Genomic DNA, 71,864 nt, shown 5'->3' with positions numbered 1-71,864 from the left:
CTTTGGAGATGAGGGGTTACTTTGGGCCATGTGGCTCTTTAAGATGATGGCAACCCCGGGTGAAAGGGGCCGCCATGGAGTGTTTTTCTTCCTCAGCCCACGATATTTTTATCGCACATTTTTTCACAATAAAAAATATTGCACTGAAATGGCCATGATATTTTCTCAAGGAGGAGCCAAATATTGTGGGACCACCCTTGTGATAAAGTATTGCAGTATAGTAAATCTCTCCCTTAGCCACCTAAATATTGATCTCACTATTAAGAACTCATTAGTATAAAATATCCTGGAAATTCAGTCTCTGATCTGGATGTATCTCCCACACAGAATTTACAAGTTGGAAACAGAAGGATTTTGTTGGCTGATCTAGCATTTTCTGGTTCAACAGTAATTCTCTTTTATGCAGGACATATCTACTGGTCCTAGACTGTTGTACTGGGTGCAAAATCATTTGTGGTAACAAAATAAAACGAATGTGCTTTTTGATATATTTTGAGAATAATTACTACAATTTTCATTGAGAATGTCCTACTGACTATTAACCTCCCTCCCCTCAGCAAGTAAACTGCTTGCTACTGGGACTATGGAGAAATGTCCCAGATTCACCCAGTAAAAATCTGGTAACCTTACTTATAAATGTCATAAAGCAGCACTTAAAAGCTAATGTATCACCATTTATCAAACCATGCTAACCCATGTAATTTTATCTTTACACCAGGGTTTATGGAGATGATCCTCTTGAATCTAATCTATTGATGCTCATATTTATATTAGCATGGCATACAAAGATGGCACCAAGACTGTTTGGTGATAGCATGCAAATAAGGGTTATATGCCATTTACTGAAAGACTGCAACAGAAATAAAACCCAGAAGCATCAGTCAAATCTCATAGAGTTCTGATGGGGTTTCCACAGATAAAGCTACTCATTTCCTGAAGGACCATGACTTTGACTTTGTTCTCATGTAGTCCAGTCTTAGCTGGAACCCATGTCTATCATGTTAAAATGCAATCTGAGACTATTCTTGTGACCTTTTTCTGAGGCTAATTCTGAGGGAGCTGATAGAGAACACATTGTTATTGCCTGTAATACAACACCAAGGAACATTCAAAGGATCAGCAATTCAAGAGTGATGGAGAGCACCCAAAGAAGAGGCAAGACTTGGTGGCGCTAGATGGGGTCAGATGGCACCAGGCATGCCAATATTTGAAAGCATGTGCGGAGATCTGGGGTTAGAAAGAGGATGAGGTCTTAATCTCCAAACCCCACTAAAAAAAAGTATGAGAACTTTCAAGAAGGAGAAAGCAAAACAGTCTGATTTTTAGCCAATGAAGTGGTTCTCCTTTGTAAAAAGGGAAGGTTGTCATGTCTTACCAATTTAGCACTCAGTGGTGTCTTGCTTGAAATTAAAGAAAAATTTTCCTTTTAGAGACTTATGTCTGCGCACTGTCTTCCACAGCCCCACACAATTTATTTAAGTTCTTTTAATATACCGATGCTCAAGACAAGGTCTTATCGTACCGGTTTACAATAAACAAGGGGGGGACTTAATGCAGGACATAAGGCCTGGACAGACAGGCACAGCAATCGAGGTCACACCCTTGTAAGGACAAAAGCCCTGGATGGACAGGCACAGCAGGTTTTTTTTATTTATCTTGCTATTTTCAAACGTTTCCAGCACTTCATAGTCAAGTTCTAAAACTATTACTACCTAACCAGTAACTTTGTCTTCTTTATATACTGTGGTGGAGTGTGTTGTAGCAGGAGTGGACCCTTGAGCTGAGGTGGCGTTGGCGTTACCTGCAGGGAGGAGCCCTGCAGGTTCCTACCGTCGGCAGGTGGAGCTAGTTAGTGCAAGGGCCCAACTGGAGCTTCACCAATACCAGCCCTCTTTCTCTTAGGTTGAGCCCTCGGGTGCTGGGGCTAGCTGGACGTTTAGGCGCAAGCCACTATGGAGATGAAGATCCAAAGAAAAGAGGACATAGCAGGCCAGCGATGAAGAGCGAGACAGGTCAGGCAGACAGTAAGCAACAGAGTCAGAAACAGGCAGAGGTCAAAGGCTAACCAGCTAACTTTAGATCAGCCCTACAGCCAGACCAGAGTTAACCACATAGATTAAGCGGTTAAATCTGAATATCGGCATTAGCCACATAACTTATGCAGGTAACTCTGCTCCACCTGGAAATGCCTCCCACCTATCCCCGGAATGCCCCCAACTTATGCGACTAAAATTTAGCCACATATGGCAATGAATCTCATTTAAACAGATAGCTTTTCAGTTATCCATCTAAATGGGATTTGAATATTGACCTCTATAGATATACCAGGAGTATCAGTAGAACACCAGAATATCCTTGACAGGGAAATTATGGCCCCAGAAATTCTTCAGGTCATCAAAAACCTCAAACCAAGAAAGGCCCTGGGGTTAGATGGCTTCACTGCTAGATTTTACAAACTCTTTGCCCCCTGGGTACGTGCACCTCTGACGAGAATGTTCAGTTTTCTCAGAGTTGGAGGCTCCTTACATCCAGGAGCTAATCAGGCAGGCATAACCTATAATAGCTAAGGTGGAAAGGGATCCAGCAGCTTGCTGGCCTTATAGACCGATCTCACTAATTAATTTGGATTTATAGATCTTGGCCAAAGTCTTAGCAGATCACACAAATGGTGTAATTGTCTCCTTGGTACATTTGGACCAGGAGGGCTTTATACCTGGCTGGATGGCCGAGGACAACGTGCGTAAATTTGTAGATGTTATGTGATGGGTAAAAAAGGAGAACATCCCTATATTGTTTCTAACTGTTGACACTGAGAAAGCATTCAGCATGGTCCACTGGCCATTCCTCTTTAAAAGATTGGAAAGGATGAATTTTGGGAGCTACTTTATTCAATGGATCCATAAGCTTTATGATTCTGCTGGAGCATGCATCAAAGTGAATGGGGATTATTCTAACTTGTTTACAGTGTGCCGAGGTACATCTCAAGGCTGCCCCTTATCACAACTGCTGTTTGCTATCTTTCTTGAACCCTTTGCGATCAAGCTCAGAGCAAATTCCATGATTAAGGGAACCTCTATACGAGGTAATTCTTTAAATCTCTCTTCTCAGATGATATCCTGTTTACCCTTACAAACCTGGTTTGGACATTGGAGGGGGTGGTAACTGAAATGGGGCAGTTTAGTAAAGTTTCAGGGTTTAGGATAAATAGGGAAAAGTCAGAAATAATGAATGTCTCTGTCCCACAGAAGCAAACTGCGGGGTTGCAGCAGGGTTTCGATTTTAAGTGGGCTGAGCATAAGATAAAATATTTAGGAGTATGCTTGGCGAAGAAGATGGAAGATTTATATAATCTTAATTATTCTCTATTAATATCATGCATACTAAAGGACTTAGAGAAGTGGGAGAGATATAATATATATTGGTTGGGTAAAATAGCTGCAGTAAAAATGAACATTCTACAAAGACTATGTTATTTATTTCAGACTCTGCTGGACCGGATACCAAATAATGGGCCAGATTTTAAAAGGGTTACGAGCGCCAGGCCTATTTTAAAAAGGCCCAGCGACGCGCATAAAGCTCCGGGACGCGTGTATCTCCCGGGGCTTGTAAAAAGGGGCAGTCTGGGGGCGGGGTCAGGCTCCCAGCACAGCGTCCATATTTGCCGCTGTGCCGGGGATCGCGCACCGGCTGTCGGCCAGTGCGGGCAACTTACTTCAGCCCCAGGGCTGAAGTAAGTTTCGAGATAAAAAAAACCCCAAAGTAAAAGGTGGGGGGGAATGGGCGGGGGAGGTAGGGGAAGGGAAGGGAAGGTGGGGTAGGAAAGTTCCCTCCAAGGCTGATCCGATTTTGGAGCGGCCTGGGAGGGAATGGGGGAAGGCAGCGCGGCTCGGCGTGGGCTTGGCGTGCACAAGGTGCACAATTGTGCACCTCCTTCTGCGTGTCTATCCCCGATTTTATAACATGCGCGCCTAGTAGCGCGCGCACATGTATTCCGCACGCGCTCCTTTTAAATTAAATCTACCCCAATATGTTTAAGTTGTGACAAAGGTATATATTTTATTATTTCTGGTGGCACAGATTACCCAGGGTAGCACGCAGAGTGATATATCAACCTAAGCTTTGGGGAGGTCTGGTACTATATAGTCTCACAGTTGCGAGTAGTAGTGGATTGGAATAGAAAAAGTGAGGGGAAGCAATGAGTTAATCTGGAACAATTTTTAGTGTGTCCTATGTCCTTGCATGCTCTAGTTTGACAATCCAAGAAAACATGGCAGCTACTTGGGGTTGTGCCTCCCACTACGGCCAATACTTTGAGCATTTGGAAGCAATGGTTAGTCCTGGGGGAATTCTGCACTACTGTGGAGAGCAGAATTTGCGCAGAATTCCCCCCCCCCCCCCCCCCGCGCAGAAAATAGCAAAGGAGACCCCGGCATGCCGCGAATGGAGTGGCGAAGACGAAGGCCCGCATGTGCCACGGGATGCGCTTCGTTCGCGGCAAAGATGAAGGCCCCCATGTGCAGCGAACGGATTGTGTTCCGCTTGCAGCAAAGATAAAGGCCCCGATGAGAGAGAATGGGTATGAGAGAGGGGAGGGGAGGGTGAGAGAGAGAGCCTGGGAGGTAAGAGAGTGCGGGAGGGGGGGGTTGATGCTTGTGTGTGGGTTTCAGAGAGAGGGAGCCTATATGAGGGGAGGGGAGCAGGAGGCTGTGAGAGAGAGCATGGGAGGTAAGAGAGGGTGGATGCTTGAGTGTGGGTTTCAGAGAGATTGAGCCTATATGAGGAGATTGTGAATGAGTGTGTATGTGTGTGAGAGATTGGGAGCTCGTGTGTATGAAAAAGGGTGCTAGCTTGTGTGAAAGGATTGTGTATGTGTGAATCAGAGCCTGTGTGAAGGGGTACATGAGAAAGAGACATAGGTAGCCTGTGTGAAGGTGTATGTGTGAGAGAGAGAAAGGGAGTTTGTGTGGGTGTGTATGCAAGAGAGAGGGACCCTGTATGAGGGGATGTGTGTGTGTGTGTGTGTGCAAGAGAGAGAGACCCTGTATGAGGGTTTGTACTAGAGAGAGGGAGCACGTGTGTGTGAGAGAGGGAGGGACAGAGGGAGCCTGTGTGAGGGACAGTACTGAGAACGGGGTCAAACTCTGGGACTAGCAATAGAGTGGAAGGGGTTGAGCCTAGAGGTGGAGGAAAGAGATACTGGCAGGTGGAGGAGTTGGGGCCTGAGAGGGCAAAGTGGCCAGGGGAGTAGGGAGAGTGAGTGGAAGGGACACTCTTACAGTCAATTTCTAGGGAAATTCTGCTCAAAATATTTAAAATTCTGTATCTTTAAATAATAACTTTTTTCTGTATTAATTTAAAATGTAATTACTTAAAGACTGATAATTAATCACTAAACAGAAGCGAACACCTCTCAAATAGTCACTCACACACAAAGTGTAACACTCTAGAGAGGGAAATAGTCTTTCAGCTATTTACCACCAACATGTATCAAAGACTAGACTAGAGACAATATCATAGGCATTTGCTCACGGTAAACCTTTAATCCGCTGTCTCTCGCCCTCAATGGGCCGCAGGCAGTAGTCAGCCTGTGAGCTCAAAAGTATTTAATCATCTATTGTCTCATGTCTACCCAACCAACAATCCAAACTGTGTGTGAATTACTTAAAGACTGTCATGTAAATTGTGTTATTTTGACCAATATAAAGTTTGCAGAATTTTACATTTTTTTTGTGCAGAATTCCCCCAGGAGTAGAATAGCGAGTCAGAGAGATTACTTCTTTAGCTCTTCACTTTACCATAATGGTGCATTTCCACTGGGTTTGTCTTTGAATGGCTTTCGGAACTGGAAGGAAGGAGGGGTGGGTCAGCTGGAGCATATATTGGGGGAAGGTGATATACTGAGCTTTGATTCTTTGGCGGGTAAAAATAAGTTGCCTAGCGGCAAACGTTTTGCCTATGCACAGATTAGCCATTTCCTGAGTTCAGAAAATATAAAGAAGAATTTACTAATGGGGAAATCCTATTTGGAATGTTTATGTAACACCACTGATAAAGTCAAAAGGACAATCTCAAAACTGTATGTCCTATAAAGTCAGACGCTAAAGGAACCACCTTCACATATAAAGGCATGGGAGCGGGACGTGGTGCCTGCTTTACCTGAAGAAGAGTGGGACCCCTCCTTTTTACACACAGGGAAATGTTCCATCTCTGCTGCTCATGTAGAAATGGTTGCAAGGTGCTTCTCTGCTGGCATTTAACGCCAGAGCAGTTACACAAAGCTTTATCACATGTGGATGATAAATGTTGGAGAAACAGTAATACTGTGAAATCTTTCTATCACATTTGGTGGGAGTGTGGAGTTATAAAAAGATTTGGGGGGGGGGGGAGGGAATTTTTTTCTAATTCAATCTATATAGTGGGAATGACCTTAATTTCCCTAAATATTCCTTACTGAATATTCAAAAATACCACACAAAATTGATCTTATGGAGGGATCCACAATTTCAGCATTGCAGGATGATAAGCATACATAGCTCCTTATACAACAGATCTTTTTAGCTGCTCGACGTGAGATAGCCCTCTTGTGAAAGAAACCAGAAATGCCTCCTCTAACAGCTGTTATTAAGCGTACTGATTGAGTATATCGCTTATGTAAGTTAATTGCCCTGAAGAGTCATTCTGTTTCTAAATTTGAATTGATTTGGTCCCCATTTAGTGCTAGATTTTTAAAAAATAGGTGCGTGCCCTACCTGGCACACGCACATGGTTGCGCGGTTTTATAACATGTGTGCGCTGGCACGCACGCATGTTATAAAATCCCGGGCGGCATGGCCATCCATTGCTCCTATCATGTGATAGGGACCGACCAATGGCACCAGTAGCCCCTGTCACATGGTAAGGGCAAAGGGCCACTGGCACCATTTTGATTAGTGGCAGTTTGCGGCCCAGGAAGGGGAAATCGCTCCCGGGACTCCTGCTGGACCACCAGGGACTTTTGGTACGTTTTTGGGGGGTCAGGAGGGTGGGGGGGGGGGTTGTAATTAAGTAAATTAGAAGGGTTGGGATGGGTTTGGGTTTTTTTTTTTAATAAATTTGCCCCTCTCTCCACGCAAACCCGAAAACGAAATTTTCCTGGGAAAAATCAGGTTCAGGATTCGGATCCCCCCGAACGAATTCACATCCCAAACGAATGCACATCCCTACTGGCTATGCTCTCTCAATCTTAAGGATGATTATACCCTCATAAAGATATTCCCCTGTCAAAGGAAATATCTCAGTTTTGTGGTGAGGAACCATCACCTATAGTTTCTCATTCTGCTCTTTGGCCTAGCATCAACCACGAGGATCTTCATTAAATGCCTTGCTTTGGTGTCTGTGCACTTATCAAGCTGGGGGTGCATGTATATCTCTATATGGATGGTTGACTGATCAAGAGCACATTGCAGGTGGATGCCACAGAATCGATGCGCAAAACATCTGGGTGTTGGAGTTACTAGGTTTTATTCCACTTGAGCCAATCATCTCAACTGGAGTTTATTGGAGCTCTGCTACTGTTACGGTCCCAGGCCGTGCCCCGGGACCTCCACTCACCATGTGGCCCGGTCCAGCCGCGGGAACTCCTCTTCGGCCACCCAGGCCCAAAACGCGGCCTACCGCAGCCTTCTCCCTGCAAGGGGGACGCCGACGACGATCCGCGGCTGGTCCCGCCCCCTAGGTGCGTGCATGCGCCGGGGCTTCAGATTTAAAGGGATCAGCCTGGGAAACAAGGGACAGCCTTCCTGGTGACGTCAGACACTGCCGGGTTATTTAAACCCGGCAGTCACAGCTATGCCTCGCCTTGCAACAAGGTTCCCTCTCTGCTGAGAGCAGCCAGTTGCTGTTCCCGTCTTCTGGTTCCTGACTTTGGACTTCTGACTTCTGATTTCTGGCTTCTGACCCAGCTTCGTCCATCGATTCTGATTCCAGTTTCCACCCCTGGCTTTGGCTTCGGACCTCTGACTTCTGGCTTCTGACCCGGCTTCGTTCTTGGAGTCTGACTTCAGCTTCCTCCGCCTCCACAGGTATCCGGTTCTTGCTGGCCCAGAGGATTCTCCTAAGTCCCAACGGCTCGGGCTCTCATGGGCTCCTCCCGGGGGAGCCACGGGCTTCTGAGGGTGAAGACTCTTCTAGCCTCCTGGGCCCTGCCATCCTCATCTTCCATCTCTTCGGCCGCTTCCTGGATCCTTGGTCGCATAGGGTCCCACCTAAGTCCAAGAGGTCCGGGTCTCTACGGGCTCCTCCTGGGGGGACCTCGGACTTCCAGTGGTGAAGCCTTCTTTGGAGTCTCTCCTCAGCACCGCCTCCTGGCTGTGATGCTCACTGTGGGTCCCCACAGTGCAACACCTGCAGTCTCAGCTGGCCCAAGTGTCCACGATCCTAACAGCTACATGACTGGAGCAAAGGCCTTCCTTCCACAACAGAGGGTTATTACCTTGATATCCACAGTGGAATGGATCCAAATGAGTCAGCAGACATCAGAGTGGTACATGTTGAGAATGTTGGGCCACATAGCATCAATCATCCATGTCAGTCCCCTTGGCAAGTTTCCACTTGACGATAGCCTAATGGAACCTTAGATCTTAGTGGCTATAGGCCACGCAGTATTATATAGGACAGCATCCATGTCACACAACTGCTCAGGGGTTTCCTGTCCCGATGGCGAGACAATTCCAATCTGACCTTTCTTCAGTCCAAATTGTCCTCACCATGCATGTGTCCAACCTGGGAAGAGAAACTCATGCAGAGGAGCTTTTCATCCAGGGTCTTTGGTTGCTCAAGAAAAGCTTCATTAGATAAAATTCATGGAGCTAAAGATGATCTGGTATGTGTTAAAAACTTTCAGAGATTGGTTGACCAACAAAATGGTCCTAGTTCAAATGGACATCCAGGTTGCGATGAATTACATTGACAAACAGGGAGGCATAGGTTTGTACTTTCTGAGTCAGAAAACTTTCTATTTATGGCACTGAGCCATCTCTCAAGGGATGGTTTTCAGGGCCACGTATCTGGTAGGATTAGAGAACGTCCTAGTAGATAGATTGAGTCGGATCTTGGAACCATACATGTGGTCCCTGAACTGAGATGGCAGCAATACAGATTTTTTGCCAGTAGTGGAATCCCATGATACTTGGCCAGAATATCAATCTTACATCCATAACTGGTAAGTGAGTCTTCCAAATCACTTTCTAAATGTTTTATTTATTTATTTTTAAAATTATTCGGCCTTTAACATTCTCTATTTGTTCCTCATGATCGCAGACCCAAGATCGGGTACTGATGCCTGTGCCTCAGTCTAGGCCAGAGACTTGGCCCCAGTGTTGGGCCTGGGCTTGAGCCTTGTTCTAGCCTGAGGACCATGTGTAGGGACCTGGCATGGCCACAGCATTGGACTTTGATGGATCAGTTAAGTGGTGATTGGGAAGTTTTCCAACCCCAGCAACATTTTTTGGGAGGCCTGGGCCTTGGCTTGGGTTTCAGCCAAGGTTCTGGTGTCTGACATGGGCCTAGACCGAGACCCCAGCATTGTGCTCAGGTGTAGGCTGCAACCAAATATGGCCGCAGTCTGTGCTTAGACAAGGTCCTGGCCTCAGGCCTAGGCCTAGGCCAAGACGTAAGCCTCGCGGTCAGGCGTAGACTACAGCCACTACTTTGAACCTCAGCCTATTCGCTAGGCGTAGGCCCGAGGAGAGATTCTTTTTAACTGAATGCAACAAATAGGATTTGTTCAATTCTAGAGGTCCCTCAATTAGTTTCAGGAACCCCGAAAGTAACAAATTGGCCCTTATTTGTTGTGTTTTTTAAATTTGTTTAAAACAAATGCACATCACTACCCTCCAGCCACTCCTCAAGACCTTTTGGACTGGTCAGATTTGGATATGTGAACCCTTGGGGTCAGTGCCAGGAGGAGAAGGTCCAATCTGTGACAGACTGATGTTGGTCAGCTGCCAGCTGACAGGCCATTAGCAGACCAAGGTGGGCAAAGTCTAAAGGCAAGGGTCAAGGCAGATGACATGCAAGGTGAGATCCAATACCAGGCTGAGATCAAGGCACGCAGCAGGTGTAATAAGATCTGATGCACAGGCAAAGGTCAAAGCAGGCGACACACAAAGCAAGATCTGGTAAACAGGCAAAAGTCAAGGCAGGTGACATACAAAGCAAGAATCCAAAGGTCTCAGGACACATGGATATAGAACCTGATGCTCAGGCATCACCCAGCAGAATTTTACAGCCTTGTGCCCCCTCCTTCCTAGTCCTCATCACACACATTTAAAAATTGTGCATTTATAATTTATTTATTTTATTTATTTGTTCGGTTTTATATACCGATATATAGTTTTTCAACCTTCACAACGGTTTACATTGTAAAAAATTTTAAAAAAGAACAGACATGATACTTAAATCAAGTTACACAAATTAAAATACAATTTGGTCTTAAAATAAAACTGAAATAAACATTAATTAGTTCATAAATAAAATCACTTACAATAAATGGTTTATAATAACATTTATAATTTATAATAACATTTATAATTTATAATAACAGATTTTACATGAAAAAGAGCATTCATACTTTTCTGAGGTAAAAATATCATAACAACATATATATTGTTTTTAGATATACTGCTGTGGTGCCAACCAGAAAACTCAAAAAGACAATTGGATCCCATATGGTATTAGGCATATTGCAAAGTGCATTCGATGTGGGCTTGGCCCTCAGAAAGTCATGAGTAAAGTGAATTACATTGAACACAAGATACTATTATTAATGGAATCAATGATGAATCTGGAAATGTGAGGAACTTTGATGTAGAAATACATTATTTCTGGATTATTTCTCAATTCTATGTATGTCCTCTAATGATCATACACAGATATATCCCAGTTTTTCAAAGATTGCAGCTCCCATCTCTACCAGAAGAATACACTGCTGCTTTGGCTGCTCTGATGATGGAGTTGGAAATATGCCAAGCAATTTTCTCATTATCTTTACAGAAAAGTCCAGGGCCTGATGGGTTCCTCTTGGATTTTGTTAGTGTTTATTGTGAGAAATTCTTAACTCTGCTAAAGGAACTATTTAATAATATAAGATTTCCCAATTCATCTCTGGGCATATTAAATGATGCATTTATTACTTTGATTTATAAAAAGGATAAGGTCCCAATTTGTTGTTCAAACCTATATCTTTAATAAATGCAGATGTTAAAAAAATTAGCAAATATTTTACAGCTTCAAATGGAGAAGGCTATGCTAATACTAGTACATAAAAAGCAATCTGGTTTCCTAATACTAGAAGATTGTTAACTATTATTCATTTAGCCACATAGCAACAAATTCCAGGACTAGCTATCTCTCTGGATATAGAAAAAGTGTTTAATAGGATATCTTGGAAAGTTTTATTTATGTCCTTGATGAAATTTAGACTCCCTGAAGAATTTTTAATGTGGATCAGGGCTTTATACAAAAATCCTAAAGCAACAATCATTGCTGATGAGATGCCCCTCATTCCTCTATTATTCAATATGGCCTTAGAACCTTTAGTACATCTAATAAGAAAGGCACCTGGGATATCAGATTTTCAATTTCAGAAAGCTTCTTATGAAATTGCAGATGTGAAAAGAACCAAAAACAAGACCGATGCCTTGGAAAGTGAATTTATTATATTGAATTCAGTTTAGAAAATGTAATACTCGACTCTGGCCGAGTTTCACCTTTTCGGCTGCATCAGGGGCTATAAAAATAACAATTTAATATTTATTAAACATATATTTAAAAACCATTCAACCCAAATATATCAAATAAAAATTTTTCACAAATTACAATAAAATCAAACATTCTTAATCATTGATTTAGAAACACTATCGTAACAATTAAAATTCTTTTTAATTAAAAAAATTTTTTTTAAGAAATCATTTGTCTCATCATGTAAACATATAGGGGTAGATTTTAAAAGGAGTGTGTATGGCCTACATGTGTGCATGCTACCCAGCGTGCGCACATGTATGCTTGATTTTATAATTTGCGCGCACAAGTTATAAAATCAATTGTGCACCTTGCGTGCGCTGAGCTGTGCTGCCTTCCCCTGTTCCCTCCCAGGTCACTCTAACCCCCCCCTGCCCTTTATCTTACCTTTTGCGCCTGCCTCTGGGTAGGCGCAAGTTGCATGCGCTGGCCGACTGCCAGTCCGCGATCCCGGGCACAGCGGCAAATGCAGACCCGGTTACGCACGTAAATCCTCCGGATTTACGCGTGTAACCCTTTCAAAATCCGGCCCATAGAGAACATCTCGATTTTATGGATCAAGGATTTTGTAGATTCGTTTTAAACAATGAAAATACATGTGACACGTTGGTCCTCTTCTTATTATTATGGCATTTTATGTGTGTATATAATTTTCTGTTTTATTGAAAGAATTTCATATACTAAGAGGGTCATTTTCTAAAGGGATCGCACGCGATACCTAGATCGGGGCACCGGAAGGGGAGGAGTCAGGGCGGGGAGGAATCGGGGCAGCATTGGGGCGGACTCCGCGACAACTTCACTAATAGTGAAAGGTAAGACTCCTTATCGCCGCCAGTAGCGCACCCAATAGCACCATCTTTCACGGTGGCACTATTGGGTGCGAAAGCCGGCAGCGATAAAACCGCGGTGGTACGATCGCTGCCAGCTTTCGTAGGCCCGCCCCCCACTTCGTCCCCCTGCCCCCCAGTACCGCGTTATTCTCAAAGGCCTGCGATTTTAGAAAATCCAGGCCTACGTTTGGAGTACAGACACATTCAGAGCACATTAAAAGAGGAAAACAGATACAATTCTTATCTGACTCATAGTTGATTTCAGCTTAAGGTTGTGCAAAAGAAGAAAAAAAATAATTGTTAATATTGTTTTCACAGTAATTCAATGGTAAACAAAAGGGTTTGTATCTGGTAAAATTTCAAAGTGTTGCCCAAGTACATCTACAAAAGAAAAAAATAGTTGTCTTGTAGTATTGTTTCAAAGATACTGAAAGATCTTAAATATTTGGTAGATTGTTTATTGCCAGACAAATTGTTAAAGCTTTTACTTCAGGAATTATTTATTTCAGAAGTTCTCCAGACTAATATCCTCACTCAGGAAATGTATCCTTGCTTTCCTTCCTTACCCCTGAGAGACTTTGCTGGGTGGGTTCTTGACAACATTTCTGCTTAAGAGACCCAGTTGAGGTTCCAACTAAAGAATTTGTAATACAGAAACACCGAATATCCACCAACCTCAGCCATGACAGTGGGAAAGATCTCTCCCACAGAGAGGCGCTATTTAGAATTATACAATCGTGATGTGTTTCTCAGTGAATCTTGGGGAAATTGACATTTTCTATTCCACTGGAACCAGGCTGAAATCCGCCTGGTAATGATTCTGACAATGAATAGTAACATAACATAGTAATGATGTCAGAAAAAGACCAAATGGTCCATCCAGTCCGCCCAGCAAGTTTCTTATGGTAGTAACTGCCGCTCTTTGTAGGTTAGCCAACTCTGAGAAGATCTGATCACAGCATGCTGGAGGCCATTACTGGTCTAACACCATCCACTAGCCAAATCTCACCCATTTACCTCCTATTGGTTTCATGTTCTCTTGAACTCTCTCTTTTAAAAATCAAAGAGGAAGACGACAGGGTTTGAAATGGCCTAGCTGGGGATGTGGAGGATGCCAGCACTGTTTTTGAACACATTGGAATAAATCTGGAGGCCAATGATGGTGAAATAGATTAGAGATCAATAAGACATGGTGGTAAGTGGTTGGAGATGAAGGGGCGAGTTAGTATTGGTTTGTGTATGGGAAGTTATATGTTCTTTTACCCAAAGTGGTGAAAACCAGAGAGAGAGAGAAAATCTCAACTGGGCAGACTGGATGAGCCATTTGGTCTTTATATGCTGTTTATTATGTAGCATCTTCATATCTGAGTTTCTAGTAAAATCTGTCATGGTTTCTCTGATCGGGGTACACCACTCCAGGAGCTACACAGGACTGCAAGGCTGAATGCTGGGCAGGACTGAGGCTGGTTTCCGCCTAGCCAGCCCCCTCCCCTGCAGGTTGAGCTCTTGGGTTCTGGGTGCCAGTAGGTCTATGCGATGGCATTACATCCTGGTGAGTTCTGGTTAAACTAGAACAACGTAAGGCTTGGTACAGGCTGGACCATGCAAGGCTTGGTGCAGGAGCTGGACAAGGCAGGACTGGAAGGCAAGGCTGGCTGAGGCTAGATTGGAAGGCAAGGCTAGAGCAGGGTTGGCCTGGATACTGGAATTGGACACAGAACAAGGACCGGGGCTGTGATAGACGGAGACAAGGCAAGGTAGTGAACACAGCCAGGGAGAGATACAAGCAAGGACATGACATTAAGGAACTGGGACAGGGAAGGAGCTGTAGACAGGTTACTGGAAGAGACAGGAAGCTGTGGACAGGATACTGGAGACTGGACTGGGTAGGGTATGACAAGACCAGACAAGGAAAGACTAGGACAGGACCAAACAAGGACAAAGCAAGACAATACAGAACAAAGAACACAGAAGCCCAAAGGCAACAAGGCCTAGACTATAGGCCTGAAGGCCCCTTGGTATAGACAGAGGTCTGGATAGGCCACAAGACACAAAATAAGTACAGAGCAAGCCCGGAGGCCACAAGGCTGTTTTGCTGTTTGTTTTGTATATCCTTTGACTGAGGATGTTGGTGTTGAGGACAGTACTCCAAGCACTGCTGGATAGGAACATACGGTATTGTTTTATACTTTATAATAATAATACTAGCTAGAATCTGCAGAATATAAACTTGCTTTTTTCTTTTCTCATTCAACCTTTGAGGGATATTTTTCCCCTGTTTTCAGTCTCTCTCACTTTAATGTATTGAGGAACGCCTTTTCTGTTGGGCAGGGGCGGGAAGCCGAGCCATCCTTCTCCTCACCTCTGTCCCCCTGCCCTCATACCTATCTCTCTCTCCTCCCCCACTCCCACCTAAGCTCTGAGTCTGGACCAGTAACATCACCTTCCCTTGTGGTCACCCCTCTCTCTAGCCTAGTGATTATCATTTCCAGGGGAAAGAGAGCGGTGGTGCCTCGGGCCACATCTTCCACCTCCTCTGCAGTCTGGCTTGACTGTTGCTTTGAACCCGGGGGGCTGTGCGGTGTCCTGTGCTTTTCGAAGCAGCAAAAGGGCCAAAGGCTGCAAAAGGGGAGAATGCGACTTGAAGCACCACTGCTTGCCCCCTCCTGTCACCGATCAGCACAAGAGGGCATTGAAAAAAAGCACTGCCAGTCAGCTGCTGCCTCTCCAAGCCGGCTCTGCTTCTTCCACAACAATTCCATGGCAAGAGCCAGATGTTGGGGCCATTTCTGCAGCATTGTTATTGTAAACCCCCCCCCCCCCTTGAGATAGTTTAAGTTGTCCAGGCTAAGGGAGGGGCATTAACCATAGATGAAAGTATTATGATAAATCCTTGAGTTCGTTTGACTTTAAGAGGGTAAGACTGTGTTGCCACCCCAGTACCACATTTGGAGTCCCTTCTTAAGAATCCCTTGCTTGTAACACCATTGTTAAATATAAAATCACCACACAGGAAAGGACATTATAACTAGGGATGTGAATCGTTTTTTGACGATTTAAAATATCGTCCGATATATTTTAAATCGTCAAAAAATCGTTAGGGCCACAATACAATACCAATTCCCCCGATTTATAGTTAAAAAATCGTAAATCGGGGGAAGGGGGAGGGCAGGAAAACCAGCACACTAAAACCCCCTAAAACCCACCCCCGACCCTTTAAATTAAATCCCCCACCCTCCCGAAACCCCCCCAAATGCTTTAAATTACCTGGGGATCCGGCGGTGGTCCAGAACGGCGGCGGTCCGGAACGGCCCCCTCAATAGGATCGTGTTGTCTTCAGCCGGCGCCATTTTTCAAAATGGCCACCGCAAAATGGCGGCGGCCATAGACCAAAACGATTCGACGGAGGAGGTCGTTCCGGACCCCCGCTGGACTTTTGGCAAGTCTTGTGGGGGTCAGGAGGCCCCCCCAAGCTGGCCAAAATTTTCCTGGGAGTCCAGCGGGGTTCCGGGAGCGATTCCAAGAAGCTCTATTAAATCCAGGTGCTGTGGCGCACAGTTGCTGGCGCACTGCCTTGAGTGGATGGGAAAGAAAAGGAAATCCAAATTCTTCATCTCTTCCCCGGTTTCTGGTGTGGTTCGTGGCCCTATGGACAGCCATTTACAGAGACTAGGTGAGTTGCCACAGAGTGACAATGATGGGGAATCCTTATCTGGGGTTTCCCTTAGTCTTGGCATTAGCTGACCACAAGTGTTCTCAGTGAGGAGAAAATTCCTAGTATGACTACACCCTCCCGGGAGGAAACAGGAGAATCACAAGATTTGGAAAGGGCTAATGTGGGGGTAATATAGTCTACGGATGCCTTTCTGACCCCTGTTGTGATGCCCTCTTTGTCTGATCAGGTTCAATTGCCATTGATTAACACCCCCCCCCCCCCCCCCATAGAGGTTGGAATCGGGGATAATCCTGAGCCAATTAATATGACTTTATCAGATGTTTGGAGATTGATAGTCAAACTAGATAACAACTTGACTCAAACAGTCTCACAGCTCTATAAATTTACTGTGGAATCCAGACCTATCTTGGAATCACATGAAAAGCGTGTGAAAGATCTTGAAAACTCTGTAACTGTCCTTAATTCACAAGTTTCCTCACTACAGAATGCTGGATTGGCTCATATAAAGGACAGTTTAAGTTTACACAGCAATTCTAGTCTATAGAGAATCAATTTAGGGCTAAACATTTGCGATTTATTAATTTTCCTTATACAAGGTTATCATCATCAACTGAATTACTTAAAAAATATCTTTCTAAGATCATGGCTTTTGATATATGAAAAATACCAGCTATTTCTAAAATATATTATGTGTCTAAACAAAGGAATATGGGTAATGTTGTAGGTAATCGAGCTTTTCCCTTAGATAGCCCTGAAGTCTCTTCATTTTTAGAGGCTTCTATTGATATTATACCTACCAGGCTACCACGGTCGTGTCATTCTGTGCTCATTTTCTCTAAGTATTTGAAAAATAGGGATTTTTTCCTTTTATGGTCAAAGGATTTTGATATTTGATATCACCCAGACTTGTAGGAGACTTTTTCTGTCTTTGAAAAATAAGATCCCGTCTTTAGGGGCCTCTTTTTTTCTTACAGATTCCTTGTATTTAATTACTTATCAGACTAATAAGTTTGTTTTTTATTATGCTTTACATCTGAAGACCTTTATAATTAATACAAATTCAGAGTTGAGATTGGAGTTTTAGCTGGTAGAGGAGGATTAATATATTTTTGTTTTCTTTTAAATATTTCCTGAAGGGAATACTCCCCCTATATTATTTGTATTAAACTATGTCTTGTAGTAGGTTTCCGCTGTTATTCTTTCTGTATTATTTGTACAAGACTAGTTTTCCTTGTGTTTCAATGTAAATAAATTAAAACGCAATAAAGATATAATTACAAACAAATGTTTAATAAATGTAATAATGTATCTTCTCTAAGGTAGCCACCCTTTCTAGCTCTTAGTATCTGTTTTCAAGAATGGCTTCAAATAAATACCTGTTTATGCTGGATGATTCCTTGTGCCTGTTCACCCTGATGGACTGCTATGGGTCAATTTTCAAAATCATGCTGAATAGGTAAGATAACAAGGTAATGTTATCTGGTTATCTTGAGCCACATTCTCAGCCAAATGTAATTGGCTAGGTTTGCAGCTGAAAAGTCTCCTAAATCTAGCTGGACAAAATTTGTCCAAGTAGGTTTAGGCCTGTTATTTGTCTGACCAGAGTTATCTGGCTAACTAGTTAGAGTTAACTAGCTAACTCCTAAAATCTTTTAAGAATCCACCCTCCAGTGTTCATTTTTCAATCTAAACCCCACAGCACAGTCTGTTTGCATACAATTCATTTTCCTTCCTCAAATTAGAGAATTTTCTGGACCTGTTGGAACCCCACATTCAGTAGGCAAATACCTTCTAAAGCTCCTTCACCAATATGCAAATAAATGGTAATAAATGAAGAACAGACATCTGTTTATTTTTATTTTTTTATTTAACGTTTTTGGCACTTAGCAGAAAGTTGGTGAGCATAGCCTGATGGCAAGCCAACCCTAGAGCTATCCCAAGGCAAACTGGAAAGGAGGACTGAGCCTTAGAATAAATGTGAGACAGAATACTATACATAGGTGACAGAGTGTTAAATAGAAACATAGGCACACCTGGGAACTCTCCGGATTTGACCCAGGGTGCTCTCCTGGAGACCTGAAGGCAGGATCTCCCGGTCTTAGAAATATCCAGCTCTACTCAGCTGCAGCCTCTTTCCTCTCAGTCTATTCGGAGGAGCTGGCAGGCACTAGGACAGAGTCCGAGGCAGGAGGAAGCTCTGCTGCCAATTCTCTGCCTCTGGCTGCTGATTGGTTCTAGCTATCACAATGAACCAATCAGCAGTGAGAGGCAGGGAAGCACTGCTAGCCCTGCATGGATCAGGGTGAACAGATGGAGACACGGCAAGAGAAACTGTACATGTCATGTGAAAGAGTGAGAGATCCAGGGGGAGAGGAGGAGGAGAAAAACTGTGAATATGTGTTGGGGGGCCAGAGAGAGGAGAAAACTTGAGATCATGCGTTTGTGTATAGTGAGGGTGGGCATGTCAGTGAGAGGAGAGAGCGAGTGTGTGTGTGTGTGTGTGTGTGTGTGTGCGCATGTGTATTGTTGGGGGCCAAGAATGTGGAGGGAACCAGAATAGGAAGTAAGGATGGAAAAAGAGAGGTGCAAACAAAAGGGGAAGGATGAGAAGAGACAGCCAGAGAAGAGATCAAGAGTTGATAGAGGGAAGAAAAAGGGAGAACAAATGTATGTGTGTGTGGTGGTTGGGAGGGAGAGCAAGAAGAGCAAGAGTGAGGGTGGAAGAGAAAGAAGAGACCAAGAGTTGGGATAGAAAGGGGAGATCAATGCAGGGGAGGGAGAAGGCAAAAAATAGGGTTGAATCAGGGGAAGATGAGAGCAAGGGGGTAGGGGAGAAAAGGGGGAGGGAATGGGGAGGAGAAAGAGGTAAAAGAACCAGCAATAGCTGGAGAGGGAGAAAAAATCCAGGGGAAGAAATCCCGGGTGATAATGCAGAAGAAAAGGGATGAGGAATGGACGAAGGAATGCAGGAGAAACGGGAGAAAGGATGGTGAAAGAGCAGGTAGGATGAATAGGAAAAAATCAGGAGAAGGGGAGAGAAAAAGAAGGAAGAGAAAGTATTAAAGTATCTGCTGCTGAAGGAAAAAGATAAAGAAAGAAAGGAGAGAGAGAGAACTGAAACAGAAAAGATAATTGAAGGAGGATACCAGAGAGAGCCAGAAAACAAAGGAATAGAGATAATGACAGAGAATGAGAAAAAAAAATCCCAGCTGATCCACAAAATCAAGCCAGGGACACCAAAGGTGTCTGATAGAGCAGTGTTTCCCAACCCTCTCCTGGAGGCACACCTAGCAGGTCAGGTTTTCAGGATTGCCGCAATAAATATGCATGAGATTGATTTGCATACCCTGGGTCTCCAATGTATGCAAATCTATCTCATGCATATTCATTATGGATATTCTGAAAACCTGACTGGTTAGGTGCGCCTCCAGGAGAGGGTTGGGAAACACTGTAATAGAGAACATAAATTAAGAAGAAAGTAGTGTGGAGGGAGGGGAGAAGGGGGTGGAGGAAGAGAAAGTCTGTACAGCCTGCTTAACCCCTACTCCCAACCCCACACAGGGCCTGGGTGAAGAGGGGCTCCGTATCTGGGCCTCAGCTCCTGTCACTCCTTGCAAGTCCCACTCTTTGGCACATCCACACTTTATTGAGAGAATTTTCCATATGATAAAGCACTAATACTCTATGTATACATTTTGCTTATTGGTTTTGCCAGCCACTGTGAAATAAAGACAGAAGGGAGAGGAGAGAGACAGAGACACAGCAAAGCATGACTGTCCCTTTATTAAACTTCTGGTCCAGCTGGAACAACTGCTTCACATCTGCCTGCAAGAAAGAAACCCTGCAGTTACTGGTCTGAATAGCACTCTGAGTTGCAGATCACAAGCCTCTTTTTGCATGGACCTGGACTCTAATCCCAGCTTTGGCCCTGCATGTATGGTGTCTGCCGGTCTCTCAAAATACTATCAATTATTCATTCTCTTATTTATAATACATCATCTACCTGGTTATGCACCAATCTCCGTATATACAAACCTTCCAGACATCTCAGATCTCTCTCCAAAAATCTATTAGACGTACCTACTATCAAACTGGCAAAACATAAATTAACTAGAAAAAGGGCTTTTTCAGTAGCAGGCCCTGTTTTATGGAATTCACTTCCAGACTTCCTTCGCCTTACTCCTTCTACACAACAGTTTAAAAAATTACTAAAAACCTATCTATTCCAGAAAGCCTATAGTTTAGTCTCTAATTCATAAAATCAACACTCACTTATCTTCCACACTGTTATTATCTCTCTTCAAACAGACAATATTTAAAGAAAATAATACTTACATTCAATCCAATTTTGCTGTTTAAAGTTGTAGGGCATGAATGTTTATGGAGCTATTATTTTTTTTATTGTTAGTTTTAATTTGTTTTTATTTTTAAGTTTATTCATTATGTATGTCTGGTTGTAAACCGTTTTGATTAATTCTTTTGAATTGTAAAGGCGGTATATAAACATTTTTAAATAAATAAATAAATAAAACCCCATTTAGGGGCTGATTTTTAAAAGTCTGGCGCACACAAATCCCGGGAGATAAGCGCGTGGCCGGGCCGAGCATATTTTCCAGGCAGCTCGGCCATGCACGTATCTCCCAGTACGCGTGGAAGTGCTGGGTTTTTAAAAAGGGGAGGGCCAGCCAGGACAGCGCCATTTTGCTCTGTCCTGGTGAAGCGCACGCCGGCAGCCGGCCGGCACACACAACTTATTTCTGCTCGGAGGTTGGTGTCACTTGTGTATGAGCCTTCCAGGATTTGACACATCCTCAGTGTTGAAGGGTCATAAATAAGTCTGGGTTGGAGGGTAATCTAGCGATGCAAGTTAACCGTTTGTTAAACCAGATGTATGCAAATGTATCTCATAAATATTAACTGCAATTATCCTGAAAACCAGATCCTTTTGCGGCCCTCAAGGACTGAAGTTGTGCATCCCTACTTCAGGCTTTTGTGACTGGGACTTTGCCCATCACTAAACTCGATCCCCAGTATTTTACCATCAGTTAGGCACTGGGAATGGGTTTTGCACTTTTTTAATCCTCCCCTTGCCAAAGCCCTACCTCTTGGGGAGAAAGGTCTATGGGGGGGTAGATAACCCCTTGGAGCATGCTCAGTTCCTCAGAGGGTGAGTGATACTGAAAGAAAGTGAATCAGGAGCTGGAAATCCTCTCAGGATCTCAAGACGAGTCTTCAAAGGGAAGGAGAGACCCAAGAGGGTTAGGCACGGCTGTAGGAGCCACAGACGAAGAGAAGCTGCAAATCACCCCTTGATCTCAAAGCAGAAAAGTACAGAGGCATAGGAGTTGCAGTTGGTCATAGCCTTATACTTTGAAGTTTTTGATCGAAAGGAGAAGAAGAGATTTTGCCGTGTAGTGCAGTGGAGAACATTGGATCTGTGACCAGTCTGGAAGGACCGGCGCCTCACCTCCCCCCCCCCCCCCCCCCCGCCCAGGGTCATTTTTGTTCTTTTTGCCCATGCGACCAGGAAAGCAAGGATGAAGAGATATGTATTGTGGACTCTTGTACTGGAGACAACTAAGATGACAGTTTGGACTCTAGTATTGGAGACCTTTCAATAGATTTGGATTACAGTTAAGAGTTTTGACCTGCGTTTTGAGATTTTTGTATTATTGTATCTTTTTTGCTAGCTAATAGGGATGTGAATCGGGCTTCGGACGATTGAAAATATCGTCGATATTTTCAAAATCATCAGAAATCGGGGGCTCCCCCGAAACAATAGGAAAGCCCCACGATATTGATCGTGGGGGTTCTCTTATCATTTTGGGGGAGGGCGGGAAAAACAGCACACAAAAATAACCCCTAAACCCACCCCGACCCTTTAAAACTAATCCCTTTGCTTCCCCCACCCTCCTGACCCCTCCAAAAACATTTTACAGGTACCTGGTGGTCCAGTGGGGGTCCCGGGAGCGATCTCCCGCTCCAGGGCCGTCAGCTGCCACTAATCAAAATGGCGCCGATGGCCTTTGCCCTTACCATGTGACAGGGTATCCGTGCCATTGGCCGGCCCCTGTCACATGATAGGAGCACTGGATGGCCCACGCCATTTTTAAAGACGGCGCCGGCCATCCAGTGCTCCATCCATGTGACAGGGGCCGGCCAATAGCATGGATACCCTGTCACATGGTAAGGGCAAAAGCCATCGGCGCCATTTTTATTAGTGGCAGCCGACGGCCTGAGAGTGGGAGATTGATCCCGGGACCCCCACTGGACCACCAGGTACCTGTAAAATGTTTTTGGGAGGGTTGGGAGGGTGGGGGAAGCAAAGGGATTCGTTTTAAAGGGTCGGGGTGGGTTTTTTGTTTATCGGCTCAGGTGCAGCCGATAAACAAAACCGCGATCGGGCCCAATGAAAAAAAACCCACATGTGAATCGGAACCAGATTCCGGTTCCGATTCACATCTCTACTAGCTAAGTGCTGGGACCCTATTACATCCACTCAAACTTCCAAGCCCGGGAGTGTTTCCTAAGAATAATGGTGCAAGAGAGCCTAGGAGGGAAGTAACATCTAGTATGGACAAACTGTAATCTTTTTGATGCTGTTTATTTTGGGACTACTGGCTTGGGTTACTTTATTTTGTGGCAGTAAAGGCTTTAATTTGAACTCTACTTTTGCGTCCTTGTTGTTTTTGGGTTTTTTTTGTGACTGCAACAGGGACTGCAGCAGGGACGTGTCCAAGTCTTGGACGGATACATAGCATCCCCTGAATGGTGTTCGCAGCACAAGGCAAGGACAGGCTACACTTTCATCAGGGGAATACACTTATTGCTAAGTTATAACTGTGCCTGAAATTTTAAAAAGCTGAAATTAAATAAATCCAAGTATTTAAGAACTATTTTAAAGCTCTTAACATTTCAGAGCACTGGATTCATGCTGGTGGCCTTCTCATGGTGAAGATGGACCACAAAGGTAAACAGAAATGTTGTGTATCAGCCAATTGGAATGCAAAATTTCTTTCCCATCATTCCAAAGCACTCCAATAAGATTTATAATGCCCGGTAGGAGGGGCAAGTCACAGAAATGCTAAATTAATTCAATAACTTACCTAAACTGGTTCGCACACCTCTGTGAACAGAAGCAGAAACAGAGACATTTTAGGGAAACAGGCAAAGTGGTTCAGTGGATGCCCTTTTGCTAAACCAGCCTTCCTTTGTAGGAAAGAGTATGTTGAGAACTATGTTTTTTCAAATATTTGTGAGCACGTGAAAAAAGAAGTACAAAGGGATATTTGTTTCATCCCTTGTGAAAGAATATCCCATGGAGGTTCGGGCAAGTATGTAACATAGTAAATGATGGTAGATAAATGCCAAAATGCCCAGGCAGTCTGACCAGCTGAGATTTGTCCATTTTGTCCACAAATTTCCATAGGCAACCCATCACCATCTCCCCTTTCCCTTATGTCTTTCACCTGGACCTATCAAGCCTATTCCTACCACTGTCCTTTTATATCTGCTCCAAGCATGCCCAAAATCTGCCACATTGATAGCCTTCACCATCTATGCTGGTAGGGCATTTCAAGCCTTGCCATCTTCAGCTTTGCATCTAGGTCACCTTTAGATATACGGGATCTGCAGGATCACACAGTAGTAGGCACGGACACCTATTGGAATGTGCCCACAAGGTTGGCCCAAGTTGCTGTTGAGTTTCCTAAATTTTTATTTGTTTTGTTTTGTTTGTTGAAGAGAGATATACTCAATTTATAGGATGACAGGTGGGCAATAGATTGTCATTCTACAGGTTTATGTAAACCACTGTTTGCTTTCATTGTTTATTGCATTTCTACAGCCTGTCTTGCTAATTTTACTGGATCTTTCTATTCCACTGCAGCACATGGATAATAACCACAACAAATAATGCTGACAGAGTTCCAACTGCAATGAACAACGTGACAACCCACTGTATACACTAGACTTTAAACCTAATACCATCATGTAATGGGGAGCAAACGCTGCTTATATCAGGGAATAGATTTCTTAAATAAAGAAAATCAGTGGAGAGTTTTACCATTTTTGGCGAGGAAGGAAAAGTTCTTAGCACTGAAGTTATTTGCCATGGACACAGCTTCAAATTTCTTTTTGAGGTCTAGTGTCATGACTGGCGCTCTACCTACAATCAAGAATCAGAGCAAAAGTCAGGGCTAAGTGTGCCAATGCAAAATTGGTTTGGCTCAAAATAGGGAAGAGCCCAATGTGCAAGTTGCATTTTTTTTTAACTTTCTATTTAACATACCGAACAGTACAGAGATGATTCAGCAACACATTGTGCAGACGATGACCTGTACAAAAACAGCATATCCTACAAAGTACAGTAAATGACCACTACATCTGGGTCTGACAGTGATTATAAAATGGCCAATTACGATCCCATACTTTATCATACATTGCAACATTAACCCGCCACTGAAAAGTTAGTTTTTCAATCAGTGTAGTATCGTGCACCTAACCCCTCCAATGTTCAAGTGTAGGTGCAGATTTTCATTTAGTCACTGTAGAAAACCAAGCAGCATGTATCAAATGCAAAGCCAACTTTTTCTTGTATTTAGCCAGTGGTTGCCCTTCCCAACATCCCAATAAACAAATAGTTGGTGTAAACATCAATGTGTTACACAATATTTGATTTGTCAACCTATTCACCCTCTTCCAGAAAGCGCTCACCGAGGGACAGACCCACCAGACATGTAAGTACCCACCTGGCCACAACCTCTCCAATAAAGCGGGGAAGAGGCAGGTGCAATCTTGTGAAAGAGACAGGATATCTATAACTTTGTAACAACAATTTAACCATCAGCTCTGCCCTATGGGCACACAACGAAGTCTTATGTGCATTTCTCCAAATCTCTTTCAATCCTCCTGAGTTTATTTGCACTCCCAGTTCTCTATTCCAGCACTCTTCTACCGGGAGCGATGGCTCCTTGAGCAAGTATACTTGCATAATCCCCCTGTAAAGGACCAAGTTGACACATCCTGGTGTCTTGCACCTTCGAAAAACATTTTCGAAAGGAGTAGGCTCTTGACAGAAACAGCCCTCCCCCATAAAGTGATTCAATACCCTCACCAGCTTGTTGTAGTATATACGCGTCTTCACCAGCTTGTTGTAGTATATACACGTCTGATCTGGTATATCAAACTCAAATTTCAAATCATCAAAATACATCAATGCTCCATTCTCATACATTTGACCCAAGCATCTCAGCCCTTCCTCCCATCATGTCTTAGCTTCTGCAATGAATGTGTGCACTGTTAAGGAAGGGTTTCACCTCAAGGGGGACATAGCCATAGGGTGACCTCCTTCCATTGCCATTCCTTCCATAGGGATTTCCACACCTGAAGCGTGTTTGTTATAACAGGACGTACTTGACAAGCACGTCTACCCTCTACTGCTATAGGAGATTGCAGCAGGAATAGTCCAGAATCCACTCTCCCTGCTATGCCAAACTTCTAATAAATACCAAGGTATCTTTTTCTCATGAAATAACCCCTGTGAGATGAACTGCCCAGAAATAGGCATGTAGAATTGGGATCGCAATCTTCCCTTTTCCTAGGGTCACTATAAGGTCTTCAGTTTCACACGTGCAGGCTTATGGCCCCACAGAAATTTTGTCAGCATACCATTTACCACTGTAAAAAGCCCCTGTGGCAAGTAGCACAGTACATGCTGAAAAGATAAAGTTCTGTTAAGGGTAACAGCTGCCGTTCTGTGTAGGTTACCCCCCCCCCCCCCCCCATTTCTTCTGTTAAGGGTAATGGCTGCCATTCTGTGCAGGTTACCCCCATGCGTTCTGTTAAGGGTAATAGTTGGCGTTCTGTGCAGGTTACCCCCATGCGTTCTGTTAAGGGTAATAGTTGGCGTTCTGTGCAGGTTACTGCCCATGTGTTCTGTTAAGGGAAATAGCTGCTATTCTGTGCAGGTCACCCCCCATGCACTCTATTAAGGATGGTAGCTGCAGTTCTGTGCAGGTTACTCCCACACAGAAATGTTACACCTAAAGTTAACAAAGGTTACCCTTTTTATTCATTACCAATCTCAAGCCTTTAGGATGGTAACTTTTTGCAGGAACAGATAAAAGTTCATTTATCAAGGTGAGAATCTGTGCACTCTCATACAAGGATAGAGTTAGGGTCAGGGATAGGAATAAGGTCAGGATTGGAGGTAGGGTCACGGTGAGGGTTAGGGATAGGGAAAAAGATAAGGGCAGAATTTGAAAGAGGTATAGAGATAAGGCCAGAGTTCGGGATAGATTTAGGGGCAGAGTAGAAATAAGATAAGAGTTCAGTAAGTTGCTATAACCTTGTGCCATGTGTTGATTTGAAGTGGGAAGCACTAAGCAATGTATGCAGTGCTGAATCCAGTATGAATGCCCAGGTAACCATATATATTAATGTAGCTGTTAGCCTTAATGCTCTTAAAGACATATTAGGGTCTTAGTATCTTAACTCTTGCAGTGACGCTTCCCTGACTCTCTATTTATTATATTCTCACAACTAGAAAATAGGGGGCGGATTTTAAGAGCCCTGCTCGCCTAAATCCGCCTAAATCCGGGCGGATTTAGGCGAGCAGGGCCCTGCGCGCCGGTGCGCCTATTTTACAAAGGCCTACCGGCGCGTGCAGAGCCCCGGGACTCGCGTAAGTCCCGGGGTTTTCAGAGGGGGGCATGTCGGGGGCGTGTCGGGGGTGGGCCTGATCCGCGCAGCATTTTCGGGGCGTGTCGGGAGCGTTTCGGGGGCGGGCCCGGGGGCATGGTTACGGCCCGGGGCGGTCCGGGGGCATGGCCGCGCCCTCCGGACCCGCCCCCAGGTTGCGTCCCGGCGCGCTAGCGGCCCGCTGGCGCGCGGGGATTTACGTCTCCCTCCGGGAGGCGTAAATCCCCCGACAAAGGTAAGGGGGGGGTTTAGACAGGGCCGGGCGGGTGGGTTAGGTAGAAGAAGGGAGGGGAAGGTGAGGGGAGGGCGTTAGAGAATTCCCTCCGAGGCCGCTCCGGCTATACAGAATCGGTAGCCTTGCGCGCGCCGATCCAGGATTTTAGCGGATACGCGCGGCTACGCGCGTATCTACTAAAATCCAGCGTACTTTTGTTTGCGCCTGATGCACCAACAAAAGTACGCCAAATCGCGCTTTCTGAAAATCTACCCCAAAGTGTTTTTAACCTTATAGACTTCATTTCTAGAAGAGGAAGAAAGATAGAGAAGAAATAAGATGGGGCAGGAAGAGTTAACTCTCTCCCATGTCTCAAAACTTCCCTTCCCTTCCCTTCCATCTCTCATAGGAGGGCAAGATAATCCACAGAAGCTGCATTATTGCTGAGGGAGGATTTTAGCCAGACCTGGGAGGCATTCATATTTGGATGAGACTCTTCATATTTTCTGCTGATGTTTTACACAAAATAAAAATCCTGATTTAAAACAAACAAACCTTGGAATAATATGTTGCATGTGCATCAGCAGGAGGTGGATCATGCTCTATTTACCCTTGTAAGGGGAAACATACCATCTGCATACTACTGGAGAAGTGACATATCTCAGTACATACCAAAGAGTGTCACACTCTTAAATGTCTGTCCATTCTCCCGAGTGTAGTGTGAAATCACAAGAGCATAAATGTTATAGTCTGTCTCCACCACAGAGATGTTGCTCTTTCCATTCTTATTTTCATTGTCTAAAATGTAAAAAGAGGATCATGGGACTCTAAAGGTAGGATATTAGGACAGAAATGCAGCACATTCTCCTATAATGGAGTTGCTAACAATCTTGATGCTAGTTAGTACGTTAGTGTATCCCCCATCTCTGTCAGCTCTTAGGGCAGATACCCTTCCTTCCTGGGCCCTCCCAGTATCTTTTGCATCTGTAGATCCTCTCATTTCCTCTGTTGCTCTCTTGTCCCTTAGTGACTGCTAGATTTAGTCCCTCAGCACTCATGGGGACCTTTCTGGAGCAGTCTGCTTCTCACTGGAACCTCCAATGACAATCTCTCTACTGTTCTGTCTCTGACGAGATCCCTTCCTTTTGGGGGTCCTCAGATGCAGTTTCTTCACACAACACTTATCATCTGGATTTTCTGGAGACCCAGGACTTTAACCATCTAGGGCTATAAAACTTCTCTCTCCTTTCAGGCACTGCCTTTCCCAAAAGGATATCACTCTTTCAGGCCCTGTCCCTGTGAAGGAGCAGACCCACCAAGTATTCTCCGTAAGGAGAGACACCTGCTTCCTCAGCCCTTTGCTAAGGCTGATTCTCCACTCCCTCTGTAAGACATGGCTACAAGAGTGGTTTTTAACACACAAACCCCTCCCAACACACCTATAATATAATGACCTCACAGATAGGGACAGGGTCATGAAGGAGACTTTGACTCACACTGCTGGCAGAATGACCTGTTGTGGCCACATGTCTCATTCCAACCAGGAACAAACACTGCTAGTAAGGGATAGATTTGGGATCCACTTAGGTATGAAAACAGTAAATTTATTTTTGGCCATATAGTTCTTCTCTGCTCCTTTTTAATTCCAGCCTTCATTCACAACTATCTGAAGATGTTTCCCTTATTATAATATACTTTCCCTCTATTTTCAGTGATTGCAGCATCAGTCCTGAGAATAGGAATCATGCTCCAGGGCTCCTTGCAGAACCTTACATCATAGGCTCTAAATGTGTCCATCGGGTGTTATCCTTATTGATGACCATGACTCCCGCCCCACGACAGGGGCTGTGAATGCCACCTCTGCTGAATCCTGAGCCTCCATTGATCAAGGAATTGGACTGGGGACATTCCGCATAGATGTGCACAGCACTTGCCACTGAGCCACTCACTGACTGGCAGGAGCTACCACATCACCAAAACCATCTTCTCTTCCACTCTAAGCCTAAGCACACCCTCTCTATGGTGCACCCCAGCCCAAACAACCTCAACAGTTAAAGAATCCTGAACCAATAAGTGATAAGGATACTGAATATCTTTGAATCATGATCAATGTGATAATTTTGCCAAATTTGTTAAGGATAAAGGCCTAGATACCTCAAACTGTGATGTTTTTTTTATGGTAGGGGTTCCACTATGGGGGGGGGGGGGGCACTTTGGGGTCCTAAAAATTGTGGCTCTATGGTCCATTCTGTTGTCTCAAGGCCAAACACTGTAGAAGAAAAGAATACGGTGAGCGGCCCTTTAGGTGCCATGCTGGCCCCAACTTTGAGGCACCGCCATCGCCTTAAAGGGCCAGCCACTTAAAAAGTTGCCCACTGAAAAGAAAAGGCTGAGCGGGGATCAGGGATGACCCCTGGCTCAACCCAGGGCTGCCACTTGGGGTGGCCCCCAGCTCCTCAATGAAACACGAAGTAAACCTTTCACGCTTGGTGACAGTGCCCCACCCCTACCCCCTCCTCCAAAGTTTTAAATAAAAGTCATTGTGGGTTCAGGGGTCCCCCACCTCCCCACTCCAATAGAGACATAAAGGTGTTGGGGTATAGGCCTATGTCTGATCCCCAGACTTGCCCCTATCATGTGATGGGACAAGGTCAGGTCAGTGCCATTTTGAAAAGTGGGTTTGACCGAGGGGGGGGGGGGGTGCTGATGGGTGTCCCAGCCCCATTGCAGGACCGGATTCTTATTTGTAAGGTTCAGGGTGTGTGGGATGCCTGCAGGTGATGGGGGGACCCTGAAGCCCATTTATTTAATTTCACACCTTTGGTGGAGAAGGGGGGTGCTGGGGGGATACTATACCCCAATGCCTTTATGTCTCTACAATGAATTTTATTTAAAACTTTGGAGGAAGGGGCTTGGGGAGGGGCCATCTCCGCGCATAAAAGTTTAGGGTTTTTTTTTCTCATTTATTTCGTTTCATTTTCTGCCCCCACTCAACCTTTTTGTTTAGCCATGTTTTTTTTTTTTCCAGTCCCTTTAAATGTTGTGCTGGAGCCTTGAGACCCACGTTAGGTCCCTGCGCTTCCGCATCACATTTAACACTTTTCCAGGTGTTGGTGTTATTTAATCGAGGCTGACCACTTTCTCAGTCGGCCGCAATAAAATATTAAAATCAAATTGCCTACTAATGACCTTCTTTGCATGCATTTGCATTATTCGTGCATGCAAATTGCATGCAGCGCAGATCACTGTAATAGGGGAAGCAGCCTGGGAGGGGCCATGCATAATATTGTGTACATCGCTGTTTAACGCATGTTAGAGCACTATCGAGGCTTGATGCATCACCCCAAAATTTTGGAAAGTATACAATAGATTTTCAGGAAAGAGTAGTCCGTCCCCATTAAGTCCAAGTGCTCTAACATAATGATAGGACTCTCTTTATAATCTCAAGAAAAGAAATTCAGCAGATTATGATTAAGCTTAAGCTGTCATTTTATGCCTTAAATCAGAATTCTTCTGTCTTAAAACGTTTTGAGAGGATTTAAGTAGATTAATAATGAAGGCTGTTAATTTGTCTTTAACTGAAGGGCATGTACCATCACCATTGAAAATGGCCTCCATTTGGCCTTTATTTAAAAAAAACAAATCACTCATTAGATCCTTTGCTATACAGTAATTACAGACCAGTTTGTACTTTGCCATTTTTAGCCAAGATTATTGAGTTTGCTGTTTTAAGACAATTAAATGATTTATTTTAGAACAACATGCTGATTTAGACCAACATCAATTTGTGTTTTGACAACTTCACAGTACAGAAATTTTGCTCTTGTCTAGCACTAAATACTATCAGATGCAGCTTTGATAAAGGGACTACTTATGTTATGGTTTTCCTCAATATGTCCACTCTGCTTGATACAATAAACCATGTCATTCTGCTTAACCGTCTTACAGAAATTGGTATTTCAGGTAAGTTTTTGAATGGTTTTTATTCTTTTTAATTGGTCGGACTCAATAAGTAACTATTGCAATAGCATCTTCACAATGGCATAGTTTAAAAACTGGGATCCTGGAGGCTTCTGCACTTTCTACCATACTACTCAACATATACATTACTCCATTGTGTAAAGTACTGGCTGACCTGGGCATTCATTTTAAGATCTGATGGTATTCAGTTTTTTAGACCCAAGCTTTCTTCTTGGTCTGCAACCAGCAAGACGCTTAACATGTGTTTTACTGCTGCTCAAACCTGATGAACTCATAATCACCTTGCTCTAAACTCTGATAAGACTGAAATCTTAATCTGGAGCAGGCTCCCTATGAACAATGCACCATTATTATTCAGTCTGGCCAGTACTGACATCAGGGTTTCGTCTTCTGTTTGCAACTTGGGAATCATTTTAGACTGCTTTATGAAGCCTCAGAATAGATCTGTGGTAAAGTCATCTTTTGCTCAAGCCCGTGTTGTCGGCCATTGACTTCCTTTCTGTCCTACAAGCGTTAGTGCTCACTGGGTTAGACTATTGCAACTCATTACTGGTTGGTCTCCCAAACAACCAGTTAACAAGTCTTACAGTTAGTACAGAACTCTGTGATAAGACTTTTATCTTGAGCTAGTCATTATGACCAAATTACTCCAGTTTTACAGTCTCTCCATTTGTTAACAGTAATTTGGCGCATTAAAATTTAAAATTGTAATGTTGGTCCATAAGTTTAGGATTAATGTTAATGTGTCCTGGATTAAGTCTATACTTAGGATTTATGCTCCACCTCACTCTCTTTGCTTGAAGTTCCATCCTTCAGGCTGGTCTATTTAGATGAAGCCAGGGAGTGAGCTTTCTCTGTTGTAAGACTATCTTTATGGATTGCCCTCCCTGAAACCATTAGAAGCCTGACTTGCACATCAGCTTTTAGAAAGGCAGTCAAGACTCTCTTTTATAAAGAAGCATGTGACAAAGTGGAATAGTATTTTTTGTTTCAGCGGCCTCTTTATGTGAGCAGTCTGTACTTTTCAGGTGTTCTATTCTGATATATTTTTTAAATTATCCATGTTCTTTGAGTTTGGTGTTTTTATGTGTTTTTGTGAGTTTTTAATGCTTTTATTTATTTATGGATGTTTGTTTTGTTTTTTAGACTGTTTTATTTGTACTCATTGTCTTTTATAAATGTTTATCATGTAATCTGCCTTGAATTTTAGATGTGCAGAATATAAATGTTTGAACTAAATTAAATAAATAGATATCAGTCTAACACCATGTACATAACTTCTTATTATTTATAGAATCAGTGTCCTTAAATTATCTTTCCCCACAGCCACAAGACGTTTTGAATGACCTCAGTCAAAGAAATAACAAGAAAATACATGTGGAGAGAAATATATCACACTTTTTTTTTACTTGATATTGTAAAATATTTCACGAATAGCTACTCTGCTTTTCCCTGAAGAAATACATTTGATCCATGCTTAAGACATGCATATCACATGCATGAAGTTCTCTTGCCAGCTTAACACTGACCTCGGAATGTGAAGTGACCAGGTTCATCCCCATTCCTGTACACGTTCTGTTTTGTCCGACATCCTTGAGGTCTAAAACATAATTATAAAACTGAATTAGGAGAGAATCAGTAGCCTAGTTGCTAAAGCACTGACTGTGATTCATAGAGAAGTCCTAGGGTATGAGTTCAAGACGTAGCTCTACCATTTATTCTCTATGAAACATTTATTTCCCAATACTTCCAAGACCCAGTTGAAAACAAGCCATCGGACCTAACCTAGCTTTTTCTGGTCAGAAAATTATTTGAGAAAAGTGGCTTAGTAGTTAGAGCAATGTGCTAGAAAATGGGAAAGCCAGGGTTCAAATCCTTTGGCAAGTCACTTTATCTCCTGTGTTTGCATCAGATATCCACTTGATTGTGAGATGCATAGGTCTGGCAGACTTTGCAGGGGGAATAAGGAATCTGGACTGGGCAGGAATCCACAACACTGGGTGTACTTTTCACCACAATGAAGTTCAAATATCAGACAGCTGATTTACAGGGGTAAAATGCTTTTGGCCCACAGAAATTACTTTAAAAAGGCTTCTATGTTACTATGTAATAAATAGAGAATAAAGTGAGTGGCCAAATAATTTTGAGGGGAACTTGATATAGATTGTCCTATATTCATTTTTTATCAAGATGAACCATATACCTCAAAGCAAAGGGGCTAGGAATGTTGTAAAGGCAATTTTTCTTGCATGAGGGTAAGAGGTTGAGGATGGAAGTGTCCCAGAATACTGTGAGAGTCATAAGGGTCTCAGAAAATAATTAAAAGGGTTTCATGTTATGACTGCAAGAGTGCTTAAAAAGTTCTGATTCTGGGTTTTATAAGGATCCTATTTTATTGTAAACCGCTCTGACAGCTTTGCTTATGGCGCAATATATACATTTTGTAAATAAATAAATACATTTATTAATTAATAAAATATATCTGCTCTTTTAACACCAAGTATCCAAGTGAGAAGCCAATATGCTTTACAATTGTGGTAGCCCCAGAAACATACTAGTAATAATTTATTTATTTATTTAGATTTATATTTCCAAAGGGTGTTATAATAATATTTATCTTGTACTATCGTTATGCCCAGTGCTATATTAAAGAATTTATATTTGTTTTAGTGACTCTGACCAAAAGTGAATACAATCTAAGGGCCAGATTTTAAAACTTATGTGAGGGCGTAGATTTGTTCGCGCAACCCAGTGTGAACAAATCTACACCCAATTTTATAACATGTGCGAGCTGCCGCACGCATGTTAAAAAAATCCGAGGTCAGCGCGCGCAAGGGGGTGCACACATGTGCACCTTGTGCGCGCCGAGCCTGAGGGGAGCCCCGATGGCTTTCCCTGTTCCCACCAAGGCCGCTCCGAAATCGGAGCGGCCTTGGAGAGAACTTTTTTTTCGGTCCCCCCCACCTTCCCCTATCTAACCCATCCCCCATCCCTACCTAAATCCCCCCCACACCTTATTTTATTTCTTATGCCTGCCTGAAGCAGGCGTAGCTTGCGCATGCAGAGCGCGAAAATCTGGAACGGCTGCACGAAGGAGGCCTCGGGACCACCCCCGGACCATCCCCTGACCCTCGGACCGCCGTCACGCCCCCGGACCCGCCCCTTTTTTGAAGCCCTGGGACATACGCTTGTCCCGGGGCTTGTGCGCGCTGCTGAGCCTATGCAAAATAGGCTCGGCGTGTGCAGGGTCAGATTTTCTCAGGTTACACGCGTTGCCTTTGAAAATCTGCCCCTAAGTTTAAGCACATGGAGATCAAGTAACTTTCTCAAGATCACCTAAGTTGTGGATAGGGGAATCAAATTGGGGTAACCAGGTCTGCAGCTCTGTATACCAGCATTTCCAGCCCTGTACAAAGAATAGTATTTTTATATTACCTAATTATAGTGGAGGAAACTGAGGCATTGGGAGATGTGGTGAACAATTCTCAAACCCTGTGTATGGGTAAATAGTGATTTCTGCGCATACATTGGCTGTCTGAAAATTGGATCTCTCTTAATGCTGATAAAAAGTGGTACTTTCTTCCACAGCCTGCCTACCGTTAGCTGCACTTGGAGGAGGAGGAGGTTCTGGGGGTATGTTTAGATAGGGGGCAGAAAATAATGCACATAGATTGCATTTTCAGTTCTGAGTGTTATTTTCCATGAAAAAAGCACCTGTACAAAAAGTGCAAAAATCCACAGGTACTTTGCACCCATGGCAAATTTCAAAGCCAAAGTACACAGGTACTTTGCTTTGAAATTTGATGGAAAGTCTGTAGTGCAAAGTACCTGTGGATTTTGTCCCACTGTGGAAAGTTCAAAACGGGCCCCCTGTGGGGACATAATCCAGAGAGTGTAAGTGGCAGAGCCAAGACTCAGATCCTGCTCCCAGAAGTTTTCTTGAGTTGTAATTCTGTGCTCTTTGTGCCAGGCCACACCTCCTCGTGCTTGAGTAATATTGCTGTGTGTTGTGTGTTTATAAGCTACTTACGTAGAGAAAGCAACAGCGACATCCAGGCTGCTATCCACATTGAGCCTGAAGGTGAAAATGGGCATTGTCATCATGTTCTTCATCTTCATAAACCGTGGATTGTCCGCTGCCATGGCAAGCCCGTACCACTTCCCCACAAACTGGATGGGAAAGGAAGGAAATGTTCTGAAAACAGCTCATGAGAATCAGAGGTGCCCGTGTGTTGGTACAAGCAAGATGCCTTTCAGAAGTGGAGGGGTGATAACTGGGATTTAAGGAAATGATGGCATAGATTGGGTGGATGAATGAGCAAAGCGAGTACGTTGCCTCTAGTGCACACCTCATAACTGGAAGAAGTTACCATTTGATCTCAAAATATACAATTTCTTATACTTTTTAAGAACATGTACTATCTCAGCTATTCAAATGTTCAATATGCTGCTATTATTATATCCATCAGTTCTAGTAAACTTTAATTATATGCTAAACAGTCTGCCTGATTTGATACCAAGTACCCCGTTTAGTATTAATTCCCTAGTTTAATAATTATTTTGTTTTTGCATTACTGAGTATTAGGTTGTGAACTGCTCTGAGTTTTCTTTTGAAGAAGGGCAATACATACATATAAAATGTAATGTAATTCTGACAGAGTAGGGGTTTGCTTCAAGTTGAAAAGAGGGTGAGCCAGACAACAGAGCAACTAAAGAATGTGGCCACCACCCAGAGTGAAGTTAAAAATGGAAATTGGAAAGAATACATCTCCCAGAGAGCGTAAGGAAACAACTAGCAAACAGGGCTTTGGAGATGCAGTTCCTGAGAGCTGGGAGGGCAGACACTTTGCCCTCGCTTGGAGGAATACAAGTGAGGCAGTTACAAAATATGTAGCAAGAGGAGGAGGAGGAGGAAGGCATGGAGGTAAGGGGAAGCCCCAGAGAGATGGAAGCGGCCGGGTTCAATGTAAACAACCAAGGTTGAGAAAGAGAGGAGCGGAGCATTACAGAAAGTCTGGAAAAGCATTGAGCTTGAACTGCAGCTGCTTTGAACTGTGATTGCAGAATGTTGTTTTCAGCCCCTGCAATATTGCAGCAGAGGAAGGGGAAAAGTGCAGCTGGGAGTCCCACAGCCAGCTAGGTTTGCACACTATCCCTTCCAGAGACAGGAAGAGGGAGAGAGGGAAGAAAAGCTGACCCTGCTTTAAACTGTAATTATAAAAATGGTTTTCTCTAACATATTGAATCAGAGGGGAAGGAGAATCTGCAGTGTTTTTAAAATTAAACTGAAATTGGAGTTAAAAAAAACTGGAAGGCATCTATGGAAATAGCTGGAGCTCTGCTGAGTGAAAGCAGAAGAGGAAGTGAGGGCTGTGTTCAGGATAATGGCACCGGAATAGCAGAGGAACTTCATCACAGTAATGCAACTTTTGTTTTGCTTCTTCTGCTAAATTCACCATGACTTCTTTCTACAACACTCAAAGGCACACAAATAATAATATGCAAGAGTAAATCTCTGCTGGACATAACTAAATATCCCACAAGCAGGTGCAAAGTCCACGGATACTTGTACCTGTGGATTTTGCACCAATTCTCAAGGGGAAAGTATACATATTACTTTTCTTTTGAAAACTGCCCATGGATTTGCACCTTATTTTTCTGCAAGTACTTTTTGCAGACAAAACAACATGCAAGGTTTTCAAAACACAAACCTCCATGTGATGCTTGCTCCCCTGGCCTAATCCCACTCCGGAACACCTCCACAAAATGCATATTAAAGTAGGGGCATTGTGAAACAATGCACATAGTTTTACCTGCGTTCAGGGTGCTCAGGTTTATCTTGGTAAACAGTCATTTGGATAAATGACTTTTGAAAATTGCCCTCCCTATGTCTTTTTTTTCCAGCAAGTCAAATATCTCCAGATATTTAGTCATTTATTTTGCTTTTCTGTAGCTTGTGTGAAAATCTTCCATCTGCTCTGCATCTGCTCTCTCTCTCTCTCTGAAACAATTTTAGCCTGGACAAGAATTGTCATAATTGTGTTTTTACACTTCCACCCTATATCCCTCAATCTTTAATGCCCCTTGTTTCTACACTCCTTCTCCACATCTTGCTTGCCTCTTCTCCTTCTATGTCTTGCTCCATTTCTGCTCACCTCATCCACGCTAAACCTGAGTGCTCCCTCCCCATCTTAATGCTCCCTCTTTCAGGCTCGCCCATGAGTGGTAACCACCTCGCCATTTGCAGGACGGAATCAGATGATTCTACGGATGGCTTGCCTTGCTCAGAAAGCAGGCCCTTGTCTTCTAAACCATTGTCTTTATTTAAAATTGATGTCCTTGAGTCACTGGCTGCAAGAACATTTCATCAGGTTTGTAGTGCAGGTCTTCCCGAATCTGTCCTAGAGACCCCATGGCCAATTGGGTTTTATCAGTATATCCACAATGAGTGAAATCTGCATACACTGGAAACACAAATTTATCTCATGCATGGATATAATGACAACCTAGCTGGCTGTGGGACGCCCAGGACAGACTTGGGAAGCCATGTTGAGGTGTTTCTGACATGGCTAGCAGGCAACTCAAACTCTTCCAGTGAACACCTAATCTTTCCTCTTCCCATCTCAATGTCAGATGCTTCTCATTCATGCTGGTGACATCCTTCCTGAGCCCCTTGCTAAAAGCTTTCTTCCCATACTTGACTTTTAGATTCATATCTAACCTTGAAGTGAGCCAGGGTCTGTCCCCCATCCCCCACCCCTTTTCATTTTCTGTTAGCTCTTTCTTCTGACTGCTCTTTCATTTACAATCTCTTACTTCATCCTCTCACGTAGAAAATAGTTCTAACCCATCTTCCCTAAAACATCTGGACTGCTCTTGAGTCAGTAGCCTAATCTCATTCTCTGGACAGCATTGCCTCAGCCCGTCTCTGGGTAACTTGTGACTACATAGTGTTTGGGAGATGTTTGTATGCAAGACATGTTTAGGAAATAAAATTGCATCAGATTTCCACAATGTTACCTTGCCAGCAACAAACCCTTCTTGTACATGATGGTCAGCTTGTGCCTGCAGCATACAGCTCATGAGTAGCCCCGCACTCAGCACCAGCATTGGTCTCATGATCCTGTCTCTCCTCTCTCACTGCGGACTGAGAAACTTGCTGGAATGGACTGGCCCCTTGCAAAGACCTGGGCATTTATAGCATTCATGCAGCAGATTAAAGCAGGGAATTCTATCCCTCCATTTATCTCCTTCCGTTTTATGTATTTCATTACCCGACAGGAAAAGTCTAAGCGCTTTTCTTGGCATCCAAAAGGCTCATCAATTTAAATCTCAGTTTGAGTAAGAGAAGTAGAAAGTGTCACTAGGATCATGGACTCAATTAACCCCAAATCTAAAGTTTGCAAAATAAAAAGATTCTCACCTCCCTACACTAGATGTCCATACAAAGACTTTTTTTCTCTATGATTGTTTTTTCTCCCCAGGGGTGACCACTTTCTCTGCGTTGTTACCAGTGTCCTGGCCTAGTCTCACATCCACTAGCCGAGCTTACTTTCCTGTGCTTTAGAGATTGCAACATCCAAAACAATTCCTTTAAAATAATTAAAACGCAAGGTGGCGATCAGGGTCCTTTCAGTGCTGACATTTTGAAGCCTTGGTTTTTTTCCAGGCATTGGATTGACCTTCAGTGGCTGATGCAGTCACCCTATGCCTATTAATAGCCATCAGCACATAGTCACCAGCTGTACAAAGCATGAAAACACACTGCCTTCTGCAGCACTCCTGCTCCTAGCCAACCTGTGAAGGCGCAGGTCTACAAGAAGTCTCAGTGCTGGCTGGAGCCAAGAGTGCCGCAGAGGGCAGGGTATTCTAAACACTTTGTACAGCTGGTGACCAGGCACTGTCTGATTATGAATGGCACAGGGTGTTTGCATCAGGTATATTTCCCCCGAATAACCGGTTACACATGAAGCCATGCTCATTATACAGTTTTTCTCAGTCAAGCCTAGGCCAGGAGAAATTATACTCCTTACTTATGCCGGTAAGTTTCAATTGATAATGCTGATTCCAGCAACCAGCTGGAGTTCAAATACAGTATTACTATTCTACATTCATCCACCTACAAAGGAGATCTTTACATCAGCATAGACATCCCACCACTTCTCTTTGGGTTTGTATTAAAACCTGAAATGTGAAACGGAATGATGCAAGGTTAGTTACCAGTGGACAGTGTGCAATTGGTGCTGGTCATTATTGGCTATGGGTACATCCCATATTTTTGTGTTTCATTCATGTCCAAAAATGCAGGTGTTGAATACGCACATCCACAATCATTCCATGTGGATGAAGCATTTCTGAATAGACAGGCGAGTCTATCAACGAGCAACACTGTGGGAAGTAGGGTTTTCTTTATCTTTGACTGGTGGGGCCTGGGGAACCCCACCAGTTACTCTGATCCTGCCTCCCGTTCCTCCTGCTGTTCTCTGTTGGCATTAGAAACATAGAAGCATGACAGCAGAAAAAGATTATATGGCACCTCTAGTCTGCCCATCCATCCAATTTATTTATCCCTTACAATTCCCATCATTCCCTGTATTTATCCCATGCTTTCTTGAATTCAGATGCTGATTTTGCCTTCACCGCCTCCACTGGTAGGCCATTCCATATATCCACCACTTTCTCTGTAAAGAAATATTTCCTAAGATGGCTTCTCAGTCTACTCCCTTTCACCCTCATCCTATGACTCCTTGTTCTAGAGAATCCTGTGCATGGAAACCTTTGAGATATTTAAATGTCTGAATTCTTTTTTATTGCGCATGTATGAACAGTTTACCCATATAATTTTCTATTGCCTGGAATTTTACATGTTTAAACTATCTGCGCAGATGAACAAGGACACAGATGAGCTCATCATCAGGTATACAAGGCATTCCCATGGGGCGGATTTTCAAAGGCTACGCGCGTAACATACATGCGTAACCCAAGAAAATCTGCCCCTGCGCGCACAGAGCCTATTTTGCATAGACTTGGCGGCGCGCGCAAGCCCCGGGACGCGCGTATGTCCCAGGGCTCCAAAAAAGGGGCATTCCGGGGGTGGGGCCGTGGGCGGAGCTCCGGCCCAGGGGCGTTCCGGAGGCGGGACCGAGGTCTCCGGAGCAGCCGCTGTGACGGGGGATGGCGCGCCGGCAGCCAGCCGGTGCGCACAAGTTAATTCTGCCTGGAGGCAGGCGTAACTTCAACAATAAAGGTAGGGGGTTTTTTTTAGATAGGGCTGGGGGGCGGGTTAGATAGGGGAAGGTAGGGGGGGGCGGAAGGAAAGTTCCTTCCGAGGCAGTTCCGATTTCAGAGCGGCCTCGGAGGGAAGGAGGAAGCCTGCACAGCTCGGCGCACACAAGTTGCGCAATTGTGCACCCCTTGCGCATGCCTACCCTGGATTTTATAACATGCGTACGGCAGCATGCGCATGTTATAAAATCGGGCATAGATTTGTTCGTGCCGGGGTGGTAACTCCTAATATGGAACCTAACATCGTGTAACTACAGCAAGGGTTATTTTTCCCTATATGCATCACCTTGCACTTGTCCACATTAAATTTCATCTGCCATTTGGATGCCCATTCTTCCAGTCTTGCAAGGTCCTCTTGTAATGTATCACAGTCTGCTTGTGATTTAACTACTCTGAATAATTTTGTATCATCCACAAATTTGATAACCTCACTCGTCGTATTCCTTTCCAGATCATTTATATATATATTGAAAAGAACCGGTCCAAGTACAGATCCCTGAGGCACTCCGCTGTTTACCCTTTTCCACTGAGAAAATTGACCATTTAATCCTACTCTCTGTTTCCTGTCTTTTAACCAATTTGTAATCCACGAAAGGACATCGCCTCCTATCCCATGACTTTTTAGTTTTCGTAGAAGCCTCTCATGAGGGACTTTGTCAAACGCCTTCTGAAAATCCAAATACACTACATCTACTGGTTTACCTTTATCCACATGTTTATTAACCCCTTCAAAAAAATGAAGCAGATTTATTAGGCAAGACTTCCCTTGGGTAAATCCGTGTTGACTGTGTTCCATTAAATCATGTCTTTCTATATGCTCTATGATTTTGATCTTGAGAATAGTTTCCACTATTTTTCCCGGCACTGAAGTTAGGCTCTCTGGTCTATAGTTACCCGGATCGCCCCTGGAGCCTTTTTTAAATATTGGGGTTACATTGGCCACCCTCCAGTCTTCAGGTACAATGGATGATTTTAATGATAGGTTCCAAATTTTAACTAATAGATCAGAAATTTCATTTTTTAGTTCCTTCAGTATCCTAGGATGCATACCATCCGGTCCAGGTGATTTGCTACTCACTTAGTTTGTCAATCTGGCCTACTACATCTTCCAGGTTCACAGTGATTTTGTTTAGTTTGTCTGACTCATCACCCCTGAAAACCATCTCCGGAACTGGTATCTCCCCAACATCCTCATTAGTAAACACGGAAGCAAAGAATTCATTTAGTCTTTTTGCAATGGTCTTATCTTTCCTAAGAGCCCCTTTAACCCCCTGGTCATCTAATGGTCCAACCGACTCCCTCACAGGTTTCTTGCTTTGGATATATATTTTAAAGTTTTTATTATGAGTATTTGCCTCTATGGCCAACTTCATTTCAAATTCTCTCTTTGCCTGTTTTATCAATGTTTTACACTTAACTTGACAATGCTTATGTTTTATCCTATTTTCTTCAGATTGATCCTTCTTCCAATTTTTGAAGGATGTTTTTTGGCTAAAATAGCCTCTTTCACCTTACCTTTTAATCATGACGGTAATCGTTTTGCCTTCCTTCCATCTTTTTTAATGCATGGAATACATATGGACTGCGCCTCTAGGATTGTATTTTTAAAAAATGTCCAAGCCTGTTGAACACTTTTAACCTTTGCAGCTGCACCTTTCAGGTTTTTTCTATTTTCCTCATTTTATCAAATTAGAGCTGTAGATTTAGTTATTGTCCCCCTTCCAGTTATTAGTATAAATTTGATCATCTTATGATCACTATTGCCAAGTGGTCCCACCACCGTTACCTCTCTCACCAAATCCTGCGTTCCACTAAGAATTACATCTAAAATAGCTCCCTCGCTTGTTGGTTCCTGAACCAATTGCTCCATGAAGCAATCATTTATTATGTCCAGGAACTTTATGTCTCTAGCAAGTCCTGATGTTCCATTTACCCAGTCAATATTGGGGTAATTGAAATCTCCCAATATTATTGCACTGCCAAATTGGTTTGCTTCCCTGATTTCTCTTAGCATTTCATCATCTGTCTGACCATTTTGTCCAGGTGGACGGTAGTATACTCCTATCACTATACTCTTACCCAACACACATGGGATTTCTACCCATATAGATTCTACTGAGCTTTTAGTCTCTTGTATGATCTTTATCCTGTTGGACTCTATATACTCCCGGACATAAAGTGCCACACCCCTGCCAAGTTGATCCTCCCTATCATTGTGATATAATTTGTACCCTGATATAGCACTGTCCCATTGGTTATCCTCCTTCCACCAAGTTTCTGTGATGCCAATTATGTCAATCTCATCATTTGCTACTATACACTCTAACTCTCCCATCTTACTTCTTAGACTTCTGGCATTGGCATATAGACATTTCAAAGTGTGTTTTTTGTTTGTTTTAACAACCTGCTTTTCAGTTGTTTGGGATAATTCAGAAATCATTAGCTTTGGTGATTTTTTACATATAGGCATTATGGACTATGTTTGCTTTTAATGGAACCTCCCTGTTGGGATGCCCTAACTCTCCTGTTTCATTAGTATCCTTCAAGGATACATTTCTCCGAACCATGCACTGCTGAGTGACTGTCGGTTTTCCCCCTTGTTCTAGTTTAAAAGCTGCTCTATCTCCTTTTTGAAAGTAAGTGCCAGCAGCTTGTTTCCACTCTGGTTAAGGTGGAGCCCATCCTTTCGGAAAAGAGTAGAGAAAGTAGAAAACAATAATAAAACTAGGGGACACTCTTAATACTAACAGGAAGCAGATTTAAAACAAATTAGAGAAAGTATTTTTTCACTCAATGCACAATCAAGCTGTGGAATTTGATGGCCAGAAGATGTGGTCAAGGTATGTAGCATAGCTAGGTTTAAAAGGGATTTGGACAAGCTCCAGAGTAAAAGTCCATAAACCATTATTAGCTAGGTAGATTAGGGAAAGCCACAACTTATCTCTGGGAGTGGGCAACAAAGTGTTGGATCTACCTATTGGGATCTGTCTGATCCCTCCTAATGACTTGGATTGGCCTGTGTAAGAGACAAGATGCTGGGCTCAATGGACCTTGGTCTGATCCAGGATGGCACATCTATTGTTCTGGTATCTAAACCTGACAAATATCATGCAGGCAGGAAGCAAACCACTCAAGAGCATGTACAGATGTTCTCTCAAAATGATATTTAGCAAGAGTTATACACAGAAAGGTGATGAAGCATAGCGAGCTCTCTTGAACAGGCACATTGGAAATCTTCTATAGCTCAGAAGTTATTAATGATATGTCTGTCTTCAGCCTCTTTTGATTTTCTTTCTTCAAAGTTTAATGAATTCTGGAGAGGTGCCAAGCTCCTAATCTGAAAATGAGAAGGAAAAACAAAAATAAGCCTTTACTCCTAAATCTGAGATCTGCAACTATACCTCAGCAATTTTTTAAATTTTATAGAAAGTGCATTACATAAGCAGAGAGTAATCGAGCTAGAGGACAAATCATATACTCGATTACATTTTACAAGTTTAAAAAGTGACTTTCTCAGAAAAGAACCGAAGCTCAGATACTTTTTACTGGATTTTTAATCAAGCACAATCTGCCATTAGAAGCAGCAGATCATGCAGGTCCACTGATTAAAAGGATGTTCAGTGATTCTAGCATTGCCAAGCAATATCCTTATGGATGATGGAAGACTACAGCTATAATTAACAGCACCCTTGCATCACACTGGAGGAGGCTGCAGAGATCACCGTGAGGTTCCAATATTTTTTCTCTAATATTGAGTTTTTAACATCTAATTGAGAAGGAAGTACCTCCTCTAGAAGACCATGCTAGCAGTAAACACTCCATCTAGCAAGGTGGTTATCATAATTTCTGCATTATATTTTCTTACCAGAGGGAGGCAGTATGAGGATGTTGCTCTGCGCGAGTCCCTGGTCCAGTGAGAACTGACGGAATTTCTCCAGGAGTTCTGGCCTCAGGTTCCTGGCTCGACCTTCAGAGGAGGAAAACCAACATGGGAATGCACACATTCATCTGTTCTTCCAGATAATGCACATGACACACTTCTTGTAGAACAAGAATACTGGGGGGGGGGGGGGGGGGGGGGAGAGAGCAAATAGCACCAGCCCTTTGAAATATTTTCAGATGGTTATAGGAGTTGTCACTTTGTACATGCAAAATGGTTCTAAGGCTGTCAAAGTGATGGTGCACTTATGATGCATGTTAATTAACAGTTAGTAGAACTTGCAGCATGGAATATAATCTGTGACACATGGTGTTAGTCTAATTCACTGAAATTCATTGTACCTCTAGTTAGACAACTTAACTCATCAAGAAAACAGCAGGGGAAAGTATGCTATTGGCAGCATAGGTTATGAGTGGTGGTGGGACTCTTGCAGAGGCTCTTGTGTTCTAATGTGCTCTGAACTGCTGTATGTAAGCTGTTTTTAGGAAGTTCAGAATAAATGGGCTGATGACTTGATGAGCAGTTTTGGAGGTTGGAAAGAAAAGATTTCCCCCCCCCCCCCCCCTTACCCATCCATTCCCAGAGCTTTCACGTAGCAGCGTAATACTAAATAATACTAGTATAGCACACTAGCAACGTAACAGAGCTTGGCCAGCATATTTAGCACACTTTCTACCTTCTCTCTCTATATTTCTAGACAATAGGGATATTATTTGACCCCAGAGGGGTAAATTTGATCATGATGCTCAGCAGAGATTGGAAAATTGGGCATCCAAATGGCAGATGAAATTTAATGTGGATAAGTGCAAGGTGATGCATATAGGGAAAAATAACCCATGCTATAATTACACAATGTTGGGTTCCATATTAGGTGCTACAACCCAAGAAAGAGATCTAGGTGTCATAGTGGATAACACATTGAAATCGTCGGTACAGTGTGCTGCGGCAGTCAAAAAAGCAAACAGAATGTTGGGAATTATTAGAAAGGGAATGGTGAATAAAACGGAAAATGTCATAATGCCTCTGTATCGCTCCATGGTGAGACCGCACCTTGAATACTGTGTACAATTCTGGTCGCCGCATCTCAAAAAAGATATAATTGCGATGGAGAAGGTACAGAGAAGGGCTACCAAAATGATAAGGGGAATGGAACAACTCCCCTATGAGGAAAGACTAAAGAGGTTAGGACTTTTCAGCTTGGAGAAGAGACGACTGAGGGGGGATATGATAGAGGTGTTTAAAATCATGAGAGGTCTAGAACGGGTAGATGTGAATCGGTTATTTACTCTTTCGGATAGTAGAAAGACTAGGGGGCACTCCATGAAGTTAGCATGGGGCACATTTAAAAGTTCTTTTTTACTCAACGCACAATTAAACTCTGGAATTTGTTGCCAGAGAATGTGGTTAGTGCAGTTAGTATAGCTGTGTTTAAAAAAGGATTGGATAAGTTCTTGGAGGAGAAGTCCATTACCTGCTATGAAGTTCACTTAGAGAATAGCCACTGCCATTAGCAATGGTTACATGGAATAGACTTAGTTTTTGGGTACTTGCCAGGTTCTTATGGCCTGGATTGGCCACTGTTGGAAACAGGATGCTGGACTTGATGGACCCTTGGTCTGACCCAGTATGGCATTTTCTTATGTTCTTATGTTCTAGAGCTAGTATTTATGATGTGCTGCAGATAGAGCTTAGTGATTATTTTATTCGTTCTTTTGGTCTTGCCTCTCCCTTCATTTGGTAGGTTTTGGTGCAAGTTGCATTTAGGTGTGGTATTGGTGGTTAGAGCTGCAGGCTTTGAACCAGGGAAGCCAGGGTTCAGATCCCACTGACGGTCCTTGTGAGTGAAGGTAAGTCACTTCACCCAGCATTACCTCAGGTACAAACCTAGGACCTCATATACTAAGTAATTTCCCCATAGACACAGAATGGGAGAAAAGCCTTAGTAAATCAGGCCCTAAGGGTGTTATCTACTAAGGCTTTTCTTCCATTCTGCGTCTATGGGAAAAATGCTTAGTAAATGAGGCCCTTAGATAATAAACCCTATGGGGCAAGGGAAATACCTACACTATCTGAATGTAATTTGTTTTGAAGTAGCTGGCCAGTTGCAAAAGGCAGAATATAAACCAAAATGAAATCAAATAAAAAAGTTTTTAGATTATTTTAGCCCTAAGATATGTTATGGTTGCCAACTGGCTCCAGATTTTCAGGACAGGTTGATCTAACTGGTTTTACCCCATTGCATGCAGGGACTTGTAGTTCTGACGTCCCTATTACCAAACATATGACGACGATGTGTTCTTTATGGCCTGAGACCCAGTTGATCAGGAGAGGGTACAGGCATGCAAGCAGGTGTAATCTGCTGCATTCTCAGCAAAGATCAACTGAGCCAAATGTTCTGGCTGTTAGTAGGATGAAAGGTGGATATGCTCCCCAAAGCTTTTTGTAATTAGCATGGAGCAGGGAGATACTGGAATACCTAGAAGTCCACCTGTCAATTGTAGAGGCCACAGTTTGTCAACTGGCATGAGCTGGAAGACAAGATGGCTGCACACCTGAGGTTATGGATGAGTCTGCTCAAGCTGCTGTCCCTTAAAGGAAGAGCCTGGTGGCAAGCATGCTGTGGCACTGGTTGATCCACCCTGAATGCAATTCCTGAATTCTTAGCCTGGACCCAGACAAAGTTACTAGATTTCTTCTGGGCTGGGAAACACTGGATGTCTGCAGATGTTCTAAGCCTCCCTCTGAGAGAGGGTGGACAGGGCCTGGCATCCATCCAAAGTTGGGTCCATACCTTCAGCCTCCAGACTCTACAGAGGCTCCTATATGCAGACCCACCTCCATAGTCGCACACGCTGGCTTGTTACTATCTTCACCAGGTGCGCAACCTATGATATGACTCTTCTGTATCCATCCAAAGGGTTTTGGCGGAGAACTCTCAATGCTGCCAGTCTATTATCAAGATCTGATTAGAGCCTGGAACCTGATTATCAAGATCTAATTAGAGCTGGAACTTGGAAGAAAAGCCTCAGTAACTATAAGCACAGAATACCTGTTCGATCCTCTGCTCTACAACCCTTGCTTGGCTGTGAGCATATTCAGATTCCCTGATGCTTGCTGTTGATTCACCTCAGCTGGGATCACAGTGGTCATGGATCTCCTAGACTATGATTGACATGGTTGAGTAACCCCAGAACCCCTAGCCCATCTCATGAGTCTCACAAAAGTTTGTGTTACTTGATGCCTGCTCCAGGAGATCAGGAACACCAAGTCACCTGACCAACGCTCCTTCTTTGAGGGGGTTCTGCAGATCAGATGTACCACCTGACTCAGATCCCCATTTGTCTGGATCTGTTTATCAGCTCCAAATCCCATGAACCCCCTCAGCCTTCCCATCCTAACAACCCATCTAGGTTGCCTTGAATTCTTCGTGACACATTTCTGCACCATGTTGAAGCAGAAGATCTACTCGCTCATGCTACACACCATACAGTTCCTCACCCTCATCTCCTGCCCAGACACCATCTGGCAGGAAGCTCTTCCGCCATCTGAGGCTGAGAACCCCCTTCTATACCTAGCACATTCCGAAGCCCACTAGGGACTTCAGCTGGAGAATCCCATATGGTGCTTTTATCCCACTTCACGGACTCCCCACCCTCCTGTCCCTTTTGCAGGAGGACGCAGTCCATATTTCAGCTCTTTAACTTTTACGCCAGGCTGCAACACCTTTTCTTTTTTGCTTTAAAACCTGCTCCTGAAATTCTGGTTGCATTTCTCCCCACACGTTTATTTTTGGGCATACCACATCCAGAACCCTTGGCGGACACTTGGGGGTAACCTGCACGGAGTGGCAGTTGCTGCCATGGAAAGCTTGCCCGGCAGACTGAATGGATCATTTGGTCTTTTTCTGCTAATAATATGTTACTATGTTCAGGCCAAGGGACCTCCTCATCAACCTCTTCCTGTTGCTAAAATGTCCATCTGCAAGACCAGGAGGCAGCAATTGGACAGGGAAACACCCTTGGAGTGTGAGGTTCTGTTCTGGACAATGTCTCGCTCCTGTACACAAGCAGAGCACTATGTTGCAATATCTACTGGCTCAGTGGATGCTCTGCTCATTCCCTACCCCAGGGCCGACGCATCCATTAGGCGAACTTCAGCAGTTGCCTAGGGCGCCGAGCCATAGGGGGTGCCAAGAACTTACCTTTGCTGCTACCCATTGAGGGTTTCCCCTATTCTATAACCTCGCACTTAGCCACACACTGCAACTTCTGCAGGTACCTAGTACACATGCACCCAATGTCTGAGAGTCTCTTCCTTCCACAGCTTCCTCAGCTATGGCTGGCATGAGGAGTGAAAGCTGGGCCTGAAAACAAAACCAAGATCTGCTGTATGGTAATGCCCAACACTTGCCACTGAGCTACTGAGCTTATGATTGCCACTGAGCCAAGTCATAAGGACCAGGCTGATCCATTCCTGGTTTTATCTTATTGCTTGCATAGCCTCATTGTCTCGTTGAGGTCGCTAAGAAAATCAGAACTACAACTCCCTGTATGCAATGGGGCAAAACTAGAACTGGCTTGGCCTGTTACTTGTGCATGGAGCCAGGGAGCAAGCCTAAGTAAGCTGGCCCTCCTCCTATTCTCAAGAAGATGTGGCAGGTATGATCCAGGATATTAAAGACATACTATATAATATCACCATGGTGAAAATCTCTGTATCCTTGGTCTTGCCTTTGTATGTTAAGGCATATTCATCATAGTTGGTCTCCACCACACGGATATCATACTCATTCCCCCAGCCTACACAGGATGCAAAAAAAAAAAGGTATTAAGCCTAGAAGAGGAAAAAAGATAGTGGAAAGCACACACAAAAGAATCTGCAATCGATTATTAAACCTAGACATTTAGATTCATTTTAATTCATTGGTTGAAATCAGATCAAGTGATCTACTACACAGTAGCTTTTATTCTGGAAAACCGTGAAAGAATGACTGAAAGAGCTAAGGCAATATTCCACTGAAAATCATTGATAAAATCAAACTCCAAAGGAATTTTGCTCATATGTGGAAACAAAAAGGAAAACACCAGGAGGACCTTTTCAAAATGTAGCTAATACTGACGATTTCAGATTTTGATTGATCTGGTCTTTCTGCCAAAAGTTAGCACTACTATGTTAAGACGATTATATTTCTGTGGGTGTTAAGAACAAGGCTGATAAAGTGATATATTTAATCCTTATGGTCCTGAGTTTGCACAGAGTGCTTTTTTGTTGGATCATGATTTTTATAAATGCTAGTATTATGTCTGGGAGGACAATTTCGAAAGCGATTTACCTGCATTAATCGGTTGTCCGAAAATTGATCTCTTTCAATGTGGCTAAAAGTCTTTGTTCCACAATGCACAGACTTTCTGCCACATTGAAAGCTCGTCTTCTCGGGGGCGTGTTTAAGTGTGGGGAAGAATGGCATGCTTGCAAATTGCATTTTAAATCTTGGCATGTACTTTTCTACCTGCAGAAAGAGCAGGTGCAAGTGATCACACGTACTATGTATTCCCATGGCAAGTTCCAAAGTGAAAGTATGCGTGTACTTTCGCTTTGAGAATTGGTGCAAAACTCATAGGTAAAAAGTACATGTGGTCTTTGTCTCAATGTGGACAGTTTAAACATTTTCCCCTTTATATGTTCTCGATCCTGCCATCCAGTAAAGTAGGAGCCATTGTTCTGTGCTGGATAGTGTGTGTGATCTGGTGGAGCCAGTCTGGCAGAGAGTAATCCATGGCCATGTTCTGCCTCTTAACCAGTGGCAGCACTTACGTAAGCTGGTGGCCCGGAAGCGGCCTGGCTGTTCCGTCCTGAAGAGCGTCTTAGTTTTCACCTTTTGCTGGCCATCTCTGGAATTGGGAGGGGGAGGGAGGAAGAAAAACACACTCTTGTGTAGATGTGCTCATAGCTTCATTAAAGCAGCAATACAAAAAAACATGGAATACGAGACAGATAAGGACCAATATGTGTCTAGTCTAGCCAAAGTGTAACCTCCTCCGTCTTCACAGTGGGGCACATTTCAGAGATTGCTGAGCACCATGAACTCATTGCAACATCTGGAAAAAATATGGACTCAATCAAAAAGGAGGCAGGATAATCTGTATGACCCAGGAATCAAATGCAAAATCACTCAAAGAGCAATCAACACACTATGAGTTGTGTTCCAAAACAAAAAGTAGTTTTACTGAAGCCAAAATTAGTCCAATAGTACTTGGGGGTAACCTGCAGGGAGTTGCAGTTACTGCCCTTAACAGAACACATGGAGTACCCTGTATGGAATGGCAGTTATTACCATAAGCAACTTGATTTCCAGAGTGGATGGACCATTTGGTCTTTATCTGCCATCATTACTATGTTTATGTTACAAAATAAATAAAGCAGGATAATAAATGTTAACATCCAGAAAAAACAAGAAACTGTAGCTTTTGGTCACACAAACCGGAACCCACAGCCCTGTTATGTTCTCAACCCACTAAAGCAGGACTTTGGGATCTCTTCTGGTTCTCCAAAATGTGCTCTCTTCCTCAGAACCCTCTGAAGCTAAAAAAAAATCCACTTTTCCTACTCTGAAACAAATCCTTAATATCTTGGCATTGGGTGCAATCAGAATAATTCCCTCTCCCCAAGACCTGAGGTTAGAACCTTTCTGAATTGCAATCCTTACCAGAAAAGAAGAGAGAGGACGCTTCTCTGGTTGGATGAAAAAGGCAGCTGTCTTCTCCCTCCCTGGAGCCCTGAAAAGCTGCTTCTCTCTACTCCCTGGAAGCCATCTCTAACTCTTCCCATTGAGACACCCAGGCCCAGATTTCGGCATAGGCAACTACTTAGGTCACCAAACTTTGAAAGCCCCAAATACCAAAGTCAAAGCGAAGCGTGCTTTAGGGTCATGTGCTGGAGCCACTTGAAATGGGAGCTATAGTGGCCCACTGGTCCCTCTCCCCAGTCTCTGATCTCCATGAAGGACTCCGCCGCTCTCTGGTCCTGCCTATTGGGTGTCAAAGTCTTGAATCTGGCTCTGGAGTCATCTACTGTATATAATCTCAGAATACTGACCTGCCCTTTAGAGGATGTACCCTTCTATTGATCACTAAAATTACTAATACCCCCTGAACGTCCCCTTCCTGGAAATGTCCTTTCTTTTAAAGTATAGTGGGCCTAATCAGCCGTATAAATGTATTTCCTGGTGCATGTCATACCCCATTTGATCTCCAGTTCTTTACAACTAAGGATCCTCTGTGCTTATCCCAAGCTTTCTTGATTTCTGCTAATATTTTTGGTCTCAGTACCTCCTCTGGAAGGCCATTCCATGCATCCACTAATCTTTCCATGAAGGATAGCTTCTGATGTTATTCCTGATTCAAGTTCTGTGGAGCCTTATATCATAACTTCCTCTTTTAGAACTTCCTTTCCACTACAAAAGATTTGCCTCTTATACATTATTTGTATCTTTTTTTTTTCAGTGGTCCATGTACTGTATTCAGCCAGCTTAATTTTTTCTTCACTTGAAGATTCATTTTGCACTAACATTATCACCATCATTAACCCTAATAGTGGGGCTAAGGGTAGGTATCATTTTATCCTGGGTGATACGCGACTAGTATGGATGGATTTGTCTTTTTACTTCTTTTCATTCTTAAATAGCGGTGGTCACTTTGCTGAGATTTGGTCTGGGTGTTGTATAATGACATCACCAAGTGAAAGTACTTAGCAATCCAATACTCTATTATTCTCAACCCCTCAGACCTCTACTGATAAAGTTTTCATTTAATTATCAGAATCCTTGATCAACCCAACACAAGATGCTGCTTCTTATTACTCAGATGTGCTTCAAAAAGTATAGAAGAGTAGCACTTAGCCTTGGAAGCCTCAAATGAAGACTCTGAAGCACTCACTCAGCTCTAAAAAATCTTTATTAGACATTAATTCCAAAAATAATCTAAAAACATGAGCTCAGGCAAACCTTGCCTCCACATTTCATGCTGGTGTACTTTATCTAAGATGGGGTTGGCCTACCTGATCTCTTTTGCTGAGTCACTATTATGTTACAGTTTCAATGGATTCCCTGTGGTAGATTGCCAGCTGTGACTGGAGAGCAGTAAAGGGAATCCATGGCCCCTTGGCATAGGAATATAGATAGAGAACTCTGGATCTGTACAACAATGACTTCTAGTGAACATTATATAAGAAATGTCATGCTGGATCAGACCAAGGTCCAATGAGCCCAGCATCCTGTCTATGACAATGGCCAGTTCAGATTATAAGCACCTGACAGATCCCATAAAGTAAATCAATTTCCTCTTACTTCCAAGGATAGCAATAGCTTTCCCTAGTCTACCTGGCTAATAATGTTTTATGGACTTTTTCTCCAGGAACTTGTCCAAACCTCTTTTAAACCCTGTTATGCTAGTTGCCTTGACCACATCCTCTGCCAACAGATTCTACAGCTTAATTTTGTGCTGAGTGAAAAATTAATTTCTACAATTTATTTTAAATCTATTAGTTAGTTTCATGGCATTTTAAAGAGTAAATAACTATTCTTTATTTATCTATTCCACCCAACTCATGATTTTATAAACCTCTATCATATTTCCTCTCAGCTGTCATTTTTCCAAGCTAAGAGCCCTATTCTCTGTAGTTTCTCATCATGAGCCATTCCATGCCCTTTATCATTTTTGTTACCCTCCTCTACACTTTTTCTATTGCTAGAATCCATGGCATCTGGTATGAGAAAATGGATACACCAAGTTGGGACTATGCAGCTGTGATTGTAAGTGAATTAAATATCTAGTGTGAGAATGTGGATATAGCAGGCTGGAGCTGTGATTGGTGCATGGTGTCAATCAGTAGCATCTGGTGTGAGAATGTAGATTTAGCAGGCTGGAACTGTGATTGCTGCATGGTGTCAATCTATGGCTTCTAGTGTGAGAATGTGAAGATAGTAGGCTGTTTCCGTGCAGCAATAATGGGGCACAGTCAGTGAATCCATGGCATCTGTTATGAGAATGTGGCTACAGCAAGCTGGAGCTATGCAGAAGGATTATTCATTCCAGTAGGTGAATGGGAATGCAAACGTGCTGCTTGTGGTAATATTCTTCATAGAATACCTAGAAAGGTATTCTTCAGCCAAGGTTTTCTGCCTAGTTGGGGCAGTGTAAGAACTTGAAGGCTTCCCCATTTAAAGGGGACACTCAAGTCAGCAGATTTATGTCAGCAGTCTCCTTTGGAGTGAGAACTCAAGATATGGACTGTATAGTTTAAATAAATATATTGAAAAGGTGTTTGATAATATATACTGAGTGTTTGTTCAGTGCTAATTGTTTAATGTAGAAGTGCCACTTGATTTAGGAGGCAGTCTCTGAAGTTTATCTTGCACTTGAAAGCAGTGATCTCTGACATGAGAGAGGATTATAGCTCATAAATCAGTTCTCAGAAATCTTCTAACCAAGACAGTTTCAGAACAAACCATGATGAGCAAATATTATGTAAATTTATGCTAACTGTGTTTGTTCATAAAATATAGTAATCAACCTTTGTATGTTAATGTCGTGTGTTTGCAAGTTGAAAATGAGCAGGCTGCAGTACAATTATGCAGATCTGGATTTTGAAGTTACTCTAGGTGGACATGTATTAAAGATACAGGGCTAAGATGTGTGTGTATGTGGGGAGGGGTGTTGTGAGTGGGGCCTTTTTACTCACCTGGAGAAGGTGGAGGTGACATTCAAATTCCCATCGATGGTGGGGGTAATGATGGTGGTGCACATCTTCAGGTGCTCTTTCTTGTGGTCAAACCATTTGGAATTGGAGGCTAAACCAATGCTGTACCATGTCCCTGTAAACTGGAGATAATCAATAATCATGCTAATATAAATACAACTTTTATCAATATAGTGTCTACAGCATTGTAGAAGATAATTATTATAGTTTCAATGTCCCTACCTCAAAAAGCAATGATTCTCAACCCAGTCTACTGGGATCCTCCAATCAGTCTGCCTCTGTTTTATGCAAATCGATCTTATGTATATTCATTGTGGATATCCTGAACCCAGCTGGTTGGGTGTGTCCCAAAACTGGGTTGAAAGCCACTAATCTGGAATGCTTAGCCAGCCCAAAGTACAAAATTAGGGTTACCAGCTAGCTCCAGGTTTTTTCAGGATAGGGTATCACCCCCACTGAATGAATTACAAGTCCATGTATGCAAGGAAGTAAAACCAGAAATGGATCAACCTGTCCTGAAAAAATTCAGCCAGTTGGTAAATACCGGTATTTGAAATATTATGCTGGATTCATTTTCTAATGTTATTCAAGTCACTATGGGCCTCATTTTGTATAGTAATATAGTAGATGACAGCAGAAAAATATCAACTGGTCCATCCAGTATGCACAATTATTCCTGTCCCAACTGCAAGGATATATCCCAGCTAGCAGCCATTGAGAGTAATCTCAATGGCTTATCCTTATCTCAATGGCTTATCCTTATCGTGGATAAGGAGATATCTCTCCTTATCCACGATAGATTTTGCTGTTATTTTCATATGTATCCTACCATCACAGACAGATGAGCATACAAGATCCCCTATTTACTTCTCACTGGCATCCTTTAAACACAAAGCTTTATAATAATCTGAATAGCTTATTAGTCTTGTTAACTAACTTTCTTTTCTTTTTAACCATTGTCTTGCTATATTAAATACCCCAAGTTTTTTTCTTCTATATGTTTGTCTTACTAGATTGTAAGCTCCATTGAGCAGGGACTGTCTTTTTGTATGTTTGTATAGTGCTGTGAATGTCGTCTAGTGCTATAGAAATGTTAAGTAGTAGTAGTAGTATAGCTATCAAAAATAGTATTGCAGCTGACCAAACATCTGGCCTCTGAGGTTCTCTACATAGACTGCCAGACAGACCTGGCTTCAGCACTATAGAAAGCAAAGCCTGAATCAGGATAAAGTCTTTTTGTATAACCATATTTTGTTTTGTTAATAGGAAGTTTAATTCTGCTATTTTGTCAATGGTCATAACATAATCATGTTTTCAATGGGGTGAGGTGGCAGGGCATTAATCCCCCATATCATACAGATTCTCAATCTCAGCCAAGAGGTCAAGTAGGGATCATCCATAGCTCATGGCTCAGACCCTAACTTTGGATCTTAGCTAAAGAAAGGCTATAAAACAGCAACTGCCTTCAAGATATGAGCCAGTTCTTATCTGCTTTGATGTCAGTTTACAGTTTTTTAAACCTAATTTTTCCACTGGGTTATCCAATACTTTACAGCAAAGTTGGAGAACAACTATACCTCTCAAGTTATCCCTAGTGAAAAGATACAGACTTGTAATTTAATATGGGTTGATGCATGTATGCGTATACTTTAAATTAGTAGCTGAAATGTACTGTTAAACAGCAATTCAATGGATATACTAATACAGGAATGGGGAGCCTATCCATTCAGTAAAGCAGCAGTTGGATAGTGCTATAAGAGAATGGGAAATCTATCATATCTATTTTTAAATAATGTATGTGTATTTTAATTTTTTTATATGTGTTTTTAAGTTTTTTTAGTTTTATGTTTTAAGTTATGTTTTTTATAATTTATTAATATGAATAAATTATTGTAAACTGCCTAGAAATGGTGATTGGTCTAGAAATGTTTTAAATAAATAGTGAAAGAGTGACCTCCCCTCAGCCTCTATACAAAGTCATTCCTTCTCTTAATCATCTCTTTCATTTCCATTTACTTCAATATTTTCACCTTCCTAAATATTGTAATCACCCTATTATAACTACTGAAGGTCACAAAAATCTTCCTCACTAACTCCTTCCCCTTCAGCCTCAAATGGAAAAGGACATAGCCAGCACACTCTCAGTGCTGTGCGCTTGCACTTCCTTTGTATGTACATCCCTCCGAGCATGAGTAAAAATGTATTGTGTGAGAACCCAAAATTCACAGAAGTGTGTGCAAGTTTCTTGCAATTTTAAATGCACTTTAAAATCAAGACGAAGTATTGCCTAATTACCCCGTGGCTGTGTAGTACCACAAAGTAGACGTGGGTTTGATTCCTAAAACCAGCCACCAAGCTCCTGCCCCTGAAGCTGACAGGGCATGGGGACGCTACAGAAGGCATTAACAACTTCTGAGAAGGAATCACCATTATTACACAGCAGAGACACCAAATCACCGGCTAATGAACAAACGTTTTGGGTTCTGGAAGAAAAGGGCTGTTACTCTAATGGCTGGGTTAGTTGGGAGTCAGAGAGGGAACAGAAATAGGAGAATACCCCAGGAAGCTACATATCATGGTTTATAGCCCAGCCAGGGCAGGTTTGGGCTGAGTTGGAAGCCCAAGATAGTAGGGAGAAAAACAAATACTTTCAGGATCAAAGTGATAATAATCAAGGTTTTAAAACATAAATTAGACATTCTTTGCTGCTAAAATAGAGATGGTGCAGAGATATGTACAGAGCAGACTGAGTATTTAGGGACACTCAGAAGAAAGTTGGACAGGATGAACAAATATCTTTGTTCAGTCTGAAATCAGTATGAAGATGTTTGTGTGGGTATGGGATATACCTGTGGAATGGGGGAAGCTAGTCTAGGTAACCTCATTCTGGAAGCTAATCGAATAGCTTGCAGAATGAGGTTACTTAGACCTGAATAGAGCTGATAGTTGACTCAGGTTGTATATTTATTTTATTTTACAGGGAATGTGCACCTTTGCCAATTGCCAAGCAGGGAACATGTAGCAGATATCATGTACGAAGTACTAGACTAATATCCTACAGACCAATGGAAGCGGAATTATACTTGGATATGGAGACAACATTGTCAGCAATAGCTCCTATAAAATTGAAGGATAGCTATAGAATTTAACGCACACTGAGTTTCACAAGTTATTTACTAAGTGCAGTAAGAGCAGTTTTACCAAACTAAAGCTACACAACAAGGAGCAGAATGTGCCTGGATGGGCTGAAACCTCAAGGTGTCGTAGAGTGAGGTTGCTGGCAGACCAGGAAGCCCACTCACTGTACATGGCACTGAGAGTTACATAAAGCGAGTTCTTACCTTGCCTTCCTCAAAGTTGGGTTGGATGGGGACCTCGGCATATGCCCGGATAGTGCAGAGCAGAAAGAACCCTAGGCTGAGCAGGCCTGCCCTCATTGTCCCAGTTGCTACCTTTCCTTTCACTCCTGACCTGTGATTTCTTAGATCAGAGCAGGACCCTACAGCACAAGCTAACAATCAGCGAGTGAAAATTCCAGAGAATGAGATGTCTATTTAAGACCAGCTGCCAGGAAAAAAAAAGAGCAAAGAGCATCGCAGCATATCACATCACTCAGTGGGATGGTCCCAGCATCCTCATTCCCTGTTGCAGCTGTTGGCTGGTGCCAGAATGGAGAGAGCATGTTCCAGGATACAGAGGAGGAAGATGGGATCTGTTAAAGCACCCATGACCCATGGGCAGTTTCATGAACATGGTAAACAGGGCAATGCTCTACAGTGGGTCCCAGGGGCCCTACAGCAGATTCCCAATGGAGCATGAAGGATGGATGAGGAAGGGGATTCCTCCATCTTGACAATGGTCCTGTGGTTTTCCTGGTCTGGATGCTATGAGGGCTAGGAACAGAGTGAAGGGCAGGGGTCAGAGACAAAAAAAGGGAAGGAAAATAGCAAAACATTAGAAGCTAAACTATATTAATAGTCTGTGTACATCAATGCCCTCAAGAATAGTAACTAAATGAATCAGTTTAAATCTATGAGCAAAATGCACAGCAGCAGTTAAATGTACTGATATACTGTACTACTGCAGCAACTGTATATCAGTATACAGAACAGTATACATCAGCGCAAAGTAATGCATATGGGGAAAAATAACCCATGTTGTAGTTACACAATGTTAGGTTTCATGTTAGGAGTTAACCACCAAGAAAAAAGATCTAGGCATCATAGTGGACAATACTTTGAAATCGTCTGCTCAGTGTGCTGCGGTGGTCAAAAAAGCAAAATGGATGTTAGGAATTATTAAGACGGGAGTAGAGAATAAAATGATGGATGTCATAATGCCTCCTTATTGCTCCATGGTGAGACCGCACCTTAAGTACTGTGTTCAATTCTGGTCACCGCATCTCAAAAAAAGATATAGTTGCACTGGAGAAAGTGCAGAGAAGAGCAACCAAAATGATAACGGGCTGCCCAAGAGGAAAGGCTAAAGAGGTTAGGGCTGTTCAGCTTGGAGAAGAGACGGCTGAGGGGGGATATGATAGAGGTCTACAAAATCAAGAGAGGATTAGAATAGGTAAATGTGAATCGATTGTTTACTCTTTCAGATAAGAGAAGGATTAGAGGGTACTCAATGAAGTTAACAAGTAGCATATTTAAAACAAATTAGAGAGAATTCTTTTTTCACTCAGTTCACAATTAAGCTTGTCAATTTGTTGGTAGAAGATGTGGTTAAAGTAGTTAGCTTAGCTGGGTTTAAAAATGGTTTGGACAAGGTTTCCTAAGTCTTCTCCAGGCTCACCCCCTCTTCTCATGTTCCCTACAGGCTGCTTGTGAGGAGAAGAGCTGGATCAGGAAGAAGAGAGTGGTTCTCTGTAGTAAAATCTTCAGCCAGTCTGTTGCCGCCACCCCCCCCCCCCCTCCATATTTTTGCTGCCCAAGGCACAGGCTAATTGGCAAATCCAGGCCTGCCTGTGTGAAAGTGTTTGTGTGTGCACATATGTGTCTGTCTGGGGGGGAGGGGGGGGGAGAGCCTGACAGACAGGGCTTTCAAGATGGAGCAGATTGTCTTTGCACCATGCACCTTCCGGGCACCATCTAGTGGCCAAACACAAACATGACAGTGTGACAGATTGACCGACATGACACAAGCCTTTTATATATATATATATATATAGAAGAGAAGAGAAGCAGGAGCCAGGATGGGTTAAAAAGTGGACAGTAATGGAGGTATGGAAGAAGTAGGTGAGAGGTACATGTGCGTGACAAGGAGAGACAGATTTTAGGGGAGAAATAAGGACAAGGCAGAAATCTGATAACTTAAAAAGTACAGCTTGAAAACTGGCCATAACTTAGTCTCACCCTGATGACCTTGAGCCAGTGGTAACTGCAGTGTCCTACCTCCAAAAATGCAGGCTGTTTGGTTACGAGCAGAAGCTGGCAGGTATTAATTCTCTGAAAATTCCAGTTTGGGTGAATAAACATGAAAAGTCACAAACTCTTTTGATGCAGAAACTGATAATCGCTATCACAAACACATGTGTTTACTCAGCTGTGGGAGAAAGCCAGAACAATCTGTACTCGGGCAACAGTACAATTGTGTTCAAAGCAAAAGGAAGATGGGGCTGGTGGCTTCATGGGAGCAAGGTATAAACATTGCACGAAACCATCGGCCCACATGCTCAGGTGGTGGTGTTCCTGCAATAAAGATGTTGCACGTAAATTGCCCTTTGTAATTCTGCATAATAAGATGTGAGGTGCCTTGGGCCTGCATCAAAAGCATCTCCCCTGGAGAACATTGGTGCCAAGCAAATATTTATGGAAGAATATTGTTTTTTATAAAGCAAGAACAAACTTCTTTCTTTCTGTTTTTGTCATATGGTACCTTCTTCAGACCTCAGCAACTTCCAAGTATAACCCGTTTCCATATAGGTCAACTTTGGTAGCCGCAGAGGAGATGAGTGACACTCTGCAGCCCCAGGATGGGTCTCAGTCTAACAGGGTTCAACATATGGGGACCAGATAATTTCTGAGAGGCCCAAGGGGAGACTTACACAAACTGAAGTTCCACACCTTAGTTGTAGACCCAAAGAAAACACAGTTTATTAAGGGATCCAAAATAATGTCCAAGTTCATAAAACCACAAGCAAAAATATCAGGATTCAGTCCAATTTAAAAAACAATCATGACGAAACAAATAGAAATAAAGGAAAGAATCACAATTTCTATCCACCATACAAACCTTTCATCTGTTTCCACTTCAGGATCTCAGACCTTGCCTCCCAGGTCTTCAGGGTAATCTCCTCATGTCCTCTACTCTGGACTTCCCCAGTAGACTCACTCCTACTGCTCTCAAGGCTTGAGTCCTTCTGGAAAGGGTCACAATGATCATTTTCCAAACTTCTCTCCCAACAACTTTTTTAAACCTAGGAGGGTGCAAGAAGTTAAACTTGCTCACTTACAACAACTCACTTGTTCACTTTACTACCTACTTAGATTCCTGAGTATGGAATCCCCCAACTCTCCTTTACCTGTACACTCCACTCTTCAAACTGGCTCAACTCAGCTCTTCTCAACTTGTCACCTGTGCCACGTGCAGAAGCACTATTTATACCTACATCCACTCATCTTTCGAGGGGAAAGAAGAAAAAAAACTTTCTTCCTGCATAGCAATTATTTACCGACAGCTCAATACACTCTTAATTGAACTCCCTTGGGAGGAAAAGCACTCCAGAACTCAAATTCCTTTCTAGCAACCTTAGGCAGCGTTACCCCCTCCCCCTACAAGACAAGGATTCATAGAGGAACCATTTTCTACACACTTTGCCAATATAACACAGAAATTAACCACACATACTGTAAAACGGTCACCCAATCTTCTGCATCCAAGATGCCACCCATGGAGCAGTACCATTCCCCCATGGTTTCTGCAACCTGCATAGAAATGCACCCAGAATTCAAAATAGATAACTGCCTCCACCTGTTGATGAAAAGTGATAAGAAAAAAACACATCACATAATACATATGCACACAATATTTTCCTTTGGCCAAGAAAAATATCATGAACCCAATTCACTTAAAAAAAAAAATAAGGCACTTCACCTTTATAGGCCTCAGAGGAAGAGCCCAAAACAGCATCTCAGTAACATTTACCTTTCACAATCTTGTGGCCTGAAATTCACCACTCACAGGAACAATGTGAGCAATGACCCCATCCACAAAGTTGTAAAAATACCACACAACATCCATGATCATACCAACTTTTCAACTATTCCTGTACCCAGATAAGGGACCAAAATGCAATCTTCCTCCAGCTACGTGGGGGACTGGCAAGGACCTCCATTTCTGCTGACGCTTGGAGCTTCTTGCCTTCTTGCCCTCTTGACTAGAGCAGGTCATCATCTTCAGGGAATCTTTTCCCCTAGACAGTTCATATGGTCCATTACTGGCTATCTCTCCATAATACCAGGACTGATACAGCAGAGTTGCTTACTTGTAATAAATGTTCTCCGAGGACAGCAGCATGTTAGTCCTCACACATGGGTGACATCATCAGATTAATCCTGGGGGAATTCTGTGCAAAAAAATTTGAAAATTCTGCACACACTTTCTAAATTCTGCAAAATTCTGCACATTTATTTGTCAAAATAACACAATATTTTTTGCAAATTATTATTCTACATTTCAGTGCAATCCAGAATTTTCATTTAAATAATAGTACAGAAAACAAAGAGCCTTCAAGTTTTCTCACTTGAGCCTATATTCATCATTCCGCGGCCAGAAAAGGGGCGGGGGGGGGCAATAGTGTGCAGCCGCCCCATTTCACCACTGGAAAAGATGATGTTATTTCTGGCGCTACTGCTGGCGATAATGAGTAAAACATTATTGCCCGCAGCAGTACCAGCAGAAAAATATTTTTTACACCGCTTTAACCCCACCCCTTTCCCTGATCCGGTAGTTATCGCGTGCATTAGGGCGTTATCGCGTGTGATAATGCACGCGATAAATGCCCATCGTGTTTTGATGAATGACTCTTTTAGTGAGTCATTCATCAAAAGTATCAAACTGTACAGAGAATGTTCACCTTCTTCATTTGAGAACCAATCTTCTTTGTGACTCTGAATGATTTTCAAAGTTTCAATAGACATGGGAACACCAATTTCTTTCAGGCAATATGCTTAACTGGGGATGGGGGGGGGGGGGGGTGGAGGCTTGGAATTTAAATCTTTCAACAATCTGCCACAAGAATCTGACCTGCCATCTGCACCTGCCTAAGGACGATTTTCACCTCTGCCTTAGGAGGTCAAGAAGAGGTGCTGGTATTCCCCACTGCTCAGCTAAACAGGGACAACAGTGACCTGCCAGAGAAGAATAGAGCAGTATTTTTTGGAGTGAGATTTGTTCTGGTTATTTTGGAATTCTTTTGCCACCAGTCCTTGCCTACTCAGAAAGAAGAGAGATTGTTGGATTTTAGACACTTCTTGGGATTTTTTTACCACCAGGAATGTAAACTTTTGTTTACCATCAGAGAGAAGGACAGATAGGGAGAGCCAAGCCCCATGAGGAGCCTACCTTCTAGCATCTGGAGGTTTGGATCTTGCCAATGCTTTCCACAGGGGCCAGTGCAAGGGTCTGTAGCGCCCCAGGCAGACCAATGTAACACTTTTCAACCAAACCTGAGTAGAAAGTGCCCCGCGTACAGTGGTAGATATATATGGGGCCGGATTTTAAAAGGGTTACGTGCATAAGGTACGTGCGTAACCCTGCGAGCGCCGAGCCTATTTTGCATAGGCTCGGCGGCGCGCGCAAGCCCCGGGACGCACGTAAGTCCCGGGGCTTGCAAAAAGGGGCGGTTGGGGGCGTGGCCAGGGGGCGTGGTGTCGGATCGGGGACGTGTTCGGGGGCATGTGGGCGGTCCAGGGGCATGGCTGAGTGCCCTGACACAGCGGCCTGTGTCGGGACCTGCCGCGCTGGCGCTGGCGGAGGCAGTAGTAACATTTCGGATAAAGGTAGGGGGGGTCTAGATAGCGCCGGGGGTGGGGGGGGGGTTAGGTAGGGGAAGGTGTGGGGAAGGTGCGGGGGAGTGGAAGGAAAGGAGCAGTGGTTAGAGCAGTGGACTATGAACCAGGAGACCAGCATTTGAGTCCTGCTGTCACTCCTTGTGACCTTGGGCAAGTCATTTTACCCTCATTTTACCCTCATTTTTACCCTCATTTTACCCTCATTTTACCCTCAATTGCCTCAGGTACAAAAATTTAGATTGTAAGCCCTCTGGGGATAGAGAAATACCTACAGTACCTGAATGTAAACCGGTGTGATTTCCCGATTGAGATCAAATGTCGGTATATAAAAATAATAAATAAATAAAAAATACTAGTTATGGAAGTTTGTTATCACCTTAGGCAGGAACTTAGAGTCATATACAAGACTACCCTGTCATGAAAAAACTTAGTGTAAGGTGAATAAGTCACTAAGGCCTAGAGCTTGTTGACCCTGCATGCTGAAGGGACTGCCACCAAAAATATCACTTTCCAGGTCAGGTACTTCAGGCCACAGGAGCACAGCAGCTCAAAAGGAGCTTTCATCCAATGAGCTAATACCACATTGAGGTCCCAAGCCAAAGCAGGGGCCCTTAGGGGAGGCTTCAAGTGAAGCAGGCCCCCCATGAAACATATACTGTGGGCTAAACAGAGAAAGGCATACTATCTTCACTATGGTGGCATGTGCCAGTTGCACTCAGATGAACCCTAATGAAGTTGGTCTTCAAGCCAGCTTTGGATAGGTATAGAAGATAATCAAACAGATTTTGTATGTAGCAAAAGAAAGGATCTAGGGCCTTATGCTCACACCACATGAAAAATCTCCTCCACTTCAGTCCATAGGACTTTCTTGTGGAAGGATTTCTAGAAGCCACCAGGACCCGAGACACATCCTCTGAAAGATTGAGCAGTAGTTGGATCAACCTCTCAGCATCCAGGCTATGAATGACAGGGCCTGGAGGTTAGGATGGCTCAACATGCCTCGATTCTGAGTTATGAGATCCAGGGAAGTCCCCAGACTGATTGTTTTCCAGATGCACAACTCTCTCAGGAGTGGAAACCAGATCTGCTTGGCCAATAAGGGGCTATAAGAATCATAGCCCCTTTGTATTCCCCTTTCCCCTCAGACCCATCTCAGGAGGAGATGGGTCTGAGGGGAAACCATCAGAGGCATAGTTGGAGATATCTGTTGAGTCATCCCCCCAGGGGTCATAGGCCTCCTCATCCCCATTGTCATCGACTGGGGATGCAGACCTGTATGCTCGGTCTTCACATAACAGTGCTGGCACCGGTAATACTGGAAGGGGGGCCTAAGACCTCGGTGTTTCAGCTGACCTGGGAGGAGCTTCATCCTCCGAGGAACAGGCCATGATCCCCGGATTGGCAGGGGGAGGTTACAATGCCCCAATGGCACTGACTCCATCCCTTGAACTGACTCCATCCCTTGATTATTGCCCCTGCAAAGTTTAAAAGTCACAGAGAGAAGGAAACCAATTACTGGATTGTAATATATGTTTTATTAACTTACATTAGTTCTATACTAATTCTGATGAAGTTAATGGTGATTCATTCAAGCTTTTCTTTGGGGTAGGTGAGGAGTCAAGGACAACTTTAGCCTTCCACTCATTTCTCTCCTCAGTCTCCACTCTGTCATGCTTGCCTCCCTTTTGCGACGTCGGTGCTGCACTACTTCGCAGGCAGCACTTCCTTGTTCTCACACAGACCCTGTCTATCCTCTCCCCAGCTCCACCATGCTCTAGGTATGTTTTCCGCTGCCTTTTGGTGCAGGCATCACATACGTGATGAGGGCAATGCATGACAACCGACTGCCTGTGCAGGGGGCACACCAGGGTGATCACAGGAGGAGTCTCATGGATGTATTTCTTAGAGCTGCAGGAGAAGACAGAAGATTTTTGTTGGTCTTAAGATATGTTCATGTGTCTGTGTATGTATAATGAACACTTTTCAGATACTATTGCCTAGATAAATCTTATACAGTTTTAAAGACTATTAGAGGAGAACACGGCTTTCATACTTTAGCAAACTATTGTTCCCATGATGCGCTTATCCAGAGTTAAAGTAGTTAGACATGAGCATTCATTCTTAAGAAATAAGGCTTCTCCTTGGCAGTGAAGGCAGGAGGTGAAACTACATGCCACATTGTCATAGGATGTATGGAACTTCATCTTCTCATTGCTAGTACAATGTGCAGATAAGTTTATCAGCTGGCTCCCTATCATAAGGAGCAGGCCAATCCAGTCCTGGTTTTGCTCTCATTGCATGCATGGAACTTTTGTAGTCTTGCATGTTACAGGGAATTAAAGACATTAAAATTACAAATCTATACAGAGTTAAAGCAGACTAGACTAACCTGTTCCTTATGACATGAAGGGCGTGTTGGCAACCCTACATGTAGATATACTACTGAAATCATTGTTTTGTTTTAAATTTTTAGAATGGCCTTGGGAGATGTGTTATCATTGCCCAACGAATCCCATGAGTCTGGGCCTCCATGCTATTTCAAACCCCGTGGATGCATTAGAACAGTGGTTCTCAATCAGGTTTTCAGGATAGCCAGAAAGACTATGCATGAGAAAGATTTTCATGCACTCCCTCCACTGCCTGCAAATTTGGCTCATGCATATTCATTGTGGCTATCCTGAAAACCAGACTGGCTGGGTGGTCCCCAAGGTCTGGGAAGAGAAGCATTGCAGCAAAAAGTCTATTCAAGATGGGTCATGCGGAAAAAAAAAAGATTGACAGTTCTGCACCCTTCATAATAACTAACACACACGACCTCCTTGAAATTTCTGTAACAAGATCTTTCCTCATTCTTCTGGTACCCTTCAAAGCTCACAAGCAGCATACCAACTAAAAGGAATGATCAACATTCTCTGTAAGCTGTATGGAAGTCCAATGTCTGCACTTTAACCACGGCGTACGTTGCAGCCTTCCCACAGTTTGAACTGTGTGAGGCAGGCAGGAACCAAGGGAGTCTGCGGGATCTGTCTGCCCTGCATGGTTCAGACCAGAGTTAAAATGTGGGCAATGTGTTATGGTTAAGCGGTGTTTGGGTGGATTCTTGGGTACTGTGGCAGATGACCATGCCCACAGGGAGGGGCCCCGTGGGGAGCCACAGTACTGGGCTGGACTCAGGACGCACAAACACAGAATTAGATCTTTTATTGTACAGCTTGAGGTATACTACCAGAGGTGGCAGTAGTGAGGTAGTCTGGATGTAGCAGTCTCAGGACCCTCGGCAGAGGGGACCCTTCTTACCCCGTTGGTATAGGGGAATTCCGGTGTAGGTTTCCCAGCAAGGCAATGCTGTGGAGGAGACAGACTGAGAGTTAGATTACTCACTAGATGGTAGCTGTAGGTATGCGATTCCACAAGGCTGAAGTAGATGGTACTGGCACCGAGGCAGGGAGAGCAGGCCCTCGAGGAGCGAGTACCTGATCCCTGTAAGGCACCTGAAATAAAGCAGAGGGCCCCTGAGGAGCGGGTATCCAAGTTAGTCAATACCCCGAAGGGCAGAGGGAGAGCTTCCAGCAGCAGCACGGAAGCAGCACAGTAGCTTAAACAGGATGAATCCGAGTGTTTGCTAACTCAGTGAGCTAGCAATCGAATACAGGCTATATACCCAGATGGCGTGACTTCACTTGAGGGGGACACACCCGAGGTTCACGCCAATGCTGGAATAAAGATGTGGGTGGTGCGCAAGCACCTTAGTAGGTCCTTGGGAGGAGCATGGTGGGAGGCAGCACCATAGCCGGTCCAGGGATGCCGGAGAGGGCGGCTTGCAGATGCGGCGGTAGCCATTTTCCCAAGGTAAGTGGGAGGAGCCGTGAACAAGGTGAGGAAAACGTGGCGAAGCCATCTAGGACTGACGGACGCAACAGTACCCCTCTTCAAAGGGCGCCCTCCAGGCTTCCTACCTAGTCTTGGTTTCTGAGGATGCATTCTGTGAAATAGTTGAAGCAACTCTTTATCCATGATATTAGCCAAAGGTTCCCAAGAGCCATAACTCTCATGACAGGAGGTATTCCCATACTCTGCCTCTTTTTCTTACGTCAAGGATAGCATCTACCTTGTATTCGATGTCTTCTTCTGCATCTCTTGGTGTAGATTCAGGTTGAGAACTCACTAAGGATCAATGGCTTCAATAGTGAGACGTAGAACACATTATGAATCTTCAATGCTGGTGGTAGCTTCAGACTATAGTGAGATTGACTAATCGACGGAGAATGGGAAAGGGTCCAACGAAGCGAGGAGCAAAGCAAGCTGAAGATAGTTTAAGTCTCAAGTGCTTTGTAGATAACCAGATTTTGTCACTAGGCTGAAAATCTGGAGCCTTGCAATGATGAGCATCATATCCTTTCTTTGCTCATTGTCCTGCTTTGAGAAGCATCTCTTTGGTCTGAGTCCATAGTTGTTGAATATCTTTGGCAATAGATTTAGCTGCCGGGGATGACACTGACAGTGGAAGTGGTAGTGGTGGTAATGGTAGTCGTCCGTAGACCACTTCAAATGGTGTTGATCCAGTTGATGTTGCTGGATGAGAGTTGATGGCAAATTCAGCCCAGGGCAACAGTTCAGCCCAATCATTCTGGCGAGTGCCCACGTAGGCACGAATGAACTGCTTGAGAGTCCTATTCATTCTCTCTGTTTGCCCGTTAGACTGTGGATGGTATGCTGAGGTGAAATCAAGAGAAATATCAAACAATGCCTTTCAGAACTTAGCTGTGAATTGGACTCCTCGATCAGAGACTATGTGCTTAGGTATGCCGTGTAGGCAGAAGATGTGCATGATAAAGAGCTTAGCAAGCTCCATGGCTGTGGGTAAGCCAGAGAGAGCCACAAAGTGAGCCATCTTTGAGAACCGATCTACAGTTATTTATTTATTTATTTATTTATTTATTTATTTAACTTTTTTAATACCGGGATTCATGTACATTTTACATATCGTCTCGGTTTACATTGTAACTGAAAAACAGGCATGTGAAATGCAATTACAAAGAACAAGGCATAAAACTTGGATCAGGATACATGGGGAAAAACATGGAACATAATTAAAAGGGGGGGAGAACAAACGCATATTAATATTAAAAGGCGCATAATTTAATATTACTTTACCAAAAATCATGTTATTTTTTACCCAAATCATGTTGTTTCCTCCTGAGAGTGCTAAGTCTACCACAAAGTCTGTAGCAATGTGTGTCCATGGTTCGTCTGGTACTGGCAAGGGTTGGAGTAGGTCCCAAGGACGACGGGGTGGCATCTTCTGTCTGGCACATTTAGCGCAGGAAGCAATGTAGGAGAATGTGTATTCCTTCATAGTAGGCCACCAGTAAAAAGTTTGCAGTTTAGACAGAGTTCTGCGTTGACCAGGGTGTCCAGCCAGTTTGGAGTCATGAGCCCATGCTAGCAGCTTTTTTCTTAGGTTCTTGGGTATGATGGTTTTACCCGCAAGTACTGAATGAGTAGCTACCAAGATAACTCTTTTTGGGTCAATGATATGCTGTGGTTCATCTGGGATGTCCTCAGAGAAGAAAGAGCGAGATAGGGCATCTGCTCTGATGTTTTTATCTCCAGGGTGATATTTCAGTACAAAGTCGAATCTGTTGAAAAACAGAGACCATCTCACTTGCCAATGGTTTAAGCGCTGTGCATGGCGGAGGTACTCCAGATTTTTATGGTCTGTAAAGACTGTGATCTGATGCTGTGCTCCTTTGAGCCAAGGGCGCCACTCCTTGAATGCCATCTTTATTGCCAGGTGCTCTTTATCTCCTATTCCGTAGTTCTTCTCTGCTGGTGAGAAGCAGCGGGAGAAGAATGAGCATGGGTGTAATGCCTTGGAATCACTGGCCCCTATGCTGACTTCTGAGGCATCAATCTCAATCATGAAGGGCTTGTTTGGATCCAGGTGTCGGAGGCATGGCTTGCTCAAGAAGGCGTCTTTTAATTTCTGGAATGCGGTTATTGTCTCCGTAGACCAATTGGTAACATTGGCACCTTTCTTCGTTATGGCTGTAAGCGGAACAGTGAGTGAAGAGTAGTTCTTGATGAATGTTCTGTAATAGTTGGTGAAACCTAGGAAACGTCTGAGAGCCTTTAGACCAGTGGGTTGAGACCATTTCTTCATGCTCTCCAGCTTCTGTGGGTCCATCTGGAAACCTTGGTTGGAAACAATGTACCCCAAGAAAGGCACTGATTCCTTGTGAAACTCGCACTTAGACAACTTGGCGTATAGATGATTCTTGCGGAGTCTTTGCAGCACTCTTTTAACATCCTCCAGATGAGTGGTCATGTCTTGGGAGAATATCAAGATGTCATCTAAGTATACAACGACACATTTGTAGAGGAAGTCCCGTAAAATGTCGTTCATTAAATTTTGGAAGCCAGCCAGGGCATTGCACAGGCCAAAGGGCATCACTAAATATTCAAAATGACTGTCCCGGGTGTTGAAGGCTGTCTTCCATTCATCGCCAGAGCGGATGCGAACTAAGTTGTAGGCTCCCTTAAGATCAAGCTTGGAGAATATCTTGGCTCCCTGTATTCTGTCAAATAGCTCTGAGATAAGTGGCAAGGGGTAATGATCTTTCACAGTTATCTCATTGAGACCCCTGTAATCTATACATGGACGCAGCATATAGGGTATAGGAGCAACCTCCATCAGGCATTTGCCATGGCAATCTGGACCCCAATGTAAAAGCTCCAGAGTGGTCCAATTGAATTGAGGCATATACTGGTGCAGCCACGGTAGCCCCAGTACTAGGGGGTGCATGGCCTTCTCTAAAACAAAGAAGGAGATTGTTTCAGAATGGTGAGCACTGGTCCATAAACATACTGGTTCGGTAAACTGGGTTACTTCATCCGGTAAGGGCTGTCCATGAATTGAAGATAGGAGTAGCGAAGACGTCATGGTGGTAGTGGGAATCCGCAAGTGCTCCACTAATCGTTGTAAGATAAAATTACCTCCTGCCCCTGAATCCACTAGGGCAAGAGTCTGATAATCTAAAGGTCCTCAGATCAAGGATACAGGAAGAGAGAGCAGAGGAGAGGGTGCAGTACGACCTAAGAAGAGTCCTCCCACAGGTTTTAGGTCTGCCAGTTTCCCGGACATATAGGGCATGTTTGAACGGCGTGGCCAGCCTGTCCACAATACATGCACATCCCTAATTTCTTCCGAGTTCTTTTCTCTTTTGATGTCAGATGGCTGTGGCCTAATTGCATTGGTTCTTCTTCGCCAGCAACTGGACCCGAGGGACCAGGCCTGGGGGTGGACTTGACTCGAGCTTCACCCTGAAGGGGTCTTCTAGGAGTCTTGGTCTCTTGAACCTTGTCAGGAAGTTGGCGATTAATCCTTGTTGCCAACTTCACCAGTTCAGCCAAGGTCTCAGGCATTTCACGAGCAGAGAGCTCATCTTTCAAACGAGAGTTCAGTCCTTCAAAGAAGAGGGTCCTCAGGCATTTAGGGTCCCAATGTAATTCAGACGCCAGTGTCTTGAATTCAATAGCGAAGTCAGTTAAAAGTCTCGTACCTTGCTTCAGGTGAACCAATGAAGATCCTGCAGTAGTAAACCGAGCAAGGTCATCCAAAACTGATTTGAATAGCTCAAGGAATCCATCAAGGTCATGTAGAATAGGATCCTCACGCTCCCACAGCGAAGAGGCCCAAGCCAAAGCTCTTCTGTCTAGATAAGACAAGATATAGGTGATCTTGGCATAAGCTGTGGGGAAATGGCTAGGTTGCAGGGAAAAGTGCATGCAACACTGGTTAAGAAAACCTCTGCAACTCCAAACTTCCCCCGAGAAGCGTGTTGGAGGAGATAGAGGTACAATAGACTTGACCGTCACTTCTGGCGGTGTAACTTCTTTACCTGAGGTGGTGGGTAAGTTCATCTGTGCGTGCAGCTGGTTGAATGCAGCAGTCAAATTCTCCAGTGCATTCTGCTGTTTGGAGATTCGCTGGACCAAGCCTGGAATGGCCTGCAATGCGGTGAGCTGAGCCGAATCCATGGAGTTAGCAATCTGTTATGGTTAAGCGGTGGTTGGGTGGATTCTTGGGTACTGTGGCAGATGACCATGCCGACGGGGAGGGGCCCCGAGGGGAGCCACAGTACTGGGCTAGACTCAGGACGCACAAACACAGAATTAGATCTTTTATTGTACAGCTTGAGGTATACTACCAGAGGTGGCAGTTGTGAGGTAGTCTGGATGTAGCAGTCTCGGGACCCTCGGCAGAGGGGACCCTTCTCACCCCGTTGGTATAGGGGAATTCCGGTGTAGGTTTCCCAGCAAGGCAATGCTGTGGAGGAGACAAACTGAGAGTTATATTACTCACTAGATGTAGCTGTAGGTATGCGATTCCACCAGGCTGAAGAAGATGGTACTTGCACTGAGGCAGGGAGAGCAGGCCCTCGAGAAGCGAGAACCTGATCCCTGTAAGGCAGCTGAAATAAAGCAGAGGGCCCCCGAGGAGCGGGTACCCAAGTTAGTCAATACCCCGAAGGGCAGAGGGAGAGCTTCCAGCGGCAGCACGGATGCGGCACAGTAGCTTAGTCAGGATTAATCCGAGTCTTTGCTAACTCAGTGAGCTAGCAATTGAATGCAGGCTATATACCCGGATGGCGTGACGTCACTTGAGGGGGACGCCCCCGAGGTT

At 43.6% G+C, this 71,864-nt stretch overlaps 2 protein-coding genes across 4 annotated transcripts; both read right to left on the bottom strand.

Annotated features, from left to right (window-relative positions):
* Nucleotides 1–19,669: 19,669 nt before the first annotated feature.
* Nucleotides 19,670–38,710, bottom strand: LOC115097536 (prostaglandin-H2 D-isomerase-like). 3 transcript variants are annotated; one of them, XM_029613468.1, is made up of 7 exons: nt 38,604–38,710; nt 35,211–35,350; nt 32,710–32,780; nt 27,872–27,997; nt 24,350–24,451; nt 23,391–23,410; nt 19,670–20,109 (listed from the first exon to the last, which is right to left on the bottom strand). In XM_029613468.1, exons 2-6 carry the CDS (start codon nt 35,321–35,323, stop codon nt 23,391–23,393), a joined length of 432 nt encoding a protein of 143 aa, XP_029469328.1. In that variant the 5' UTR covers nt 35,324–35,350; nt 38,604–38,710; the 3' UTR covers nt 19,670–20,109. The 3 variants fall into 3 exon arrangements, with proteins under 3 accessions (XP_029469328.1, XP_029469326.1, XP_029469327.1); XM_029613466.1 differs by lacking the exon at nt 38,604–38,710 and adding an exon at nt 38,201–38,336; XM_029613467.1 differs by lacking the exon at nt 38,604–38,710 and adding an exon at nt 38,201–38,336 and having other exon boundaries at nt 19,670–20,105.
* A 4,896-nt stretch (nt 38,711–43,606) lies between these two features.
* Nucleotides 43,607–57,728, bottom strand: LOC115097912 (lipocalin-like). Its single transcript, XM_029614090.1, has 6 exons — nt 57,503–57,728; nt 54,144–54,283; nt 50,220–50,296; nt 49,091–49,204; nt 44,331–44,432; nt 43,607–43,802 (listed from the first exon to the last, which is right to left on the bottom strand). Exons 1-6 carry the CDS (start codon nt 57,596–57,598, stop codon nt 43,798–43,800), a joined length of 534 nt encoding a protein of 177 aa, XP_029469950.1. The 5' UTR covers nt 57,599–57,728; the 3' UTR covers nt 43,607–43,797.
* Between the last annotated feature and the right edge of the window lie 14,136 nt (nt 57,729–71,864).

The sequence above is a fragment of the Rhinatrema bivittatum genome, chromosome 8 (genome assembly GCF_901001135.1).
Source record: "Rhinatrema bivittatum chromosome 8, aRhiBiv1.1, whole genome shotgun sequence".
Lineage (NCBI taxonomy): Eukaryota > Metazoa > Chordata > Amphibia > Gymnophiona > Rhinatrematidae > Rhinatrema > Rhinatrema bivittatum.
Note: the sequence above shows the minus strand (reverse complement) of the source record. Positions and strands in the feature narration are given on the sequence as shown.

Bases quoted from the DNA above. Each gene is read 5' to 3' on its own strand.
- LOC115097536 (XM_029613466.1), bottom strand. From the start codon at position 38,299: ATGAGACCAATGCTGGTGCTGAGTGCGGGGCTACTCATGAGCTGTATG. The intron at 27,998-32,709 runs GTCAGTGTTAAG...TTTACATTTTAG, and splicing joins TGGTCACTTCACATTCCGAG to ACAATGAAAATAAGAATGGA. The intron at 23,411-24,349 runs GTAAAACTCTCC...TTCTGTTCACAG, and splicing joins TTCCTTCCTCGCCAAAAATG to AGGTGTGCGAACCAGTTTAG.
- LOC115097912 (XM_029614090.1), bottom strand. From the start codon at position 57,598: ATGAGGGCAGGCCTGCTCAGCCTAGGGTTCTTTCTGCTCTGCACTATC. The intron at 50,297-54,143 runs GTGAGTAAAAAG...TCCCAATTCCAG, and splicing joins GTCACCTCCACCTTCTCCAG to AGATGGCCAGCAAAAGGTGA. The intron at 44,433-49,090 runs GTATGTCTTTAA...CCTCCTCTGAAG, and splicing joins CACCATGGTGATATTATATA to GTCGAGCCAGGAACCTGAGG.